The sequence below is a fragment of the Castor canadensis genome, chromosome 2, assembly GCF_047511655.1.
Source record: "Castor canadensis chromosome 2, mCasCan1.hap1v2, whole genome shotgun sequence".
Taxonomy (NCBI): Eukaryota; Metazoa; Chordata; class Mammalia; order Rodentia; family Castoridae; genus Castor; species Castor canadensis.
This window is the reverse complement of record NC_133387.1, coordinates 110511460-110583548: the sequence shown is the minus strand read 5'-3', so window position 1 is coordinate 110583548 and position 72089 is coordinate 110511460. Positions and strand designations below refer to the sequence as shown.

General features: G+C 40.5%; 1 pseudogene; it reads left to right on the top strand.

Annotated features, from left to right (window-relative positions):
• The first annotated feature begins 14766 nt into the window (after positions 1-14766).
• LOC141418105 (ATP-binding cassette sub-family A member 13-like) lies at positions 14767-62287 on the top strand (annotated as a pseudogene).
• The last annotated feature ends 9802 nt before the right edge of the window (positions 62288-72089 follow it).

Below are 72089 nucleotides of genomic sequence, written 5' to 3'. Positions count from 1 at the left end.
TCAGGCTCTAGTAATCACTATTCTGTATTCAGGTTGACTTTTTTGTGCTTCCACATATGAGAGAACATGTAGTACTTGTCTTTCTGTTAGGGTTTATTTTTCTTAACACAATGTCCTCCAGTTCTATCCAGTTTACTGCAAATGACAGGATTTCTTTTTTTTTTTTTTAATGACTGATTGTTTCATTGGGTGTGTACATCACATGTTCTTTTTTTCAATGAATTTCAATTATTTTTTAAAAATTATTTTATTAGCTCATAATTATTGTACAGGGGATACACTGCGATATTTACAAATGTACTTACACTGTATCTTAGTCATTTTCCCTCTTCTTAGAACAATTTCAACAGATTTTCTTCTTCTATTTTCATATATGGATAAAAAATTTCATCTACCATATTCACCCTAATTTCCCCTTTCCTTGTGCCCACCCACCTTCCACTGGTACTCACCTCTGGAAAAGACCTACTGTTCCTTACTGACCTTCATTTTCAGTGTAAATTGATGGTCCAAGGGGGGTTCACCTTGATACCTCAGGCCTGTATATATAGTGCTTTAGTCAAACTAACTATCCCGTTACTAATTCTCTGTCATCATGCTCCCCTAATATTCAACAGCTTACAGTACATTACATTCATTCATCGTATGAATATCTATTATATTCATACATAGATGGGTTATTTCAACATTTTTCATCCTCTAACATTTTCTTTCCCATTCCTGTCTTCTGTAGTCTCTTCAAACAGACAGACTCACTAATACAATTTTGTTCTTTCTCTCATATCACACTTTTTTTTTTGGGTGGCACTGGGGTTTGAACTCAGGATTTCATGCTTGGTAGGCAAGCGCTTTTACACTTCGAGCCACTCAATCAGCTCACACTCTCTTTATCCATTCATCCATGATGGACAACTTGGTTGATGTCATGGCCTAACTCCTGTGAATAATATGCAAGAGACATGGGTGTTCAGGTAACTCTTTGGTTTGCCGATTTCATTTCCTTTGATATATACCCAAAAGTGGAATAGCTGATAAATTCTGAGCAGAGAAGATGTCCGATTGTTCTGTTAGAGAGCTCACAGAGGGAATGAGGGAAGCTGGGAATCTAAAAACCCCATCTGTGTAGGTCCTGCTGCACAAGCACAGACGTTTCTTCTCATTCTGGGCTTACATTTGTACTGCAGGATGTGGGCTGTAGTGGGCCTGACCAGCTCAGAGCTCCTGACATGTAACTGCTGAGAACAATGCAGGAGGATATTTGGAGTCAGCTTTTCATTGTCCGTGAACAGCAACAACAAAACATCAATTAGAAAAGTCAATGGTTGACGATGATTGTGAGGTTGCTTACATTTCTTAAAAGAGGAGAATGTCATTAATTCTTTAAAAGAAGTCACTTATGTACATTTGTTAATTTATACATGAATCATTTCCAAAAAGTTTTGAGGCCATCAGGTACAAGTAAATCATTTCTGATGATAATTATACATCGTTTCTTATTTCTTGGACAAGTGTTCCTCACAACATGTACTCAACAACACTTTGTAAATGACCATCATAAGTTCTGGAAAACAATAATCTATATTCTTTCATTAATATTGCAATTCTGAATTTTAATTAACTGAAATGAGCCACACTCCAATTAGTCCAATTTCAGATGTTTGAAATATTTTTTCTTTTACATTTCCTCAAGATGTTCCTTGAATTTGATGTGTAAAATTTAAAATTTAATGTAGTATTTTTGCACTGTATTTCCCCAGAGCTGCATAAATGTCTTATTGCTGATGGTCTCTTCATAAAGAAATGCAGTATTGGTGACCTTATTTTTCAGTAATATTGATTGAATTATTAATAGACTTCTGAGACAAGTGAGAACAAAACACTGTGTTGATCTGGACCCACTCCTGTAAGTAGCAGGTGCTTTCAGATTCTGTTTCCCTCCAACACTGCTTATTCCATGCTCCAACTACATGCTACATGACACGAACATAGCCAAACGAGCAGGTTATTACCAAATGAGTTAGTGGGTATCATCATATAAAATGAAATAAGCTGCCCAAATTATCCCTGTCCACCTTTCACAGATGCATTCTGGATATTATTGCCAAAAATAACTAATAGCACCAGATTTTCTTAGTAAAATGCAAAGCTAAAAATAATGAAGTAGGGATTAAGTACATATGAAAAGATTAATGCAACTTTTTAGGTCAAGAAACTTAAAAAGTCAGTGCATATATAAGTGAAAATGTGGCATTTTTCTTTCTTCCTCTCTTTTTTATTATCATGTTGTCCCCTATGGGGGTACATTGTGACATTTGCAAAAGTTCTTACAATATATCATATTATCATAGTTGAATTTACCCCTGATATTTTTCACTTGGTGCACAACTGACTTCACTTAATGTAATATCTTCCAGTCTCATCCACAATGACAGAATTTAATTCTTTTTTATGACTAAATAATATTCCTTTGTGTATAAATATACATTTTCTTTTTCTGCTTTCCTGTTGATAGGCACTTTGGTTGATTCCATAGCACAGAAGTAGAAAGTAGAATAGTTTCTACTAGAGTTTAGGAAGGGTAGATGGGGGAGGGATAGAGTGAGGATAGTTAATGGGTCCAGGAGTGTAGTTGGGTAGGAGTGATAAATTCTGAATGTTATGGTTCAGAACAATTAATTGAATATTCAAAATTAGCTAGTAGAGGGTATATTGGATATTCCTAACACAAGAAAATGATAAAGTTTCCAGACTATATATATGATAATTTTCCTAATCTTATCATTATACTCTGTTTACATAAATTAAATGAAATAGCACTTCACTTATCATAAATGTATACAATAATAATGTGTTAATTAAAACCTTAAAACATTTAAAACAGAAGGAACAGAGGGCATCAGTATGTGGTGCCTTATTTGATGATAACTTTTCTAGGCTGTGAAAATATTAATACAGAGGTGACCATTTTAATGAAACTGATAAAGCACGACTTTCTTCATCAATAGTGCTCTTGCTTTATTATTCTGACTTTTATTTATTGAGGATCTCCTGAAAGTACTGCTCCAGGGACCAAGATTACCTTGGTCTCAAGGAATTTATAATTCTGGATACAGCAAATGAGACAAGGGTTAAAAACTATGTTTTATTGGATGTTAGAAGTACGTTTTAAATAATAAGTACAGAAATCCAGACAAGAATGTAATACTGGCCACATGCCTTCCTAATTTGTGATGACACATTTGCCAAGTAGTCATCTTGGTAATTTGTTTGACACTGGCAAACTCTGAGTGGTCTCAGTGTGAAAGAATGAATAGAAAATTAGTCATGTTGCTTCACTTTAGTCTTTTCTTGAAGAACAAAGTGATTTATTTAATGAAGACTTCAGCAGCGATGATTTATTTCCCTTCCCTTTGATGAAATACACAAGACATTAAATACCTCTACCTTTGAGAAATTGAAACATAGCCCCATGTGATCTGTCCTTAGCTCAATGTTGTGGCAAAAAGAAGACCAGCAAGAAAAAAGATAGATATGCTTTTTATCTGTTATCTAGTCTCTCAAGGGGAAAAAGAATTTTGCTGCCAATGTTTCAAGGACTCTGGAACACACTCAAAACTCTGTTTACACATTTAACGATCACTTACTTTACACAAGTGCTGAGGCCCTCTAAGTGCTCTGCCTGCCTTTTTTTTTTTTTTGAGATTTATAGACATTATTAAATTTCAGTTCAGAAGTGAATATTACAAGGTAAATGATTCAGAAGCTATGATAAGAAAACTATTAATTAAATAAATGTTTATGTAAACAAAGAACCAAGCCAACAATTGAATCAATAACATAAACTTTTTCATTCTTCTCTGGCTCTCCTTCTTTCCAACTTTCCCTGAATTTAGTCACCACTTAAGAGACAGTATTTATTCCTTTGGGTCATAGAGAACTCTTTGCTTCTTTTTTTCTGTATTTCTATGATGGACCTTCCATTTGAATTCCAGTCCTATCTCTGAATGTCTAGTGAACATCTTCACTTTGGGTTCGTGCCATCATGACTCCAAACAAAGTCAATATTTTTCTCTGTCCCCAACTGTCTGCTTCCCTTTCTTGCCCAGAGTGCTGTCCCTCAGCTCAGCCTGAATGCCATCTTCGGGGTGTACTTTCCTAACCTACCTTCCACCTTCCTAGGTTTATGTTTGTCTCTCCTTTATGAAATCCACATAGTCTGTCTTTAACCATTCCTGATATGTGACCATTTTCCCAGTCATGGTAGTAAAAGCCTAGAATCTGAGGGGCTACTGCCTGAGGGGACACTGTGAATACTTGTATGTGTAATAATTTATGTCTGTGTGACATAGGACTTGTTTTACTAGAGTGCAAATCAAAGCAAAAAAAGGGTCTTCTTCAATGTCCTGCAACAAGTGTATTATTAAATTCAATGATGTCTACAATTTTACCTTCCTGACAGGTTTTTAGCAAGCACTTGATTATTAACTGGGGGAAACGTTTCAAAATAAGTGATTAGATTCTGTTTGTGTACTGCTTTTCTGTTGAGATTGTCAACTTGATATCACATACAGTGTGCCTGGCTGAGCTATGACTTTCACCTCTCTTTCACCTGGTTAACAATAGAAAATTCTAGAAAAATTCAGTGTTGGTATAACTCTGTCCTAAAATGATTTTTTCTCATTTTTAGTAATAGATAATGCATAATTTAAATTTTAAAATGTGTGTTGCCAACTTTTAGAAGTAGACTGGTAGATTTACCTAATTCGTTTCACTTTAGAAGGCTTATGTTGGGTGACACAGCAGTGACGAATTCCCCTGCTATTTCTAAGGTAAATTGATTACTAACCCTTCATCTTTATTAGTGTTTTAACATAGACCAGAAAAGGTCATTAGAAAATCTTATATTGCTATCAAACTTAGAAAGTCAATGGGGAGACGAGTAAGTTTGTGTATGTGATTTGAAGAGAACTGTTACTATGATCTGACTGCAGCAGTGGATGTCATCCCAGTGGTCTACACTTTCCAGTGTCTGGAAGATTTGTTGACTGTTGAGTGCTTAGGAAGTAGGATTCTTGGAAACTGGTGTGGCTGCTGACTGGGGGCCTGTGCAGATGAGAGCAGAGGTCAAGGGTCAAAAGGCAAAGCGTGCATATATGACCCACCATGGTGCAGGAGTGGAGAGCACTGCTCTGGGCCCAGGTTGCCTCCGTCCAAATCTTCCCTTCACCTGTGTGACAGGCAGGTTCCTGAACTTGTCTACCTCTTCAGGCATCTGGGCACTCCCATTAAGGTTACTTGTGGAGCACTTTTGTTCCCATTGAGCAAGTTCATGTTTCAGAACACCACTCTCAAGACAGGAGGTCCTTACAGCATCTGCCTCTCTCTGTGACACTTAAATGCATGTTATATTCTTGAGAACTCTGACAACCCTGCACTAGAGAGACCTATTAAACCCAGCATTTCCATACATCAGGGACAAAGTGACCATGGTTAAGAAAACACATTTAATCTAGGAATGTGGGTATGTCCTATAGAACACACAAGGAAATGTCTTGCTAAGTCAACGAGTGTTCCTAAAATCTGGAATGAAATTTGTATAGGAGTGTTTCTTATTTTTTTCCTACTGGTAAATACTTTTTTTAAAAAACTTTTTATTGTTGTCTATTTTTGTCCTGAGTTCATTTATCCATTTATTCATTGTGTTCTCTCTTTCAGTTTGTGCGAGAGCACACAAGGGAGGGGTGAGGATAGGTAAGACACCTAAAAAACTAGCTAGCATTTGTTGCCCTTAATGCAGAGAAACTAAAGCAGATACCTTAAAGCAACTGAGGCCAATAGGAAAAGGGGACCAGGAACTAGAGAAAAGATTAGATTAAAAAGAATTAACCTAGAAGGTAACACCCACGCACAGGAAATCAATGTGAGTCAATGCCCTGTATAGCTATCCTTACCTCAACCAGCAAAACCCCTTGTTCCTTCCTATTATTGCTTATACTCTCTCTACAACAAAATTAGAGATAAGGGCAAAATAGTTTCTGCTGGGTATTGAGGGGTGGAGTGGGTGGTAAGGGAGGGGGTGGGGGTAGGGGGGAGAAATAAACCAAGCCTTGTATGCACATATGAATAATAAAAGAAAAATGAAAAAAAAAATAAAAATTAAAATTAAATTGAGAAAAAAAAAAAAAAAAGCAGGACATGGGAAAACAACATATTACCTAATGAAAAATAATATAAGGAACAACAAATTTCTTATTAGAAACCATGTACACCAGATGGAAAAGTCACACATTTTTAAGTGATTAAATCACTTTTAAGTGATTAATTCACTTTTAAGTGAATGTAAATCATGGGCTATGGACAATGGGTTGGCTTGAGTGGTCAAGAACTTGAAAGAGGCATGATTGACAATTTGGTTACAAGGAAGTATGGGGAAGAGATATGTGGATAGACCGCTCTGAGTTGGATAAAAATATGGAAATATTTTTGTTCCATGTGGATGCTCATGAAAGGGCACCTCAGCAGGGGACTTGTATAATCCAGTAGGTAGCACAGCCAGTTCTGTGGATACCAGTCAGCTTTTTTCCCTACCTACTCCTGTCATCATCCAATGTGCTCATGAACAAAGTATCCATGGTGACAGTGATGTAGAATATACATAGTTTAGTAACATGGAATTTCACTAACCAAGGCCAACTTGACTATAGTCACTTCTGAGTGACCAATCTGCCGGTATCAGAAACCAACTGTGAATCCCCAATATGGAACCATTCCCCAGGGGTGAACAGAAGCTACTTGATAGCAGATTGATTACACTGGATCAATTTCTTCATGTAAAGGGCAGGATTTTGTTCTTAATGGAGTATGTTCTTACTGGAATACTTTAAGTATGGCTTTTCTGTCTCTGCACACCGTGCTTTTGTCAAAACTACCATGCATGGGATTACAGAATGCCTTATTTACTATCATGGTACTCCATACAGCATTACTTCTAAAAAAGAAGGCAACTTCACAGCAAAGGAAGTGTGTCAGTAGGCTTATGTTATTTCTCTGGTCTTTCCATAATGCAGTAGCTAGCTTGATAGTACAACTCCTATACGGAGGATTTGATGCTATCTAGTGAAATTAAATATACAGTTACTCTTGGAACCAGCAGTTTCCCTTTTAAGAATCGCTCTCAGAGAAACTAGACAAAAAGATATAAAATCATAAGCATATTTCTGACAGAACGATTCATAACAACAGAAAACTAAAAACAAGACATATGTCTACTAATAGGGGAACGGTTGAATACTCTGGGGTATGTCTGCATCAGAGAGTACCATTTAGTTATAAAAAGCAATAAATCATCAGGGTGGGGTTAGAGCCCAGTGGAACACTGACACAGCATTCCCAAAGCCCTGGGTTCAATTCCCAGTACTTAAATAAATAAATGAAAAGCAATAAAGTCTCACTCCTTATAGTGCTATAGAATAACCTCTAGGATATCTTGTTAGCTGAAGAAAAGCAAGATGCAGAAAAAGTATAAAACTGCTGCTTTCTAACACATAGCCATTAGCCACACATGGCTAGTCACATTTAAATACAATTTTAAAATTCAGTCATTCCAGGGATGACAAAGCAGTGAGGACTGAAGCTAATGATACACTCTCTTAAAATATGATGCCTAGTTACTGGATAGGCATCTACACTGGCTAGCACTACAAAGGTAAGAAACAAATGATCAACTCAATAGTAGTGAGAAGTCTTAGTATCTAGACTACTTCCTCTAAAATCCCTTCCCACTAAAAAAAAAAAAAAAACACAAAATCTTCCCTGGACAAACAGATGATCCCATGGCTAGGGTAGTGTTGTTACAGATGAGTCTAGACCAAACTATCATAACAGAAAGCATGTCAAAAAAAAAAAAAACTTTTTAGATAGTTTCATTATATTTTTGAATTATTACACATTCGTAATGCAAAAGGGTATCATTGTGATAACTCCGTGCATACTAAAGAATACTTTGAACAAATTCACCTCCTCCACCTCATATTCTTACGTGAAATAGAACAAAGAAACCTCTTGCGATAGTTTTAAGTAGGGCAGGGAGAGGGTGCAGGGGAAGAGACAGTGGTGGTGATAAAACTAAATGTACAATATAAGGCTATTTGAAATTGTCACAATGAATCCCCCCCTTGTATGTGAACATATCCTAATTAAAATAATAATCATAATAAAAGTACTAATTTAAAAATTCCCCCCTCCATTATATTCCAAATTCCTCACCTCCATCTCCTCCCCTTTCAAATTCATCAAAATCCCATTAAAATTGGAACACGTCCTTTTTAACGTACCATTCTAGCTACCTGTCTCTCTAATGAATGCTCACCCAGCTTTGTACTGTAAAGGTTTTGAGCTTAAGAGATCCTCAGAACTAAAATGTTTTCGACACTGTTGTGGATCATTATGTAGCTGTCATGATGATGTACTTTACTCTCTCAAATGAAGCTAAGGGATGATTGATAGAGGATTTGGAAGAGAAAAAGAGGGCTTAATTTTTGAAGCAATTCATTAAATTGCATACAGTTGCTGTATTATTGTGTTTTCTATTGCCATAACAAAGTGCCTAAAGCTGGATACTGTATTTTTAAAAAGAGCTTTATTGGGGTGAATACAGTGGCTCACACCTGTAATCCCAGCTTCTTAGAAGGTAGAGGTAGGGAAATCATGGTTTGAGATCAGTGTAGACAAAAATGTTAGTGAGATATCTTCTGCAAGAACAAGCTGGGAGTGTTGGTTCTCATTTGAGATCCTAGTTATGTGGGAGGTCTAACTAGGAGGATTGTGGTCCAACATCAGCCTGGGTAAAAATCATGAGACCCTATCTGAAAAATAACTGGAGAGAAAAAGAGCTGGAGGTATGGCTGAAGTGACAGCATGATTGGCAAGAAAGTTCAAGGTCCTTTATTTTGTTTTATATATTATGTAATTCTATTCATAAATTTTTTTTTCCTTTTCTTTTATTATTCATATGTGCATACAAGGCTTGGTTCATTTCTCCCCCCTGCCCCCTGAGTTCAGAGCCCTATGCCACCAAAAGGAAGATTGATTTCTTTAGGTTACGGTTCTGGCGTTCAAAACCATGGTGCAGACATCTGTGCAGCTCTGGTGAGGGCTTTGTGATTGATGGCACTATAGTGACGGTAGTGTATGTAGAAGAGATCACATGGCAAGACAGGAAGGCAGAGAGAGATTCACAAGCCAGACTCCCTTGTTCAGTAATTATCTGCTGTCTCAGGAACTAACTGGAGTTCAAAATCAATCCATTCCAGGGTTGGATCCCCAGTGGTCTAATGACCTTCCACTAGGCCCACCTCTTAAAGGTTTGTCATCTCCCTGTACCATTACCCTGGGGACAAAGCCTCCAGAACATGCACATCCAATTCATCCTAAGCCTGCATTAGAAGCAAACAAGGCTTACTGGGTTTAAAAGGTAAAAAGTAATGTCAAATGCAGCAGTCTGATTAAATGTTTTAACTCTCATAAGTGTGATTTCCATGTCAACTGGCAAATCTCAAACTAGTATCACCATAAACTAATCAGCCACCAGAGTAGTGCTGGAATATCTGAAATTATTCCTGATGCTTAAAAAGCACATGGAAATTGTAGCTTGTACACCAGGTTAACAGAATAGCAAGTTTTCCTTTCACTGGACTGGACATTTTCCAACTCAGTTTGGTCAGAGTGACTGTCTCACATTATGGCAACACACCTGGACAGATGTTGAGCTTGGAGCGTGGCTGGCCAGTTACTCCCACTGTGTCACCTTGGGCCAGCTACTTAAACTCTCAGGAATCCATTTAGTTTTCTGAAATGTGGGGTGAGAAAGGATTTTAGTAAAAATATCTAGCTGGTACCTGTAGTTCAGTAAGTATTACTGGCTTCCTGTCTCTCTCTGTGTTTGAGTAAAATAGTGGAACTGCTCTATGGAACTCGGGAAGGAGGGAAAGGAAAAGAGAATGATAGAGCATCAGTAATATTGTAAAACATCACATCTGTGCAGGTAAAGGACATAAGGATGTGCACTGAAAGCTGGTGAAAATGTGGGCTGAGAGGGAAGAGGTAAGGGAGAGCAATGGAAAGGGTTGAGTGGACCAAATTAAAGTAGACTCACAGCAGGGATACACTGAAAAACCCCTTTGAACACTGACTTTGAAATTAATAACAAAAGATAGGACTGTAAAATCAGCACACTGTGTGTGGGGAGGGTACATGTAGAAGGGAGAGGGTGAATGAAAGAGATGAAGATGAGGGTATATGGTTGATAGACTTTATATACTTATATGAAACAGAACAAAGAAACCTCTTGTAATTGCTTTAAGTGGGGCGGGGAGGGGACTGAGGAGAGACGATGGGGTCACTATGAATCTCCCCCCCCCCCGTATAATGAATATATCCTAATAAAAATGTATTTAAAAAAGAGTGATTATCATTACTAAAGTAAAGTTTGATTTATAAATGTTAGAAAAATTTTAAACTATGGAGCCAATAAGGAGAAAAAGCTATAGTGAAATTCTAAAACCCTAAAGGATTTCTGACCAATGGCACACACTGTTTTCTTAACTTTCTGTTGAATAATCTGTCTTCAAAATGGAAAGTTAAGACTTTAAATGCTGATTAAATCACTACACCTTGAATGGGTAATTAATAAACAGGTCCCTGTGTGTATTAATTGTGTCTTGGTACCTAGTTATGTCGCTGGGAGCCGTGAGCTTCACACAAGTCTAGGACCCCATGCAAGTCCTGGAAGCCCAGTACATGCAGTATAGGGAGCCAAGTGAATGTCACGTCATGCAATGGAAGCTGGCATTGTCATAAAACAGTCATCAGATTAGCAGCTCAGGCTGTGAAAACAAATGTCAAAGAATGGCTTTTATGGAAATAGGAGGTGGTTATCTTGTGAACTGTGTTCTACTGTGGCAGAAATGTCTTTAATGGACTTAAAATAGCTTTGTAATGTGAAAAATCATCTTTTTTTTTTTTTTTTTGTGATACTGGATCTTGAACTTGCCTTGAGCCACTCCACTAGTCCTTTTTGTTTTAGGTATTTTCATTTCTGCTGAACTTCTGTACTGATTTCCATAATGGCTGCACTAATTTACATTTGCATCAATAGTGAAGAAGGGTTCCTTTCACCCTGCATCCTCACCAGCATTTGTTGTTTGTTTTCTTGAAGATGGCATGACTAGGATGAGATGGAATCTCAGTGTAGATTTGATTTGCATTTCCCTGATGGCTAAAGGTGTTGAACATTTTTCCACGTATTTATTGGCAATTTGTAATTCTGCTTTTGAGAACTGTCTGTTTAATCCATTTGACTATTTATTGATTGGATTATTTATCCTTCTGGTGTTTAGTTTTTTAGGTTCTGTGTATATTCTTGATATGAATCCCTTGTCAGGTGGATAGGTGAGAAAGATTTTCTCCCATTCTGTAGGCTGTCTCTCCACTCTGACAATTGTTTCCTTTGCTGTGCAGAGTTTTTTAATTTGATGTAATCTCATTTCTCAATTCTTGCTATTATTTCCTGAGCTATTGGAGTCCTAATCAGATAGTTATTTTCTAAGTTCACACCTTGAGTGTTTGTTTTCCAATATTAGTTTCAAATTTTACATTAAGGCCTCAATCTATTTTGAATTGATTTTTTGTACAAGAGAGATAAGGTGTAGTTTCAGTCTTCTACATGTGGTTATCCAGTTTTCCCAGCACCATTTGTTTAAGAGGCTGTCTTTTCTCCAGCATATGTTTTTGGCACCTTTGTTAAGAATCAGATTCCTATGGTTGTGTGGGTTGATTTCTCGATCTTCTATTCTATCCTATTTGTCTGTATATATGTTTTTGTGGCAATACCATTTTGTTTTTGTTACTATGGCTTTGTCATATAATTTGAAGTCAGGTATTATGATAACTCCAGCATTACTCTTTTGGCTCAGGATTGCTTTGGCTATTCTAGATCTTTTGTGCTCCATATGAATTTAAGGATTGACTTCTTTTTCTACTTCTGTGAAAAATGTCATTGGAATTTTGATGAGAATTGCATTGAATCTGTAGATTGCTTTTAGTAGTAAAATTTTTACAATATTAATTCTGCTAATCCATGAACGTGGGAGGCATTTCTACCTTCTAGTATGACTTCTTCATTTTCTATCTTCTATGTTTTATAGCTTTCATTGTAGAGGTCTTTCACTTTCTCTGTTAGGTTTATTTGTAGGTTTTTTTTTGAGGCTACTATGAATGGAATTATTTACATGATTTCTTTCTCAGTCTGTTTGTTACTGATATACAGAAAAGCTACTGATGTTTCACGCTGATTTTGCATCTGGCTGCTTTGCTGGAAGTGTTCATCAGACCTAAGTGGTTTTATTTTTTTTGGGGGGGTGGAGTTTTTAGGTTCTTTTAAATTTAGGATCATATCATCTGCAAATAGGGATAATTTGCTTTCTTCCTCTGCTATTTGCATCCCTGTGTTTCTTTCTCTTGCCTCATCACTCTGGCTTAGATGTTACTCACTATATCAAGTAAGAGTGGAGAGAATGGACACCTTTGTCCTCATATTTTTATAGAATATACCTTGGCTCTCTTAACATCCAAAAGAAAGTCCCAAATTTAATTGTGTCTCTCATTATTTGGAAGAGACACCACTAGAAAGGATTCAAGGGTAATGGGAATTAGGGAAGCTCTGAAGAACAAACAGGAAGTTTCCCTGCCTCTGGCATCCCTTGGCTTGTGGCTACATGTCTCTAATCCCTTCCTCTGTGGTCACATCACCTTCTTCTTTCTTTGTCTAATCTCTCTCTACCTCTTACTTACAGCATTACATATGACAGCTTTTGGGCTCATCTTGACTATCCAGGATAACTTCTCCAACTGAAGATCCAGAACTCAATAATATTCACATTCTCTTCCATATAAGGTACTGTTTACAGATTCCAGAGATGAGGGCTTGATGTTTCTGGGAGTCATTATTAGGTCTACTGTAGAGACATATTTGGAGTGTCCAAAACAGATAAAAGTTAGAAGAAGAGACTAAGGGCATTTTCTATTGGGTTTGAGTTCTTGATAAGCTTTGGAATTTTTATCAAGGGACTCATAAAAATAAAAATGACATTGTTAGAGAAAGAGGTATCTTGATACAGTAATAAGGTGAATTGGAGAGAAAAAATGCTAGAGGCAGGGAAGTTTTAAAGGTTATGTAGTCTGTGAGTCAGACAATTGAGTTTGGCTGAATTATTTATCAAACTATCTATTTTAATTCCCAAGTAGAAATTTTATGTATTTGTGGTACACAGCATGATGGTTTCATACCTGTATACTTTGTGGGATGGCTAAATGGGAGTATTCCTGAAGGAATGCAAAGTTAAATACCCTGGCTTACCCATTCCACAATGTATTTCTTTATGATGTTTTCATGGTGAGAACAATTAAAATCTACCCTCTTGGCTATTTTCAAATATGCAACACATTGTTTTCTACTATAGTTGCCATGTTGTGCACAAGATCTCTTAAAGGTGTTCTTCCTGTTTAACTGAAGGTTTGTGTACTTCCACCCACTTCTTTCCAATGCCTCACACTTCTCACCCCCAGTCTGGCATTCATCATTTTACTCTCTGATTCTTTGAATTAGACTTTTTTAGATTCTATATATCAATGAGAATTTGGATGAACTGAAATTTACAACAATTAATAATATTCTTTTGAGTCTTTCTACAAACCTTCCTCTCAAGAACCTAAAAGTGATATCATTAGTGTTCTTTGCTATAATTCTTTCCCACATATCTGAACTGAGAAACAAACCCATGTGTTAGGTGAGGGTATTTCTTTTATTCCCATTTTGCAATGAAAAAACAAGTTACAGATGTAGAAATGAAAAGTTGAGAGCCAAAGTCATTTCTGTTTTCATATATTATCTTCTTATATTACTCTAGCAACATGGAAAGAAAGCTCATTCATTCAGAATTCTGTCTGTGGTGGGGTGAATGCAGTACAACATCTGCAATCTGGTGAACACTGCCTTCTTCCTTGGGTGTGGTCATTTCACAATTCAGACCTGGTGCTGTCACCTAGTGAGCTTCCTGGGAAGAGCTGCTGGAGCTCTACTTTCAACACTTAGGAAAGAAATTCAAACTTCTGAATTTTCCTGCTTACCTTCCTCCCACTAGTTGCCTCTGGCCCTCTTTCAGCTTCATCAAACACAAGATCACTCTAGTGAAAACATTTTTCCTTTTTAGTTCTTGCGAATCTGCTCAAACTTTCATACAGAAAAGGATTTGAAGTTCTGAGGCATAATTGACAGCACAGGTCCCAGTGGAATTCTGTCACAATTCTCAAATGTACATAACTGTTAAAGAGAATTTCAGAAATCAAAATGAACAAAAGGCTGAAGATGATTTATTAAAAATTGAAAGGTAGGCCAGATACCAGTAGCTCACTCCTGTAATCCTAGCTACTCAAGAGGCAGAGATCAGGAAGATCTGTTTGAAGCCAGCCCTATCTCAAAAAACCCTTCACAAAAACAGGGCTGGTGGAGTGGCTCACAGTGAAGGCCCTGAGTTCAAGCCCCAGTATTGCAAAAAAAAAAAAAAAAATTGAAAGCTAGGAAAAATCACATGTAGTTTAAAGCAATGTCAGTAAACCAGTTCTTGAGTTATAAAAAACCTTTCTATTTTATCTCTTTGAAAACAATTACAGAAGTGTTCAGATAGAAGTTCCCCAGGCTCCTTAACCTGAAACAACTGCCTGGTTCACACGCTACTCAATCTTTCAGGCTTCAACACTGAAGAGTACTTGCTGGTAACATCTGAAAACCAAGGGGGTTGTGTGTGTGTGGTGTGTGTGTGTGTGTAACTGTCACTGGGTCTTTTCTATTGTCTTTGAAGTATGGTTGTCTCACTGTATCCCTGCGGGATTATTTCCAGCACCCTGGAGGATATCAAAATCCATAAATGTTTAAGTCATATTTGCATAGAACCCATACACATCATTCTGTACATTTCACATAATCTCTAGATGAGTTATACTCCCAACACAATGTAGATGCTGTGTAAATAGTTGTTACACTGTGTTGTTTGGGGAGCAGTGACATGAAAAATATCTGTACGCATTCAATACAAATGCAATTTGATTTTTTTCCCTGTATTTCCCATCTACACTTGATTGAATCCGTAGATACAGAACCCATAGATAATAGGAAGTCAGTGATATTTTGGAAACCTATTGTTTCAGATGCTAATGTTCACAAGAACTCAAAAGTCTAATACCTTGGTGCTCATAAAAATTCTGAAGCCCTGCTGCAAGCCCTAATCAGATTTCTCTTTGCTGACTTTTTGTCTTTGGAGCATTGGAGGAAATCACATCAGTTAAGATTGGTGGAAGTGTAGAGCAGCGGCTTTCCTGCTTTCAGGCATATGAGCAGATGAGTTCACAGCATAATGAAGTAATGGTCTCTTTTTACAACTCCCTCTACTATGCAGCATCCAGTATGGTATCTTAAAATTTCTTATTGGTGATTTTTTGGGAAAATATTTGTTTATGCTGACTCTAAGGAGGTGACTCCAGATTAGGGGGACAGGAATGAGTCCTTCTAATTGCTTTAGGTCTCAGTAATATTCAGCACACTATCATATCAAACTTCTTAAGCCTCTCAACACTGTGCATTGCTTTGCAAATGCATGCATCCCACAGGCTGTCCATATTGCCTGGGACACCCCACCACCCTGGCCCTGCCTCTTCTTTGATGTTGCTAGGGATGCATGTTGTCATCCCCCTTAACCCCACCCCAGACACTGACCTCCTTGGTCCTGGTATCGTTTTCCTGTCCCTGTCCTCTTGCTTCACCTCCTAGCATCCTTAAACATGTACTGCAGTGTCTGGTTTTCTTTTTTAACCCCAATGGTTAGCTTTATAAGGGTAGGAACTTGTGTGCCCAGAACTTAGAATTGTATCCATCTGGCACATCAGATATTCAATTCATGACTGTTGAAAGAGTGGGTGAATTCAATCCAGCTAGATAGGAACATATTCCTATTCCTTCTCCTCAGTTTTCACTGTGAGTAATAGTGCTGTGGTCCATGACTGCTCTTCAACCTCTTTTATGCAGAGAATGGGAAACAAAGATTAATATGTGCTTTTATTTCTGATGTCATCTATTTATGGGAACTTAGTAAGTCCTGCATACCATACAGCCTGTGGAAATATGGAGATGAAGGATGTATTTCCATCAGGAAAAAGTCATAGATCTGCATGAAAACTAATCTAGCAAGTAGAGGATGAAAACCCAGAGTGACAATTGATACAATGGATGGAAACATAGGGTATTGGGAGAACTGAAAAGAGACAGTCCCTTTTACCAAAGTGCAGTTCACCAATACCGTCCTGAACAGGGCACTGTGTGAGTGGAAGAGGAAGAGAGCAGAGTAGGAAGGGTGGAAGAACCAGGGTGGCTACAGGATCATGATGGACCAATCAGTCCTGAATGGCAGGTTTGTAGGGAAAATGATTATGAATTAAAATAGAGTGCTGATGGTCATATCAATATTTTTATAAAGCATGCATTTTTTAGCAGGATGGTAAGTTCTAGCTACCCATCTCTAATGTAGCCAGCCTCATCCAGTCTTACTCTGTAAGCAGAGCCTTCCTTGTTTGCCTACATTAGCATCCTGGTCACTCCCGTCATGCATATGCATGCCTAGATGTCATGCCACAAGGCCAGAGATTCCCAGTTGGCTATTGCCCTGATTCCACTATAACTAGTATGGTTGGTAATGAAATGGCTTCTGGGTAGAAGTCTTGCTACCCCATGGCTAACGCACTAACACCATGTTTACTGTTACTAGACTTGGAGGTTGGTCTTTTGGAGTACAAGTTGAAGTTGATAATAAAGCTCAAGATGTAAGTATAAACACATGAAACCAAGAACTCAGGCAAAGGTGATAGTAGTTTTTTCTTCCTGTTTTAGAAAATATTAAGGAAACCAAAGAAAATCCAGATGCATGTTTTGAGCATGGAATGCTAGAGAACAGATTAAATCCCAGTGTTTGTTACTAGGAGGTAAGAATAATTATAGGTACACATTCTTTAAAAGAGAAAAATGAATTGTTTTCCTTTAGATAGTGTGTAAGTAGAACAAGTAAGTTGCTACTGTTTGTGAAGATAGGTCTTCACTTAATAGACCTAAAGCAAGTAACAGCATAATTTATTTTTGAAAATATAGATATAGCTATAGATATATAGTTATAATAACTGGAAACATTGCTACTGTCTTTGGTGGCCAAGAAATTCTTTCATATATAACCTTGAACCCCTCAGCTCCAAAAAGTCTGGATGGACACAGAGCTGATGCAAAGAACTCCAGGCTTTTAGGAGTCCTGGATTTTCACACCCTGGCAGGAGTAGCCTATGAATTATGATTATTCCCCCCGGAATTATAGAGAACAGGTGGTAGGGTTCTCTGGGTGTGGGAAAATGAGGGCTGGGGTAAAGGAATGTGCCCTTATCCAGAGTAAGAATGCAGAAGTGGTGAATAACTCTGTTTCCAAAGAAAAAAAGTCAGCACAACCTTAAAATGGGTAGAGATGACAGAATGAAAGCTTTCTTTCAGGAAGAGGGAAATAGTATGGTGTTTGACTGAGAGAGAAATCATACCAAGTAGATTCTAGGAGGAAGGTGAACCCAGTGTGAAAGAGTGAGTGTGAGTTAATATCAGGACATCAGTGTAGAAATGGCTGAAAATCACTTCTGTCTGTAGAGTGTAGGCATCGTGTCTGCTCATAATCTCATCACAGACCTGATGAAACAAGGACATTCTCCATGATTCCAGGAAGGCACCTTCTGTCCTCAGTAGTAGGGACCTTCAAGGTTCACACTAGCCTAGAAAACCCAGTTAGAACAAGGACTTGTGCAGAGGCGGGGTTGCTCACTGTAGTTAAGGGTTCTTACAGACACCTCACCATGTAGTTCCTGAAGGAAATATTAATGGTCAGATTGTACAATGTAGCTCCTAAAGATAATTTTAATAGTCATATTTTACTGTATAATCTCTGAAGAAAATTGTAAGTCATAGTGTGGACTGTTCAGAAATCCCTTCTTCAGGTGAGGGTCATATAAATCTCTCTTCCCTTACAGACAATACACATGAGAAGATTTATAGCTCAATGTGAAAATACCATCATTCATAACTTGATAAGAAAATAATATTATTTTCTAGCATATATTGGGACATATTATGTAGCTATTATCAAAGCAAACCTAATTTTTAGGTGAGATCAGTTTATTTCCCTTTAAGAATATTTTTACTTTTTTCATATTTTTAAACATTTTTATTAGTATATAGCAGTTGTGCAGAGGGTTTCATCGTGATGCTGCCTTATATGCTTACAACATACCTTGGTTAGTTTCATCCCTACTCTCATCCTCTCTCTTCCTCTCTCCCATCTTAAAATGACTTGGACAGGTTTCAATGTTCCATATTCACATGTGTGTAGAAAGTACATCAGCCGTATTCACCTCCTTCATTTACCCTCCCCTTAGCATGACCTGTTTTACATTCCTACACTTCATTGCTTAAGTGTTTGTTCATTTTTCAGGAGAGGTTGCCTTGGTATTTTACCTGTGAATATACTGTACTTTAATCAGTCTAACCCTGTCTATTACTTGCCTTACTCTTTCCCCTATCCTGCATTGTCCAACAGCTTTCAGTGCTTTTCCGTATGACTTTTTCCTATCCAGATGCGATGCATTTTAATATTACTCACATTCTATCATTATCTTTTCCTTTCCCTCCTCTTCCTAATCACCTCAAATATGTACTGATATATATATTATATATATTATATATTATATTACATAGATACTCATATGTATATATGCTTATGCTTGTATTTGTACATAAGTATAGAAGTTTATCTTTTGGATCTATTTTCCATATATGAGAGAAAAATTTTCTTAATCCATTCATCAGTTATAGGGCACTTTATAGGTTCATCTGTAATGAACAAGGGTGTGTGTACAAATATTGTTATTGAATCCTGACCTATGTTCTTTGGATGAATGCCTAGGAGTGGAATTGCTGGATCATATGGCAGTTCTATTTTTAGTTTTCTGAGGAACCTCCACACTGATTTCCATAGTGGTTGTACTAATTTACATTCCTACCAACAGTAGATGAGGGTTCCTTTTTCCTTACACCCTTGCTAACATTTGTTGTAGGTTGTGTTCTTGAAGGTAGCCATTCTAATAGGAGTAAAGTGGAATCTTAGCATGGTTTTGATTTGCATTTCCTCTATGGTCAAGAATGTTGACCATTTCTGCATATATTTATTGGCCATTTGGACTTATTCCTTTGAAAAATTCCTGTTCAGCTCATTTGCCCATTTCTTTACTGGGTCATTGATTCTTTAGGAGTTTAGCTTTTAGATTCCTGTAAACACTGGTTATGATCCCTTGTCAGATATATAGAGAGCAAAGATTTTCTCCCATTCTGTGAGTCACCTCTTCAGTCTAGTGACTGTTTCCTTTGCCATGCAGAAGCTTTCTAGTTTCATGTAGCCCCATTGTTGATCCTTTCTTTTAATTTCTGAGCCATTGATAAATAAGACTGATAGATCCTTAGCTAATCTGACAAGGAAGAGGAAAAAGACCCAAATTAATAAAATTAGAGATGAAAAAGGATGTATCACAAATGCCAATGAAATCCAAAGGATCACTAGGGAATACTTTGAAAACTTATGCTCAAATAAACTGGAAAATCTAGAAGAAATGGATAAATGTATAGATGCATTTGACCGACCACAATTGAACCAAGAGGATATAAACAACCTAACATACCTATGAAAAGCAATGAAATTGAAGCACCAATAGAGTCTCCCAAAAAAGAAAAGCCTAGGACCCAGTGGATTCACTGCTGAATTTACCAGACCTTTAAATACCAACACTCCTAAAACTTCTCTATAAAATAGAAAGGTAAGAAACACTGTCGAACTGTCTCAAAACTAGACCAGGAAACCACAGAAAAAGAATTACAGGTCAATCTCTTTAATAAACATAGGTGCAAAAATTCTCCATTAAATACTGGCAAACTGAATTCAACAACATATCTAAAAAACATACACCGTGATCAAGTTGGTTTCATTCCAGATGTACAAATATGGTTTGACATAGGTAAGTCAATAAATGTCATAAAGTAGAAACAGAATTAAGGACAAAACCCACATGACTGTCCCAATGGATGCAGAAAAAAGCCTTTGACAAAATTCAATACCCTTCATGATAAAAGCTCTGAAAAAACTAGGAATGGAAGGAATGTCCTTCAACATAATAAAGGGTATGTATGACAAACCTATACCACCATCATACTAAACAAGGAAAAACTCAAACCATTTCCTCTAAAGTTAAGAATGAGACAAGGATGTCTACTCTTCTCGCTCTTTTTAAACATAGTTTTGGAATTCCTAGCCAGAGTAATAAGACAGAGGGAAGAAATAAGGGAATTCAAATAGGAAAGGAAGAAGTCAAAATATCCCTGTTTGGAGATGTATTATATATATGATTTTATATCTAAAAAACTCTAAAAACTCCACCAAAAACCTCTCAGACATCATAAATGCTTTCTTTGTTCTCATGAAATAGAGGAATTCAGTCTATTTCATTTATAGGTGAGTCCCACAGTCCAGATTAGTAGCTGGAACATAGTAACTGCTCAGAATAGATTGCTGGACATTGTAAATAACTTCAGCAAAGGAGCAGGATGCAAAATCAATATATAAAAATCAGCAGCCTTTCTATATACCAACAATGAACAAAGACTTTAGGAAAACCATCTCATTTACAATAGCCTCAAAAAATACCTAGGAATAAATTTACCCAAGTAAGTGAATGATGAAAACTACACATCACTGAAGAAGTTGAAGAAGTTATCAGAGGATGAAAAGATCTCCCAGGCTCATTGATCAGCAGAATTAATATTGTTAAAATGGCTATTCCATCCAAAGCAATCTATACGTCCAATACAATCCCCATTTAATTCCCAATAACATTCATCATAGAGGTAGAAAAACCAATCCTAAAGTTCACATGGGAGCAAAAAGACTTCAAATAACCAACACAATACTGAGCAAAAAAGAGCAACACTGGAGGTATCACAATACCTGACTTCAAACTATACTACAAAATCATACTAATAAAAACAACATGGTACTGGCACAAAAAGAGACATGAAGACCAATTTAAAAGAACAGAAGACTCAGACATAAATCCACACAGGTACAGTCATCTGATTGTTGACAAAGGCACTCAAATTATATGATGGAGAAAAGACAGCCTCTTCAGCAAATGATGCTGGGAAAACTGGGTATCTGCCTGCAGAAAACTGAAACTAGATTCCTGTCTTTTACTCTGTACAAATATCAGCTCAGTTCATCAGAGATCTTAAGGTAAGACCTAAAACTCTGAAATTACTACAGGGAAGGATAGGGAAAAAGCAGGCATAAGCAATAACTTCCTAAACAGCACAGCTGTTTTGACTTTACATCTGTCCAATTCTAAGCCCCCTTATTTATTGCACGTCTTTGCTTTCACATGTCCAAGGCAGGAATATCTTCAGCGACTAGGTGGCCAGTGATTTGTGTGTTGTCCTGACACTTGTTCCTTTTTGTTTAGATAGGCCTTCTTCACTGATAGGTTTAAGTTGGGGGTTTTGGAGCTTTTATGTCTTTTGACATGTTCTTTGCCAGGTACAAGTGTGCAACTGAGCTGGACCTGGCCCTTTGGGGGAAGCATTTCTTCCCACAATGCTAAAGTGTCTGATGCTGCAGTGAGGTGCAAAGCATGACTGTTATCTGAAACACCCACCTTGAGGCTGCTGGTAGCTGATGTCATATCAAATGATTGCACTAACCTTTTAGTAATTAATGGTCAGTCTTTCCCTTCAGCCTTTAAGCTACATTCATAAGATGTAGGTTATATGATTTTCATAAACCCTTTCAAGGAAAATGGGAAAATTGCCTATGACTAATGCTTACTGTATGATTTATTGTATTGTAGAAAGTCTCTCAAGGAGCCTTTCTTTCTTACTTCACTTACATCTTGAGTGTTTGGCTTATTATTTAATCAAAACACACTTTAAAACATACATACTTTACATACAAAGACCAAACACACTACCCCCTTGTTTTATTGTAACACTCTGTTCTACCTTAGAAATTTACATATGTGAACATCCCAAGTGTTTTTTCTTTTCTTACTGCTACTTAGTGACTTTTCCTAGCAGCCATTATTCATCATTCCTGAGATGAAAGTTCTGTTTTGAGAAGGCATAATATATTCCTAAAAGAAGATTAACTTCCTTTTTCACTAACTGGACTGTATACTTCCTGGCTTATGAGCCACTAGGGAAGGAAATCCTGTAACTATTTCCAGAACACAGTTCAGTTTGAGAAAAGTATTCTTTGAAGGAAAAAGAAATGAAAGAAAACCTCTTACTTTCAATGCAGCAAAACCCAAAGTGCTAATTTTCAGATCACCATAAAGTATAGCTTGCTTACTTAAAGGATTTATAAAACCAGTGTCAGATCAAAATCAATTTACAGAATAGCTGAAAGAGGAACTCAAGAACATTTTTAAGTCTTTTCCTTCAAGCTCTGAGTCAATGATTTATTAGCAAAATAATGCTTTAGAGCAAAGAGGCACAAACCACCAGTAGCATCAACAGTGCTTGAGACTGTAGCCCATAAATGTGGGGCTGGGAAGCTGTGGACTGTGCTTAGTAATGGCACACTTTTGTTTGTTTAAGATTGCTATTTAGAGAGTTTCATTATACTATTTCCATGTATATGTGCACTATAACTGGAATTGGTTCATTCCCTCCATTTTTCTCCTTTCTACCTTAGTCCTCTTCTTATGGTGGTTTCAACAGGTTTAAAATTCTACATTCATTCTTGTATAGGAAGTACATCAGCCATATTCACCTTCTTTACTTCCTTCTTTTACCTTCCCTTTCTCATATGTGACCTCCCCTAGCATGACCTGTTTTTTTGTTCTTGTCCTTCATTGTTCAGGTGTCTGTTCATTGGTCAGTGGGACTTTTGCCTGTAATATATTATGCTTAAGTTATTGTAATATCTCCAGCACTGCTTTTTTTGCTCAGTATTGACTTGGCTATTCCCAGTTTTTTGTGCTTCCAGATGAACTTTACAGTTGAGTTTTCAATGTCTGTGATGAATATCATTGGATTTTGATGGGGATCACATTGAACATATAGATTGATTTTGGTAATATAGTCATTTTCCCAATATTGATTTTGCCAATCTATGAGCATGGGAGAGCTTTCCATCTTCTGTAATCTTCTTTAATTTCTTTCCTCAACAGTTTATGGTTTTTATTATAAAGGTCTGTCACAAGTTTTTTCCCCAGGTATTTTTTTGGAGGCTTTGTAAATGGAATTGTTTTCCCATATTCTTTCTCAGTCTGTTCATTGTTGGTATACAGAAAGGCTACTGATTTTTGTAAATTGATTTTGTATCCTGTTACTTTGTTGAAGGTATTTATGTTGTCTAGAAGAGTTTTTTTGGTGGAATTTTCCAAGTCTTTTAGGTTTAAGATCATATCATCTGCAAATAGAGTTAGTTTGACTTCTTCCTTTCCTATTTGAATTCCTTTTATTATTTCTTCCTCTCTTTTCCATGGCCATTTTCTCCCTGCCAACTGCTTCCCCTTTCATCACCCCCATCTCTTCACTGTCTGTGAAGAGAATGAGTAGAAATATACCTCAAAGCTGCCTCTCAGCTGGCCAGTGGATAGCAGGACTCTGGAGCTCACTGACCCTGTACGTAAGCCCAATGTGAGGGGCCTCCTTGGTGCAGTCCCTGCAGAGCACTGGAGGAGGTCTACTTATGCAATTAAAGCTACTTCATGGTTCTTGTGGAGACAGGCTGCTCTCTCCAAAATTAATCACTGGGATTTGGAGAAAGTCAGGGAGCAATGTCCCTTACTTTCCAGGGCCCTTTGACCCTCTCAGGACCTTGAGCTCCATCATTCTTTCAGTGACCTTCTCAAAGTTCTCACAGCAACACCCTTAATCTTTAGTCTGAAGCTGTGTCTTTCAATGTGGGTAGAAATTTCCAGTCTAGGTTTATTGGGCACAATTTCTAGGATCTATCTTCAAAGGTAGTGCAGGTGGCACATTTACCAAATGTTTTGAGACTATGTAATATGGATCAGCATTTTATCAGTTATCTACAGCAGTTTTCTTACCACTTTCTCCAGTATTCATGCAGGTTTTCTCTTCTATTTCCAAACTTCTCTAAGTGTCTCTTGGTTGCCCTTGTGTTGATCATAAAACCAATGCTATTTGTCTTCAGGTTTTGTTATGGCAACAGCCCCTCCCAGTGTTAATTATTATATCTGTCGTCTATCAACATTGACACAACTTTGTAACAATCATTACAAACTTCTGAGGCTTCCACCTAAGCCTGTGAGGTGTTGCTGCTGTAAGCCAGATTAGGCTGACCTTGGTCAGGAATGAACATGTGTGTACTTGATGGGCTGTGGGCTTCAGCTGGGATGATGGTGGGTGTTTTAATTTAGGATTTTTGAGATGGAGAATACACTTTCAATGATTTTAGGGGAGACCCAAGACAGAAATAAAGGTTTTATTACTTAAAGGTCTTGGGCAGCACATTGCATTTCCAGAGGCCACATGCACAGAGGTCAGGGATCAGGAGTAAGGGATGGGGGAGAAGGAGGTAAGGAGAGAAGAAAGGAGAGAGAGAGAAGAGAGAATGAGAGAGAGAGAGAGAGAAAAAGAGAGAGACTATTAGCCAATGATCCATGCTTTTATCCAAACAGGTTTCCTGTGGGGAGTTTTAACTGGTGAGTTTAAAGTAAGCAAGAACCAGTTCCAGGAGGTCACACTGTGACTGAGAAGTAGTTACTATGGCATGTCTGCTGAGTCCTTGTGGGTGGTGAGGGGCAGAAGGGTCAGTTGAGCACTATATCTGCTTTATTTGTCCCATAGGGAGGTGGTCTCCAGGCAGAAATTGCATCAAGCAACCACATTGAAGAACTAGGAGAAAGAAGAGAACTAGAACCCATGTTTCTGGTGATGGAGCCCTGCTTCTGGTAGGAGAAGGGCCAATTCATATCCAAAATAGATGCTGGGGACATATAAAATTACAGGGAAGGTCTCAAATCTCTCCTTGTATCTTATTCTCCAGCAAGTCAGCCCAGCCATGGCACCTTGGTGATGTCAGAGCCAGGAAGAATTTCAGGAGCAGACATGTGCTTCTCAAACCTCTGCTCATGTCACATTCTGTGGGCCAATGCAAGTCATGCTGCTGAGCCCAGAGTCAGATGGAAGGGTATGAAAGTCACCTTGTAAAGGGCATGGGTACAGGATGGTGAGGAATTGAGGCCACTGAGCAATCAAGGACAGCCTCAGAGTCTAGGGAAGGAGAGGCAAGGAAGGCTGAGCAGACAGGTTCTTGACTCCCAGCCTCCACTCCTCTAAGGCAGCTCTACCTTTCTTTCTATACCATGGCTTGACATCATTTTATAGTTGAAAAAAATCACTCTGATTTTAAAACAAAGATTAAAACAAACAAATGAAACAAAACAAAGTTTGAAAACTCCTAATCTAGGGTGAAGACTACCATTGACTCTCCTACTTTTTCTCTTTGTTAGATAGTTAAGAGAACCTAGTCATCGTTGTGGGGAGGTCAGGGGCAGGGTTAGTGGGAGATTCCAGCTCCCATAGGCAATGGAATTTCTATTGCACTAGCCTCCACTTGACTCAACAGAATTCTAAGCTTCTACCATTTCTGGGAACATGACTGGTGCCATGTATTTTCAGGTTTTATTACAGTAGCAGCTCCTTCCACTGCTAATTACTGTATCAAGCATCTATTGCCATGGATTCTGCTATATAATAGTAATTATAAATCTCAGAGGCCTCCACACTTACTGCCTGCTGTGGACTGGACATAATACAGTAATTTTTCACATGTTGTAATTGATTACTACTTTCAAAAGAACAAGTTTTTAAAGTAAAAAGGAGTTTCCATGTGACATTTCCATGTATATATGTATTATAACCAGAATTGGTTCATCCCTCTGTTTTTCTCCTTTCTACCCTCCTACGGTGATTTCAACAGGTTTAAAAATTCTATATACATTCTTATATAGAGAGAACATCAACCATATTCACCTTCTTAACTTCCAGGAGGGTAGAACAGGTCCTGCCTGGGGTGGGGGGTTATTACCAATGGAAGGGGTAGAAAAGGTAAGGAAAGGATGTAGGAGGGTGAATGTGGTGCATATACTGCATACACATGTGTGTAAATGGAAAGATGAGACCTGTTGAAACTGTTCTAGGAATGGGGGAAAGGGTAAAGAAGAATGATGGACGGGGTGAATTTAAGTATGATATATTTGATATATTGTGAGAACTTTTATAAATGCTGCAATGTACCCCTACCCAGTACAACAATAAAAAAAATTAGGAGTATTCTAGAGAAGGAAGGGAGGAATGGAAATATAATGGAAGGAGTGAGCTTGTTTAAGACAATACTGTATGCATGTTATGGAATTATCACAATGAAATCCCCTCATATTTTTAATGTATGATAATTCAAAAATAAAATAAAAATTTTTTAAAAAGTAAAAAAAACAGTAAAAGGAGTCGAAAAGACTATGTAGTGACAAAACATTTGATGAAAGTGCCATTTGCATTAACTTTGAAGACAGAAGTGAGAAATTACCCAATAAACCTGGGTTGGAAGAAGGGTGAATATGGTGGGAATATTATGTACCCATGTACGAAAATGAAAAAATGAGACCTGTTGAAACTATTCCAGGAATGGGAGAGAGAGATAAAGGAGAATGATGGAGGGGGTGAATTCAACTATGGCATATCGTAAGAGCTTATGTAAATGTCACAATGTACCCCCAGTACAACAATGATATGATAAAATAAATACACAAAAGACCTGGGTTGGAGATTCCTAGCCACACTGAAAGACACAGCTTCAAATTAAAGATTAAGGGTATGACTGTGAGAACTTTGTTAAGGTCACCAAAAGCATTGTGGAGCTCAGGGTCCCTGAGAGGCACAGAGGAGTCTGGAACTTCAGTGATACTGCTCCTTGAACCATAGCTTTCCCTACATCCCAATGCTTAAGTTTGAATAGAGAAGCTTGCCTCAGCAAGAACCATGATGGACCTGAATTGCATCAACTGACAGTGTAGGTTATGTGATGATACAGGGCTGTATGGAAAAGAATCTTGTGTTGTGCAGACATCCTTTAAAGTGTGATCTGAGCTGCAGAATCGTGGGATTATATGACGACTTTAGTTTTCTTGAGGGGGGTGGGTAGCTCACACTATGCCTCTCTGTTTAGGCTTAGCTGTGAACACTCATTGAATGTCCTGCATTCTTTCCTTAGTAGGGTGGTCACAAGCTGCCTTCCTCCTTATAGTTTAAAAGGAGATTGTCAAGGATTACTCCAAATTTAATCAAATATTTGAAACAGGGAGTTAGTGGCATGAAAGAGATAGGAGGACCTGTTTCTGAAGTGTTTAATGAAGTGGGCTGAGAGACAATGAAGGAACAGTCTTGGGTAGCAAAGTTTTGTTTTAGTTTTTAACTCCATGAACAATAGTGTATTGCTTATCTGTTCCCATGAACACAAGTTTCCACACAGGATGCTGACTGAAAAACAACTGGTCATGGCATAAAGGGTCAGAAGCCAAGTGGCTTGAAATCTGACTCTCACTTTGCATTAACTTCTATGAAAACTGGAATAGGTTTCTCTGGAGTTAACTTTCTGTATGGCACCTTTAATTCTTCAAGTGGATTATCTTGCTACAAAGACAGAATTGTCTAGAGAAATGAGCTCACAATGCCTCAGTTGATTCATTGTGTTTCTTGAAGACACTTACCAGCTTTTCCAACTGAACATTTAGTTTTCAATAAAATATTAGTATTTGGAAATATTGTAGTGATGGTTTGATTCGTACTTGTAATGACACTTACTATTCTAACTTATTAGCCTTGTTTTTCTCTTATTTTCCTCCTTACCTTTCTCCTATCCAACAGGCATGTGACTTTATTCTTCATACTCACCAAATGTTCAATTCATTTTGAGGAAATAACGTTCCACTGTTGTTAATTTGAACGTAATCATTTTTTCTGATCATCTTCCATGCTTTTAATTTGCAGGTCAAATTTCATTAGCTTACCAACTGAAAAAGAAAAAAAATGATAGCCCTTGGTTCCCTTTTCCCTGCGAGACTATAATTGCAGAGCAGCATACACATTTGTTCTGGGGATAATTAATCTATTTTAAGCTGCAAATTATATGCTTGAGATCAATATAAAATTAGCAGCCTGGAGTTGACTTCTTTCTGGCAGCCATGAAGGAGCATGGCTGTGAGTCCAGCATTTGATACTATTGAAGCTAATTGATACATGTGCTCATGCCCCAGAATAGATTTAAGAACTGGTTTCACGAGAGCCATTAACTTATCTTTGTTTTTTAGCTCTGATATAATCAATCAGGAGGGTTCCCACTCCCTGCCTTCCTACTTAAACCATCTAAACAACCTTATTTTATGGTTACACAGCCTACTGCGGACTGTAGAAAATATGGTAATGTTATTTTTCATATGTTGTAATTGACTACTTCCAAAAAAACAATGGTTTTTAAGGTAAAAGAAGCAAAAAGGGTTTTGTTAGGAAAGTGAAGAGCCATGGGAAGTTTTCTACTCACAGTTAATCCATGTGTAAAGACATACAGAGTTGCAAGCTCTGTATCATTAAATGTCTAAGCAATCTGAAACTGACTTCATCTGTCAGAGGAGGGAACCAGTGGTAACTTGAGAGTTCTTTCTTAAAGTTATTCTGTGACTTTAGTATCTTAGAGAAGCAAAAATAAATTCACTTTTTATGGACAGTATTTTTATGGAATTCTAGAATAGAGATTATAGACCATCCTAGAACTTTATCACTGGGAAGGTGACCATTGTAATTTGATCTATGTTGTGCCCTGAACTTGTCAATTATCCATGTTAATCACTGATTGACTACCTTTGCTTTCTTATTCTGGCAATGAAAAAGTCCATTTCTGGAATCCAAAATTAATTTATTGTTTTAAGGGAATCTTCATTTCCTTTAGTTGAGTAGGTAAATGATAATTTATCAAGTTAATTTAGTGTCTTAAATAAAAGGAAGAAAAAACCAGGAAGTATGAGCAACAACCATCCATATTCATCATGATTTATTTGCAATGTATATTTGTTGAAGCATAAATTAATGTGAAACAGTTGTTCTGCTTCTATGTTACTTCATCCTTCCTCATTCTTCTACATTTGTTGTCTTTTCCCTACCTTTATTGTGACAGTGCTGGGGATTAAACCTGGGCCTCCTGTATGGGAGGCAGGCAGTTAATCACTGCTATAGCCCACTACCATTTTTTTTTGAAGACAGTGAAGAGTGATTTATTAGTAAAGCAAAGCTTACCTTGAGTTGTGAGGTCGGCAGCTGGCTGAAAGTCAACTTCGTAAATAAGGACCACACGCCTCAAGGTGCGAGGTTGGGTAGGACCAATACAGCCCACTACCAATTTTTTTAAAAATAAATTTCTTTTGTGGCATTCTAATAATTTTTAGTAGTAAAGGGTAGTCTGAACCATTACAAATGTGTGACTAAGAGAAGTGCAAAAGAAGCATAAAGTCATAAGGAGTAGGGACAAAAATAGTGATATTTATTAAGGATCCAAAATATTCATGGTCTCATCTAATTTCCATATCAATTTTTAAATTTATAAATAGTGATTTTATTAAGGGTCTGAATTGCATTATTAGCTACTTAATATTTGTGCGGTCATTTAATTTTCAAATCATTTTTTGTAAAATGAGCAATGTTTGCCTACTTTATCAATTAGAAAATCGATGTTCAGAAAAGTCAACTACCAGCTGTGGCTCTGAGTAAGTTTGGTTCTTGGGTAGGGAAATGACTGGAGTCAAGGTTGAGCTAGTGACAAACCTTTGTTTGTCCACTACATCAAACTGAGAGATGACTTCTGGCAGGCATGCTTCACAAAGGGGAGTCATTAACACTGGATCTTGAATGATGGGCAGAAGTTTAAAGTCAAAAAGCCATTTAGGGCTTAGCATTCCAAGACAAATTGTAGCTTCACTCAGCTTCCATGAAGGAGTACGGTTTGACCTCATCAAAAAGTTGAGTGTAGAGAGATAATTGGTGGTCTTTCTGGAAAGATTATTTGAGGTCAAAATCTGCTTGACCTTGACTAGTGGGGTGAGGAGTATGGACTTTCATAGTAGATAGCCTCTCCCAATAGTTGAGGATAAGGGTAACATGATCAAAGTGGTAGATTAAAACCAATGATCTGGAGGCCATGAATTAAAGGAGAGACTGGTTGCAATTCAGTGACCTATTGGAAGAATGCCTCTCACAATTGAGAGGTAACCTGGGCAAGGCTAAGGTAAATTCAGAGAAAAAACATGATGAAATTCAGATAAATGAGAAAAAAAGGTTGGAACACAGGGAATGAGGACAAGAAAGGACTTTGGAATCTGCAATATAAATCTGAGCTTTTTAGATTGAATGACTGTTACAGTACTGATGGCATTGTGAGAAGTGTCAGGAGGCAGAGGTGATTTCATAGGATCAGAGACACTGGCTGACTCACACATACACATGAAAATGTGCAAGAGGATTTTGAAAGCTGGAGAGAAAAATTCAGTAGAGCATTCATAAGTAACCTTAGCTCTAATCTTAATTTTAAAATGACAGATAAAGGCAGTCAGTAAGTGAGGTCCTGCCTTGGTCAAAGGCACAGAGAAAAGAGGGCTGAGGCAGAACAATGGGAAAAGAACAGAGATGCTGCAACCCTCAGGGTGGGGAGATCTTGACACAGAGTCCAGGGGAGGAAGGAATTTCAAGCAGAAAGTCAGGAAAAATGATGAACTATTCCAGAATAATCAGGAAGAATGAGAATGTAGAGATTTGGTGGGCAACCTCCATGGGGCAAATCCAGTGATGGGCATAGGAATGGAAATCAGAAGAGAAGGAATGAAACAGAGAAAATGAGGGATTTAGGAAAATAAGCAGGTAACTCTTGTTGCTTTATGGAAGTTTGGTTGTGTAAAGAGTGAAGGGAAACTCATGTATTCATGCATGGGTGTGCATACATACATGCATGTCCAAGTGTGTGTGTGTGTATGCATGTGTGTGTGTGTGTGTACATGTGAAATAAGAAACAATGGAAGGACTGGGTATGCTGATGGAATGAAGAAGAATATATTGAACATTCAAGAATGTTTGAACATTCAATGAAGAATGAAAAACAGGTCATGTTAAGGTGAGGGCACAAACAGGGGAGGGAGGGTAAAAGAAGGAAGTAAAGAAGGTGAACATGGTTGATGTACTTTCTATAAAAGAATGAATATAGAATTTTTAAACCTATTGAAGTCACTTTTACATAAAAAGAGGACTAAGGTCGAAAGGAAGAAAATGGAAGGGATGAACAAATTCAGGATATTATATATATATATATTTCCATATAGAAATGGTCATAATGAAATTCTCCTAAACAAAAAAAAATGTATTTTTCCAAAAGTGAGGACAGGAGGGTAAAACAGGTCCTGTCTGGGAACTGGTACAAGTGGGAGCAGGGAAAATATAAAGATATAAGGAAGGGGTGTTGGACAGTTAATGTAGTGGAAATGTTATGCACTCATGTATGAAAATGGAAAAATGAGACCTGTTGAAACTATTCCAGGAATGAGGGGAGGGAGGATAAAGGAGAATAATGGAGAGGGTGAATTCATCTATGATATATTGTAACAATTTTTGTAAACATCACAACGTATCCCCCAGTATAACAATACTATGATATTAATAAGAAAATGTAAGAAAAACTGATGGATGAAGCCATGGTAAGAAGCAGATAGAGAACCTAAATGGGGGGTTTCATCTAGAAAATATAGTCATGTCTTCCTTCACATGACACAGGAGGGATGAGAATGAATCCATGGGAGACACTTGGAAAATATAGGGGAAAGTTGGGCACTACATGCAACCTGACTCTGATCGCTATAAAATGAAGAAGGCTAAAGGGACAGAGATGGACATAGATTAGTAAGGAAACTTAGAAACATTTGTGAACCTCTGACATGTAGACTATAACAGAGAGAGAGCAGAGATATGTGAAATCATGCCCAAAGGTCAGTTAAACAATTGAACTCTTTTAGAGGATGCAGTCAGCATGCAGTCAAAATGAAGCCATGCTTTATAATCTAGTGGTTTAGAATTAACATGAAGAAGAATAATGTTGAATGAAATAAAAATAGACAAACATTGGAATGTCTTATTATGAGCCAGATGGAAGAGGGAGGCAGATAGAGTGGGCAGAAGCTCCTGGTCAGGTAGCATATGAAGGGGCCATGGGAACAGTGGATGGTGAACAGGAGCTGTAGCACTGATGTAAAGGAGAGAGGTGATGATGATTGTGTGGTGAAGAAAAGAAAGGTCAGAGTTTAAGATTAAGAACTTAGGCTGAGAACATGGCTCAAGGACCCTGATCCCAAACTTCATGACTAGAAAAAAATCAAGAAACTGTAAAATGTGTGTTTAGTGACTGAAAAAGGCATGAATGTTAGAGGAAACATCAAAGTGTACACAGACCTTATTGTGAGGTCAGCATGCAGTGTAGGTACAGAGAATGGAGTCTGTAAAGGTTCCCTTAAGAAGAGTAGGGGCTGGTTGGCGGTGACTCTGAATTATTGTCCTACTCAGCACATCTGATTGATAGTGCTCACTGGGTGGCCACATATGTGGAAATATGGAGATAGAACAGAAGGAAAACCAAACAACCTCTCAGACTTATCTAGAGGGACTTACCAGATTTTATGAGACTGCAAGAAACAAAACTTGTCATTTTATCATTTTTAAGTATAATGACAATACAAGACTAATTATTTCATACATTGAGCTTTACTCTAAAAACTAGGCTCTGTTCCTATTATATCTCCTCTCCTCAAGTCAGATTAAAAGGTAAATAAATACTGTTGTGGCACATCCTTATAATCTCTACATTAAGGAGGCTGAGGCAGGAGGATCTTGAGTTTGAAGCCAGTCTGGGCTTCACTGAATGATCTTGTCAAAAAAGAAAGAAAGAGGGAGGAAGGAAGAAAGGGGGGGAGGGAAGGGAGGGAGGGAGGGAGGGAAGGAAAAGAGAGGAGAGAGTTTAGAAATGAAAGAAAAGAAGGAAGAAAGAAAAGGAGAGAGAGAGGAAGGGAAGGAAGAAGGGAGGGAGGCAGGGAGGGAAGAAATGAAAGAAAAGAGGGAAGGAAGAAAAGGAGGGAGGGAAGGGGGAGAGAGGAAGGAAGGAAGGAAGGAAGGAAGGAAGGAGGGAAGGAAGGAACATAAGTAAATCTTACACATAAGGTAGAGATTTGATTAAAAAAATTAATATGAACTACATGACCAGAAAGTAGCCTGAGGATTTTTTGAGGAACTGAGTGATTGTCTTCTATTCAGCTAGTAAGCTGATTTAGACAATGGACTTTTATTTGCTTTCCATGGCCCTAAATCCTGAAAGGCAGTCAGCTGTTGCACCTTCTACTTCTTCACCTGTTTCTTTGCTTTTATTCCCACCAGTCTTCTGAAATGTCCAGACCCTTTCTCGAGCCCTCAACAATTTCCCAATGCAGCACTCCTTGTACCTTTCTGCCCATCCTTGTCTCAACAACTTCCTGTGATGCTAACACTTGCTGGCCAACCTCCTCTGTTCCTCCAACCTGTACGATGTGCTCTGGAGAAGCAGAGTGGCTGCCATCAACAGTCCTCCTTTAAGATGAGTGGGGGACAAATGACTTATCCTCCCAGAAGTTTTCTCCACCTGCAGTAGGCACACACCTTCAGATGAACCACTTTACAGATGAGGAAAGCAAAATGTCAGAATAGGAGGCTTCATGCTCTTATTCCCATGGACAAATAGGAAATGAACAACTAGGAAAATAAACTGATTTAAGTAGCTTTGTAGGAGCTCTGGAACTTGGTCAGAGATCAACAGCAACTAGAATTCTAACTATCTATTCTTAGTTGTGTAAGGAAATATGGGCCCCAAAAGTGACCACGTGGAGAAGAGTGATCTGGCCAAGAGATTCTTTATTGCCAGGTGGGAGAGGGAGAGAGCAGAGAGAGCCAAAAGAGAGTGGGAGAGAGGGGCAGGAGCTTAAATACCCTTCAGTGGGACTCAGCATGATCTGATTGGTTAGGATCTTATGGTTCATGCTGATTGGAGGTTGGGGGCAGAAGGAGGATTCACGCTAGACTTGAGACAGGACCTTGACCCTGGAAAGCGGAGGCTTAAGGGTGCAGTAAGAACTGAAACCTGTTGGCGCCATTATTGCCAGCAAGTTGTCTGTGGGCTGCCTAAGGCTTTGGTCTCTGGGTCATGGTTATGGATGGGGTTCTGACAGCCAAAAGATGCTCAGATTTCAGGCTAGAGGAAGACAGAAGCAGTGGGTATGGCCTGTGAAAACCACAAGGGGGCAGGATATGAGGAACACATAGAACACCTGATAGAGGATTACATAGAACATCTCAGTCCCCAGAGGAAACTAGAGTGTGACACCAGGGCAAATGATGATTTTTAATAGTAGCCTTGTGTATAGGGGAATCGGACAAAAGCAATTTCCAGACCTGTGGAGACTGGTGTGTAGGAAAAACCCAAGTACCATAAGCCTTCATCCAGCATGATTAGTTAAGGTCTCTCTTGCACAGAGCCAATATGCAACACTGGGAGAGGTGACTGTTTTTTTCAAATGCCCAATACTCTATAAAAATTTAACAAGATTTCTCATAATATGGATTTTGTTACTATTCAGGTGTGAGGAGGCCAACAGATCAGAGGACAATTACTACTGGAAAAATGGCTTGTTATACTCACAGATACCACAGAAAGGGGCATGCCTCAACACTGAGGGTCACTGGGGAAGCTTCAGGGTCAGCCAAGGAGGAGGGAATAGGGAAACTGTGGTCTGTTATAGTTTTTGTGGGAAGGAGCAGGGCCAGGTGGGATAAGCAGATTTAGGATTGGGGGGGTTTTATAGTTTCAGCAGGGTCTAGGGTAGAGGGGCTATCCTGAAGTTGTTACCTGGCCCTCGGGTAATAGAGCAATGGTAACTGGAAACTAGTCATTGATTGACTTGTGTCCTATATTCAGTGCTTCCTGGATTGTCATATCTTTCAGAAATGCTCATCAAAAAGCACTGACTGAAAGGAGTAAGTTTGTCATTTGTTGAAAAGTTGTGTTGACTTGAAAAATACATTTATTTTCATTATTAGAAAATTGTTAAAGGCATTTCATTTGTTTTTGCCAATATTCCCATTCTAATTTGACCCATTTGTGTAGTCACCATGGGAAAAGAGGTTTGTGCAATAAACTGAGAACATTCAAGACAGCACCACAGGAAGGTGTGTTGTGAGTGTTATCAAAATATTGATTAAAAATTCCCACTAGCAGTGCTCTGAACAAAAATATTTTTATTACATCCTTTGACTCATGCCTGTTCTTATGGGAAATGGATCGAGCTGCAACTATTAGCATAACATCATAGTGAAACCAAAGTTTACTCTGATGAAGTTGACAGCAGAGGCTGTCTCTTGCCCATGGTTTGGACCCCAGCATTCCCACAGAGCTGGACCCAGGGGCATCCAGGCAATCAGAGCTGAAGATGTGGATCACTGAGTACAAAGACAACACATTGCCTTCTTATCATAGTGGTCCTGTGATGGGGGTCTCAGAAAACATTAGCATTCCTATCTTCATGATGAAGGAACTTTCTGAACCCCGATGGTGGTCACTTGATAAGAGTCTGGTTCAGCAGAACCCAGGTGAGTCTCTTTTCTCTTCCCAGTGAATTTAGTTTGTCAGAACCCCTCCTTTTAAGCATGGAATCAATGAAAAGCTTAAAGGTATAGACCATCCTAGTGGAGCCAGTCTCTACAGGATTGAAGGCTGGCATTTGCCTGGCTAAGTAAGTGATTTGCAAAGTGAATTCTCCAAGGTGCTCTGCTCTGGCTGCGTCGGGTGCCAAGAGTTTTTGGGTGATGGTTCGGGGAGCTGGGGTAGTGCCACCTGAAGCCTGGGGATAAGCAAAATTTGGAGCACAGAAAGGGATGAAAGGAACACAGAATAGTTGTTCATATTGGTGGCACATTGTCTCTTCTTTAATGCTATCAGCAGTTTAATCATACTTAATGTCATAACATTTGTCACAATCCCAGAGGAATCTAGCAGTTATCTGAGGGCAAAGTCCTAATTTTGACTTTGCTTTTCCCTGTACATTCCATGGGCAACCAGCAAATCTTTTCCTTCTGCCCTTGAAATCCCACAGGTGCATGTTTTTGGTATTTTTACTACTAGTCACCTGGCCTAGATGCCCTCTGATCTTAACCTTTTTTGTGGTTTCCTGTGGCTGTCCATGACTCTGACCCCAATCATCTCATCTCACTATAAGTGTCCATGTCACCCATGGAATGTGTCTGTCCCTCAGAAGGGACAGAATCTCAGAAGGGTTCTGTATCTCATAACAAAAAGCAAAGTTCTCTCTATGACTTAAGGGCCCTCCTTCACCCCGTGTCATCTCAAACTCCTTCCAACCAATCTTGCCAAACGTTCAACTCATACCATACCAGTCTGGTATGGTCCTTCTATACATGGACCTCAAATCACAGTCCCTTTTGCCTGGAGTTTTCTTTCCTTTTTTTTTTTTTTTTGGTGGTGGTGGTGGAGCGATACTTTGGCTTTATACATGCTAGGGAAGTACTCTAACATTTCAGTCATGTCCAAAACCCTTTTGTTTTCTTCTTTGCTTTTGAGATAAGGTCTTGCAAACTTTACCCTGGCTGGCCTTGAACTCGAGATCTTCCTGCCTCTGCTTCTTGAGTAGCTAGAATTATAGACATGTGCCATCATGGCCCATTGCCTGGAATTTTCTCTTCCTCATATTTCCAGAGGCTGCTCACTCACTTTCTTTTAGGTTCTCCCATTGATGTCCAATTGTTGGTGCTATATGTGAAGCCAAATACTGAAAACAAACCAAAACCAAACAGCAATCCAGTTCTGTGTGCCCATCCCAGGTCACTTCACATAACCCTTTAATCATGTACCACATACTGAGTGCTTTCCTTTTCTGCATCCTTTCTTCTGAAAGCATTTTTGTCAAGATTCCACTTACATTGATTCAGCAATAAAACACAATCATGTTGACATTTCACTGGGAAAAAGTGTTTCTAAAATGGTAAAATTGTCCTTCTTGCCCAATAGGCAGGACTTTTAGTGCCTCCCACACATGTCTGCAATACACCCATGCTTCTAAATGGGCCCACTCTTACACTGCCAACCTGTCATTTGAGCCTCACCTCTTTCCATGCCCTGTACCGTCTCCCCTGGGCATAACCAGGCCTTTATGTCCAGTGGACTGCAATCTCTCTGGGTCCTTGTACCTGCATGGCTTCTGTTAAGACTGCCTCCCTATGCTCTGCATGATGGAAAGTTACACATTCCTGCTCACTTTCAAGACCTAGCTCAGGTATCACCTAATTCCTTTGAAATCCTTGCCATCCTTGCAGAATGAGTTAGTGGCTTCATTGCTCTTCTTCCACAGGTATAAGCTTCTAAGATGGATATGATACCTCCACCTCTGTTCTTTTTTGCTTAAGATTGCTTTAGCTATTCAGAGTCTATTGTGGTTCCATATGCATTTTTTCACTCCTGAACCCTATTGAAGGCTAAAATTCACTTAGGATGCTGCATGCTTCAGGGAGCAAAATAGTGGGTCCAAGAACAGTGCATGGTAGGAAAAGGAAGCAGAGCTAAAATGAACCTGAGAAGAATAACTGCAAACATAATAGTTTTTCCTGCATTACTGTTTTGGGTTTGTTTGTATGTTTTTGACACAGGGCTTTGCTGTGTAGCCCAGGCTGGCCTTGAACTCACTATCCTCCTGCCTTAGCCTCCTGAGTGCTGGGATTACAGGCTTGCACCACCATGTCTGGCTTCTTGCATTACTTTTGGTGAAATAAGATAAGTGCTCCAGGAGTAAATCCTTGATTTGTAATGAGAGAGAATGAGCCTGTGAACAGTAAATAATCTTTGATCTGTGTAATAAAGATACTGCATGAACAGCTGTGAGGCATTGAGAATAATCTGACATCTGTCTCCTTCCTTCTTGTCTGTTTGGAGTGGACATCAGTGTCTCTCTGAGCCTTGCAGACTCTGATGCCACAGTACTGACTGATCCTACTCTGTGCAACATGTTCAGTTGGGTTGCTACCAGGTGGACGTGGAGGCTCAGGGTCTTGTTAGTGCTTCCTGATATGGAAGGGATCTCTGGTGAAGGGGTTGGTGAGCAACCCTCTTCCCTCTCCCTCTTTAAGAGTCGTTGCTCCTTAGTGGGGTAGCAGTCCAAATAACCACTGGGCCCCAGAGGAGAAACCATTGTGCTTGTCTGTCAGGCAGGGTGTGGAAGATCAGCAGTGAGTACGGACAGTTTCCCCAGGGGTTGCTGGAAAGGTTTTCCTTTACTAGGTCACTCTTTCTGCTTTGGATTACTTGGAGCTTTTCTGATCAGTGCCTGTTGTCAGAGAAATGTGGAGACTTCTTCAGTACCTTATCTGGATTTATGGAAGGTGATAGAGATACTTGGGGGGGAGGGGGAGAGGACTCGATACTGTATCATTCAAGATTCACAGTCCCAGGTGACTGCCATGTCCTTGGTACCTGTGAGAATCATCCTGTGCATATTTGTTGTGTTAGAGGGAGGACTTGACAGGTTTGGGTTATTGCATCTTGGAAGAATTAGAATTTGGTTTCTGACTTTGTTACCTTTGGAAAGAAAAAGCTGCACACTTCAAATTTTGTGCCTAGTGAAGATGTTACCCATGAAATAAATAGGTCAGAGATATACTCATGCAGAATGTGACTCAAAAATGATACTGCAGATACATTGCAAGCAAAAAAAAAAATGCTAAAGATAGCCATCTGAGATATTAACTCAAAGGAGTATCACAAATTATTGAATCCACAAGAGTAAAGAACTTGGGTGCACATTGATTCCAGTGAAGCATATCAGTTGTGCTCATGTTTTACCTGTGGGGAAAAAATCAAGGGAAGGTCAAGAATGAGCCACAAAATTGAAGTTGTAAACATAAAACATAATTCAATAATAATATGTATACACAGAAAAAACCCTGAAAAGAAGTAACTTACATTAAAATGAAAACCAGTGATCACCTTTGATTGGTTTTGGATTGAATTATAATTTAATTTTATTCTTTACCCTATTTTCAAATTTACAGTTTGTTTGTATCACTCTACCACTTAAATTGGCTTATATTACTCAATGAAGATAAGAATTTTAAAATTGAGAAAAGCCACAATTTCCAGGCAAGATTAAGAAAGTGAGGGAGAAAGCCATCCAAATGCCTTCCAGTAGGAAGAGTTCACATATTTTTCCTAATACCATCTGAGTTACATTTTTCATACTTCCATATCCCATGGATAACTCATGATGAATTGATTAAAAGAACATAAACTTCTCCACACATACTTATGTAAAGGCAAGTCTTTTGATATAGATGCTTATAGACCTCTGGGTGTTAGTACTTCTGAAAGTATACATTTTATAAGAGTAATGAACCCAAAAGTGACTACTTGAATTGGAGACGTATATTAAGTGTCTGGCAATCATAATGGATACAAGACAAAAGCACAGATGTGCAGTTTTACAAATGACAAACATATAGTCTAGAAACCATAACAGATGTGGCCATAATGAGAATGCTAAATAAGAAAACTGTTTTTACATTTATACATTGCTGTGGGCCAATTCTTAGAAAGATGAGTCAGAAAGAAGTGATAAGAATAGTCGAACAAGAAAAATGATCCAAATGTATTCAAAATGCACATCTTGAAACATCTCTGAAAATCTTTGAAATGAATCTGGAGAGAGGTGAACGAGCTCATTCCAATCAACTGTGCTGCTGAAACAATGTCCTTTTTCTTTTAAGATAGTTGGCCCTTTTACCAACATCATCAGCCCCGAAATTCTCTCACGATACCATCATTACCGAAATAGAGCAGTGAGTGCTCATGAGACATTGGAAATAATAACCCAATTACAGAGATTGTTCATTGCTATGGTGTGGTTTCCACAGTGAAGACATCAAAGACTATAAATGACTTTCCCAGTTTCACAGAAAAAGGATGAAATAAAAAGCTAAATAATTGAAGTAGCACATCTTGTGCTGCTCCAATCGTGCTTGACCTCAGATTATCACTAGGACTTCCCTCTGTCTCCCATTTCCTTTCCTGTTCCCTGACCCCTGAGCCCCTCAGCTGTACTTTCTCATGGCTGGCCCCATCCAGGTTTAGTCACATTTGAAAGTATTCCTGTATGTAACACAGGTCATGAATTCTTCTCTCTCTCTTCTCTGGGATCTGTGAAACGAGGTCTGATTTCTAAAGTCTTACTATCGTACAAAATGAGTGGCTGTCTTGAGAAGGTGTCAGGATGTGTGGGATCAGGTCCTGCAGGTGGGACTTTTCTTCCTTGCTGCTGCTAGCTCAGGAGTCTGAGCACCCAGGAAGAGCGTCAACTCCCCAAGTCTTCTTGTGTTTTTTTCCATGCGTTACTCTTGTTTCTGAGAAAATTCAAAGACACACATCATTTATTTAAATAATGAACTGCTTTCTACTCATTGCAAAATACACATAAAATCTTTTAAGTGCCAATTTGAAGAAGTCTGAACTTGATTTTCAAGTGTGCTTTCATCTTATATAGCCACTACTAAAAATAACTAAGATTCTGTAAACATCTCATGGAGTGGTGAGCCAAATGGCAATATAAAAATGAAAAATGAATGATAAACATGAAATTAAACTCCAAGCTTTAACAGCAAGTTGGGGTTTTCCTGTTCTGAGCCCTCTCTTTATCTACAAATAGATTTTTAAAGAGAATGGTGACCACATAGAAATAACCATAAATGAGATTTAACTGAGTGGTGGCCTTTATTCTTTTATTAAGTTAATTAATTTTTAAATTGATATTAAAAACATAAACATGTTTCTGAGGTATCATGCAATGTTTCCTTGCATGTATACATTGTGGGTTAACATATCTATCTTCTCAAATATGTATCATTTCTTTATGATGAAAACATTGATCCTACTATGCAGTTTTTTGAATAATGGAGGGCCTTGGGATCTTCTTGTGGCCCTAAGTGCAGAGCAGGAGGGCTGTGTCCTAGGGCCGTTGAGATCCCCATAGGGCTTGTGGAGCACATGGACTTCTTTGATGCATTATACCTAAACATTTGTGGTGTAAAGTGTGTAAGTGACAGGACTCTAAAGAAGACCCCAGTGGAAAACCAGGTCTCCTCTTAGTCATTTCCAAGTGAGGTCCAGGGAAGGAAGAAACAGCACAACAGTCTGAGGAACTTGGGTGTTTGCACCAGAGCTTCTCATTTCTAAGACCCAGATGGGGCAGAACCTGTGGATGCTTAGATTGGTGTTCACAGGACAGGAAAGGTGGGCAGGTGGCTGCTGTGGTGGGCTCTCCTAAAGCATACTGCAGGGAGTATGCAGTGGTTCCCACTGTGGTGCTTAGTGGAGGTGCCCGGTTTCAGGTTTTCAGTGCTGCTGAGTGTTGGTGAGTGATTTGCTAAGAAAGGCACAGACCCATGCTCTGCCAGTGTGGAGCAGGCTCTGTGCCCCTGGAGAGCTGCCCATTTCTTTGGTCCTGTTTCTACTTCTGGAGCACAAGAGTGTGCCTTAACAAGACCATTCCGTGGGGCTTCTTTTATCTGTAGATTTCACTATTCCAGAAAGCTACAAGCTAACTTACAATGAAATGCATACATGCTACTGGTTTCTTCAACACAGAATTTTATCAGATTTCTGCCTGAGAAAGGATATTATGCACGCATTGGGGAGGTCTGGCAGGAGAGGGAGTTACTAAGCGCAGGGGCTGTCAGTCATCCACCAGTGAGAGGAGAGACCAGATGTGCTTTTGCCCTAAAATCAGAACTCAAAAGATGACACAAATTCAGGGAGTGTGCTACAATGAAAGGCAATAAATTTGTCACAAGAATGAGGGTACAGAAAGCTAATATTAGATCATGATTTTTAATCTCTCAGCAGTGACTCTGACGGTTTAAGGTAAGAAAAGATATTTATGCAACCTGCTTAAATAAAGATTCAACCTTGGTAGTTTACAACTTTATTACTGAATTACCCACAGAAACAGTTGCTGCTTTTCACTGTAGAGTGAACAGGGCAGAGGCATTTGACCTCAGCCTTGTCTCCTTCCCACTGTATGGGTATGGTCTTAGGAAAATCAAAAGTGTGTGCTGGGGAGAGGTGCATGACACACAGGTAGGAAAATGGGTTGTGTCATCTGCAGCCCTAGGCTTGATCCCAGCATGTCACAGCTGTCAGACTCTGGAAGGCTTCTTGAATTTCTGCTCTTCATGTTATCTCTTCTCAAATGGGTATGATAATGCTCATTATTAGATAGATAATACTGAGATGACAATGTTGTTCTCCAAGAATTTATACACACAGCATTCAACACATGGCCACATGGTAATTTTTGTATAGCTGTCTCAGTATCTGTGGAGGATTAGTTCCTGGAGCCCTCCCCATACCAAAATTCTAACCTAGGCTCATCCTCCCATACACTTTAAGTCATCTCAAGATTACTTACACTACCTAACACAGTATAAATGCTATGTAAGTAGTTCTCGTACTATACTGATGAGAGAATAATGACCAGGAGAACAGTCTGTACATATTCAGTACAGATGCAGTTTTTATTCAGAATATTTTTGATCCATGGTTATTGGAAGTTGCAGATGTGGAACCCATGGATAAGGAAATCAATGTCATACTTTGGGGTACCAGCCCTTTCTCTTTGCTCATGTCTATAAGGACTCAGAATCTGAGAACCTCTTATCCCGTCCATCTCTGTATCTCTTCCAACTGAACTCATCTTTCTTGTGCATAAATATGTTAAGAACATGTAATACTCTCATCAAACTTCAAATAAGTAATACTGTACTTTTAGATATGGTCGCCATGCTGTATATGAGCTCTCCAGAACTTATTTATATCATGCCTGAAAGTTTGTACCCTTTGACTAACATCTCCACAAATTCCCTACTCCAATCCTCGATAAACACCCTTTTACCTTATTTTTATGAATTTGACTTTTTAAAATATCACATGTAAGTAAGGTCATGCAGTATTTGTCATTCCGCGTCTGGCTTATTTCACGTAGCATAATGTCCTCAATTCATCCATGTTGATTAAAAAAGCCAGGATTTCTTTTTTAAGGCCGGATAATATTATTTCACTGTGTTTGTATACACATGTATACAAATATACCCAAAATATATGTGTACATGTGTATCGGTACCTATATCTAAATATATACTACATTTTCTGTATCCATTCATCTATCTATAGACATTTGAGTTATATATATACATATACATATATAAATATATTTGAGTTACATATATACATATATGTAAATATATATTTGAGTTATATTTATATATAAGTTGCAATGAACACAGCATACATATATCTAGTCAAGATAATGGTTTTATTACCTTTGAATACAATCCCATCGTTCCTTTGATGGGATTGATGGATCATATTGTGATTATATTTTTTATTTTCTGAAGTACCTCTGTGCTATTTTTCATAATGAATGTAGTAATTTACATTCCCATGGACAGTGTATGAGAAATGATGGAAATGTTAATGAGTTTTATTATGATAATCATTTCACAATAGATACACACACTAAAACATAACAGTGTAGTCCTGAAATATAGATGCACCTTCACTTTTAATGGTGGAGATACGTCCTGATGAATTCATCATAAGTTGAAAATCTTGTAGGTGGAAAATGCATGTGATACAAATACCCTACAACACATCACAACTTTGCAAAGCAATGCAGTGTGGAGGCTTGTGGCTGCTCAGGAGCTGCAGTCATGATGGCACTGCCCAAATCATGAGAGAGTACTGCACATTTCTAACCCCAGAAGAGATTAAAATTTCAAAACTTAAGTGTGATTTCTACTGAGTGCATGTTGGTTTTGCATCTATCATAAGGTTGGGAAATCATAAGACAAACCACTGAGTCAGTGACAGCCTTTTTATGAATGCTTTGTTTATCTTTTAAAAAAATTTATTAGCATAAAATAAACATATACATTGTGATATTCATATATGTGCTTACAAATATAGCTTAATTAGATTTACTCCTTCCATTATTCTCCCTCATCCCTTCTTAGAACTATTTTAACAGGTTTCATTCTTCTATTTTCATACATTGATAACAAAACACATCTGCCATATTCACCTTCATTCCCCCTTTCCTTGTGCCCATCCACCTCCCACTGGTAACCACCCCCTGGAAAAGAACTGTTTTTCAGGGACAATCTTTACACATTTTTTATTCATCAACTGTATCTCACTAAAGCTTGATGAAGCAATAATGATTTCAACAAAGGAAATTTAATTCATTAAACACGTGAGATGGGGGTAGGATGTCAGTGGGGGTGGAAAATGGAGTACCAGGAAAAGGTAAAACATGCCTATAGTTAGAGTTCAGGAAAGTGACAATAATCCAGGTTTTCAAATGAGATCAGTGAAAGAATAGAATAACACGAGTGTTTGGGATTTTATTGCCAAGAGAACCTGTGTCTGGGTAAAGAATATGAACACAACTTTTACTTTTACTTCTCTGTGGAAGTTTTCTAGGCTTCCAGGAATGGGGTGGGTGATGAGTAGAGGCAGGCTGAGAGGCAATATGAGTCAGGGTTGCCTGGCAGAGTGCTTCTGTGCGTGAGCCCAGTATGGACCTGTGTAGTGGAAGGACTTGGAAAGTCCTTGGAGATGTGAGGTGAAGAAGAGTGGGGATGAAGAACCCTTAGGTTTTGAGTCTGGGGGAATAATGGCAATATTCAGGGCAGTGGGGGAACTAAAGGAGGAGAGCATCCTAGACTGATGAGCGTATAGGGCCGTATGTAGCATATGGCCCTGACAACCATGGGAGTTTGGAGGAGATCCAAAAGGTGTGAGGAGCTGGGGCTCAGAGAGCCCAGGGGAAGACATGTGGCCCAGCACACATTTCTTCTATGTAAGAAACATGTAGTGATGGAGGTTTTTCTGTCTGTCTCATTCCTACCTGGGTATACTGACAGTTGATTCTGCCATGACCACCTAGGGGAGTTAGCAATAGCCCCACCAGCCAAATGCTTTGGAGGGAGAATTTGAACCAAGCAGGAAAGTTAAAAAAAATATAATAAAGCATATTATTAAGGGTAGAAACTTTGAGCTACCCACTCCTGGGGAGTCATGTAGCAATGATTAACTCATGTATGCCTGTTAAACTCAAATGGCATGGGTACTTCTGACTGACTACCTGTAAATTTTGGGTTTTTCATGTCCTCATCAGGTTTGAGGATTTGTAGGATGACTCACAGAGTTTAGGAAGGCACTGTACTTTATAATACAGTTTTATCTTAAGGATGTAAATCAGGAAGAGCATCTAAACAGAAGTGTATAAAGTGAGTTATGGTCAAATGTATAGTTTCCATGTCCTCTGCACATGGAATCCAGACTCACCAACCTCCAGGACATCCAGCTGTTCACAAACCAGAAGCTACAAGGAGCTTTGGTTTCCCAAGATGTGATCAAAGTTTAATTAAGAATAAGTTATTGGCCACATGATTAAATTCCATATCCAGCCCTCTCTCCTCCCCAGGGGTTGGACTAACTCCAAGTGCCTACTCTCTTATCATATGTTTCATTTTTTGTACCTACCTCTTTGGACCAAGTTCTCCAAAATATCACAGAGCAAATGTGTTTCCTCTGATACCTAATGATGTTTTAGCTACCCAAAGACATTCCCATACTCTCTCATACTCCAGGGGTGTGTGTGTGTGTGTGTGTGTGTGTGTGTGTGTGTGTGTGTGTGTGTATTTTCAGGTTTAACAATTTCAGTATTCTCCTATGTTCCCAAAAATTACATAATTCCCCAGTCTTCGCTCACTTTTCTAATCTAGAATGTTCTAATGCATATGCAAAATCTGGAGTTACAACAGCACAAATATATCTCACTATATGCCACACCCCAAGGAACACCTTCCACACTTGGCAGAGTCTCACACTTTGTAAGCACTGTCTAAGGTCAGTTGGCTTTTGTGCAACCACCTGGTAGGACTGACTGACTGGAGGCTACACATCAAATGAAATACTGGCTGTCTTTGAGTCAGAATTTCAGCTAGGGACTGAGGGTGATGTTACAGTCAGTGAAAGACAGACAGAGGAAGACTGGCATGTGTTATTGGTCCAGACAGGCAAGGAGTCAACTCCATGCATTCCAATTCATGATGAATGTGTAAGTCAAGTCCAGGATTTAGGAAGCCACACTGCAAGCATTAGGCCACACACTGGGAGTCTGGAACTGAATATGTGGAAAATATTAATTTATCATCACAAAAAATGTTCTGGAAAACTGTACAAAAGACTTGCTTAACAAATAGCTCTCACTGTTCTTTCTGCTATGAGCCAGAGCTTGCCTTAGTGCATGGCTGAGCCCAGGATGGAAGAAAATAAACTTCTGGCATAGTCAGAGAGGGGAGCAGGTGGCAAATGGGCAGAGGTCAAGATCTCTGAGGGCAAAACTGGTTGGATTTTGGAGAGCTGTGGAGCTGTGGTCTGTTCCAATACTATACTTTTTAGTTTATTTATGTTAACTTTCACTTCATAGTGTTTGAGGAAATATTTAATGTGTCCTCATAAGGGAATACAAAATACAGACGATAGGATAGATCAAAAGTGAATCAAAAAGAGAAGAAAATATTGTGACAACATGAAGTGAAGCCAGAATTTTGTGCTTACTGAATTGGCACCCATGTGCAAGCCCTACATTAACTCCAAACATTTGAAACAATCAATTAGAAAAAGGAAACCTAAGCTCGAGACACGGTTTAAGTGCCTAGCAGACAAAGGCCCTAATTGCAAACCCAGTACTCCTATCCAAAAAAAAAAAGTGAGAAGAAAAAGGAAACGTAATTACTCTCACAGTTCACAGTGTCTTAAGATGAAGCACAAATCGATCTCCTAAAGTTATCGAGTTCTTCTTTAGACAATACCAGCTGGAATTTGCTAGGAAATGATGCCATGTTGTATGATATTATGAACAGCCTTCATAATGAGATCTGTTTAGTTGAAAACTTGGTGGAATTTCTCCATATTGACTGCTGGCATTACACAAATTCACAAGTCCAGGAAAGTAAACACAGCAAAGCAAAACAACTTCAAAACCAAAAGTGGCCCAAAGGAATGGTCCAGTTTTCTTTATCCAAACCTGGCTTAATCTGGAAGGAGGGAAAGGAAAAGAGAATGATAGAGTGTCAAAATGTGACATCTGTGAAGGTAGAGGGTGTAAGGATGTGTATTAACAGCTGTTAGAAAAGGTAGGGGAGGTGGAAGGCAAAAGGGTAAGGAAGAGTAATGGAAGGGGTTGAACAGACCAAAGTAAAGTATACCCTCAGTGGCGATTCATTGAGAAACTCCTTTGAACATTGACTTAGATATTAATAAGACTATAAAATAGGTAAAGTGTGTGGGAGGGTACTTGCGGGGGGGGGAGGTTGAATGAAGGAGATGAAGGTGAGGGAATATGGTGGATGGACTTCGTATACTTATATGAAATAGAACAAAGAACAAAGAAACCTCTTGCAATTGCTTCAAGTGGGGTGGAGAAGGGATCAAAGGGGAGAGATGATATGGGCAACCTAACCAATGCACAATGTAAGCCTATTTGTAATTGCCATGATAAGTTCCCATGTACAATGAATATATTCCAATAAAAATTTTTTTAAATGAATTGAGTATTGATCATGTTTCTAGCAAATGATCTCCTTCAAATATTGTTACTTAGCCTAACTCTGTTTCCCCACAGTAAAATATGAATGACATTTTGCAACAGCAAAAATTCCAGCACACCTTACCTGAATTGCAAAACAGAATTTCTCTTTGTTGCTGCTAATGGGCTGAGGCCTGGGTAAAAGCAAACAGAAGGTAATTTGCAGGCACAGAGAGACAAAAGGCTTAGAGGAGGGTTGAGGCTCATCATGGAGGAGAAGGTTGAAACTCACTTTTTGCTGTGAATTTGTTGTTCACAGGAATAACACTCTATAGCCATCCATAGGGAAGGGCCTTGCTGAATGAAGACAAGATGTGAGTTGAAGGAATGCTGGGGGGTAGAGACACCAAATATGGAAGAAAAATCTTTGAGTCACAAAGGGGTGACTTTGGTCCTTCTTTGACATTGTTCAGGAGAGATGTTGACATATGTAGTTAGCTATACAGTGCTTAGTCATTTCTTTACAAATTGGAAGACAGTGATTATTAAAGAGGGAAGTACACTGACTGGATTAGGACATTACACAGCTGTATTTCTAATCAGAATCTGTTTTCAGGGGATGAGTTCCCTGCAGCTTAAGGGAGTACACACCTTCTAGGACAATTTTTCAGGTGAGTATTATAAACATGGCCTTCACATTGGTTAATGTAGCAGTGTCTCCCCAGCCACTTCTCTTGTGAGACTCCAGATGGAGTGGGATGGTAGTAACACCAATGTGTTTTAGGTACAGAATTAAGTGTCAGTTCTCTCTGTCTTGTTACAAAATATAATGCACCTGCCCACCTTCTCTTTCCCTGTCTCCCTTTGAATCATAGGATGACAAACATTTAGTTAAAATTGATAGTAAAGTATTATTTACGCTCTTCCTTTGGCTTACCAAGTTGACAATGCAGTATTCTTAATTGGTGTTATTTCCTTAGATCATAATGTTGAAGCAAGGATAAGTTGCGGTTATCTTCTCACATCCTAATATTCAGGATTCCCTTTAACAGTCCCTGACACCTGCCCAGAGGTCCAGCAGTACACTAGTTAACATGTGTTATAGAACAAGTCATGGTGGGAAAGAAGGCAGAGCCTTCTTGTGGTGAAACTGTTGATGCTGTTGGATGCCTAAAAGACAGTCAATGCTTGAGTGTTTCCAGAGATGGACATTGGGAACAGTAGGCAGTGCTTGACTTGACAGAGAATATTAACAGTGCTCCTGTTAAGACTATGTCAGAGAAAAGACAACCTCTTCAACAAATGCTGCTGGGAAAAGTGGTTATCCATCTGCAAGAAACTAAAACTAGATCCTTGTCTATCACCCTGTACTAGTATCAACTCAAAATGGATCAAGGACCTTAATATCAGATCCAAAACTCTGAAATTATTACAGGAAGGAGCAGGAAATACTTTGAAACTAATAGGTAAAGAAAAAGACTTCCTCGAGAGAACCCCAGCAGCTCAGCAACTAAGAGAAAGAATGGACAAATGGGACTTCATAAAATTAAAAAGCTTCTGCACAATAAAACAAATGGTCTCTAAGCTAAAGAGACCACCCAGAGAGTGGGAGAAAATATTTGCTAGCTATACATCAGACAAAGGACTGATAACCAGAATATACAGGGAACTTAAGAAACTAAACTCTCCCAAAATCAATGAACCAATTAAGAAATGGGCAACTGAACTAAACAGCATTTTCTCAAAAGAAGAAATTCAAATGGCCAAAAAACACATGAAAAAATGCTCACCATCTCTAGACATAAAGGAAATACAAATCAAAACCACACTAAGATTCCACCTCACCCCTGTTAGAATAGCCATCATCAAAACCACCACCAACAACATGTGTTGGCGAGGATGTGGGGAAGAAGAAACTCTCGTACACTGCTGGTGGGAATGCAAGTTGGTGTAACCACTCTGGAAAAAAATTTGGAGGCTTCTTAAAAATCTAAACATAGATCTGCCATATGACCCAGCAATCCTACTCCTGGGGATATACCCAAAGAATTGCGACTCGGGTTACTCCAAAAGCACTTTCACACCCATGTTTATTGCAGCACTATTCACAATAGCCAAGTTATGGAAACAACCAAGATGCCCCACTACTGACGAATGGATCCAGAAAATGTGGTATTTATACACAATGGAATTTTACTCAGTCATGAAGAAAAATGAAATCTTATCGTTTGCAAGTAAATGGATGGAACTGGAGAACATCATTCTGAGCAAGGTTAGCCAGACTCAGAAAACCAAAAATCATATGTTCTCGCTCATATGCAGACATTAGATCTAGGGCAAATACAGCAGTGTTGTAAGACTTGGGTTACATGACAAGGGAAGAACATTTATGGGAGGTATGGGGTTTGATAGAAAACCCAAAACATGAAAGCATTTGATGTCCCCACTCCAAAGGAACTGATACAGAAACCTTAAAGTGACAGAGGTCAACACGAGAAGGGGATCAGGAACCAGTGTAAAAATCAGTTAGAGATAAATCAACCTGGGTTGTAACACATTTGTACATGAAAGCAATGTTAGGAATCTCTCTGTATAGCTATCCTTACCTCAACTAGCAAAAATGCTATGTCTTTCTTATTATTGCTTATTTCTACTCTTCAATGAAACTGGAGAAAAACGCAGAACAGGTTCTGCCTGGAAGGGAGCAGGGAGAGGGGATAAGATAGGGGCGGGGGTAGGAGGGAGAAATGACCCAAACAATGCATGCACATGTGAATAAACAAATAACAATAATATAAAAAAGACTATGTCTGAGAGAGTGCACCATATATATATGATTATAGCAATAACATTAATCATTTACAAAATCTTTTAGTATTTTTAGTACCTAATTAGTAATTTGGGCCATTGAGATATGGAACTATAGTGAATACCCTTTTCTAGGTGCTATATAGCAAATTCATCCCTATGTAGGCAAAGGCCATGATGTAGCATGGATATCCCTTGGGGGATAGCTTTCATTTTAACTGCGAGTTAGACTCAAGAATCAAGAGCAGACTTTGTGATGGGGACACATTGAAATGACCCTCAACTTCTCGCTCCTTGGTTATATCTTCTGTCAACCCTGACAAATAATCTATCTCCAAAGAGAGCACAGGGGTGTCATGAAGGAATGATGTAATTCATCCATTTAGCCAATATGCCTGCCCATCACCATCCCTGATTATCATATCAGGAAGAAGAGCTGATTCTTTCTGTGACATGCGACAAGCTGTTCTTTTTCACACACAGCCTGGAGAGCATCGGTCAGTGTGGTGCTGCCCTCTGCACTGTGCTGGAATTCTCTATTCTGTCCGCTTCCATTGGCAGTTTTGTGGTGAGGGACAAGGTAACCGGAGCCAAAATGTTGCAGCATGTAAGTGGCCTTGGCTACAGGATAGACTGGTTCACTGACTTCTTGTATGACATGATGATTGGGAATTCAGTCCATGTGTGTGTATGTGAGGGTGAGGAGCAGGAGAAGCTGGGCCACCTCAGATTGTTCACAAAAGAAGCTGTATTCTATCGGTGAGAGCATATAAGGGAAGTCACTTGTACTGATCACCACCAGTCATTTAGGATTGTTTCATAAGGGGAAGACTCAGAAACTTTAGTCTGGAGACTTGGGAAATCAAGGACATGCCCAGAAATGCAGTTTCTTATTAGAGAAATGATTCACCTTTCCCAGGCTCTTTTGAAATGGTTGATAGTGAGGTGATAAAAGTAATTAGAGGAGAGCTTTCATCTGCATGCCACAACCATAGCTCACCAAGACCTAAGTCTACAGCTAGTGTTTCGAGGAGGTGTTAGCTTTTCCTATAGAGATTCAGTTCTGCAGTGGAAACCTGTGAAAACCTTGTCTGCAAGAGGACAATGACAGATGCCTGTTGAGTTGTTTCCCAGAGTTCAGGGCATTTATCTTGAGTCAAAAAGTGCATTGCCATGATAAAATGGTCATCATTCACTGCTAAGGAATAGAGGTGTCCTTTTTGCAGGAATGTGACATATTCACCTTCATGGCTTCATAAATCTGATTCATCCTATAATATGAAAACCTATGTCAATGGAAGGCAAGACAGGCCTAGCACTCACCAAGTAACTGTCCTTTGTCAGCTTCTGTGCCAGCTGTATTGCTTTTGTACAGAATATTATGTGTCAACATGTTGCTCTTATGCAATATTTCTTCCTTTGAGCTGGCTTAGAGTTCAGCTAATTTATTTCCTTTTTATCTTAATAGTCTAGATTTTCCTTAAAAGTACAGTTTGCATGGGTGACAGTTAAGTTCCCTCAACATGTCAGGAGTTCATGGGGTTGAATCAGGGTTTTCCCAAACCAGTCCTGAGACACATGCTTTGTGGACTCCCAAGGGTATCTCTTCAAGATTCTTCTCAGAAGGTCTGGGTGGGGCTCTGAGGTCTGCTTAGTTAGCACCTGAGGTGACTTAGGAGTCTGACAAGACTGAATGAATGATGCTGATCCTCCAGCCTCCTCATTTTTACCAAGGGATGTGTGAAGGAAGGAGAGGAAGTGGCTCATTCAAGATCCTACTTAAAGATTTCCGGGCGAGCCTCCACCTCCTGCTCAGTTCTGTTCCTAGTGCCAGAAGCCCTAGCCACTTTATTCTCCAATATCTCCTATTTAATGTCTTGTGGCTACCCCATCCCCGGTGAAAAGGGGAAGATGTCTAAAAGCACACAAGGAACCACACATCTAGGAAACTATGATACATAAAAAGTGTCCAGAATACCAGGGTTTCCTCTTTGCTATATGCCTATTTTAATTATCTCTTTATCCCTCACACTAAATGTGGTCCTTCTTCACCCTATGATGTTTGGCCTTGTTTAAAGGTAGAGAGGATTATTTGCCTCTTTGTTTACTGTTTCTCCTACTTTTATCCAGTGTTTCCCTGCTTATTTTATTCATTGACTCATTAAATGAATATTTTTGAGGATCTGCTATGGTCCAAGGTTGCTAAGAGTCAAATGTTTGTATTCCCCCAGAATTTAATGTTCAAGACTAAGCCCCATTGTACTAGGAAGTAGGACCTTTGAGAGGTGATGAGGTCACGAGAGTGGAACCCTCATGAATGGATTAGTGACTTTATAAAAAGGACCCCAGAGCTCTCATTTGCCTTTTCTACCAGGTGATAACACTATAAGAATTCACCATCTATGAATCAGAAATTGGGCTCTCACTGTACACCAAACCTACTGGTGCAATGATTTTGGGCTTCTTCTCAGCCTTCAAAACTGTGAGCAATAAATTTCTATTTTTTAAAAGCTACCTAGGTTCTGTTGGTCTATGTTAGCTACCAATGGACAGAAATGTTGATTCTAGAGCTCTGAATAAGTCAAAGAAATAAAAGAATCCTTAGCAGAGCTTATAGTCTTATGGGAAGAAGCAGAAAACAAATGCATAAATGCAAGAGATACAATTAGTTTATGACTAGATCTTTTGAGAGAATAAAAGATGGCAGCAGAGTACAGAGTAACTTTAAATTGGGAGGTCAACGAAGGAAATCAATCCTAAGTTGAGAGCTGAAAAAATGAGCCATATGGCTGGCTGTCTCTGTAGCTAAAGGCCTCAAAAAATGAGGGAGGCCTAGCTGTTGTTGACCTATGGGAAGAATGCATAGGAAGACAGAGTAGGGAGCTTGGCTTAGCTTCCATGTGTGGGGAAAGCCATGTTTCTTGGAAGAAGCATGAATTCCTTCACCCTTCCCAAAAGATTTGTGTATAGGGCACTATATTAGATTGGTAAAGCTGCTGCACACTAAAAACACCAAAGACTGGGTACTTAGCAACACAGTCACTCACAGTTCTGGAGACTGAAAGTCTGAGGTTGACATAACTTCATGGTGGTTTCTTTTCAGCCTCTCTCCTTGGCATGTAGTTAGCTGTCTTTCCCTTGTGTCCTCACATGGTAATGCCTCTGTGTGCCTGTGTCCTTGCTTCCTCTTCTTATAAAGGCTCCCAATCATACAGGACCTCCACCTTAATGGACCTCATTTAAATAGAATCACTTCTTTATAGACCCTATCTCCAAATACAGTTGGTGGGTTTTTTTGTTTTCTTTTTCCAAATAACAGTTTCTAACAGTGCTGGTGCAGTCTGAGATCAGAAGACTTCCAAATTCTTTGTGTCCTGTGGGAAGAATCCATGGCAGGGTGTAAATGGATTTTATTACAAGTTAGGGAAGGGAAATACAAAGGGAAGCATGGTGGGGCCCAGGTGGAATCTTGAGGCCAAGAGAGCATATTTCTCCTCTTTAGATGCTTTTTAAATCTATGATAACCTATGGGAAGGAAAGAACCACTTGATTTCCATCCAATAATCAATAAGTAGGGAGGGGAATGTGTGGTTTCTGAGCCACGTGAAGGTACATCATTACCTGGCTCCAGTGACCTTTATATGGAGTCCATATACTGGAGTCCATCCAGTATATGGGCTGGGAGGGCTCCCATATACACCTATGTTAATTCTCAGGTGCCCCATCCATGAGGGAGCAAGTTCCCATTCTTTCTAATTCTTTCTAACTTATTATAATTACAATGGAGCTCTTAATGCATGTCAGGGAGGGTTCTTAGTTCCAAATTTTCCCTAGATCTAGACTGCCTCACCGTGACATTCTGAAGTTCTGTGTGTTCGACATATGCATTTTGGGAGAAAAAAACTCAGTCCATAGTAGTATCTCCAGTGTGAATTCTCCTAAAAAACAAATCTTGTAATGTGCAAAATAGAGTTATATTTAAATAGAAGTTAATGGCTACTTTGGGGCCATTCAATGATGATTGGATGTAGTTTATGATAGTGTGGCAGTCCTATAACATAAATCAGCCCCATGACATCTTAGGAATGGGGAAGCCCTGTGGTCTGGGAGAAGCTGAAGAACCAGCTTGGCCAGATGACCAGGAGGTACAGGAGGCCCACACGTGCCAAGAATGGACATATAGTATTCCACTAGAAACTGTTCTTTAGGTTAGGGTGGAACCAGGGGGCACCTGGTTTCTGGACCCTGCTGTGTATTTCTCCGCTCAGCCCTTATCAATAAAATTTCTTTCCTGCCTGTAACTCTGGTGTTCCAGCTTCTTATTCTTGAGAGTGCTCTGAGAGCAACAACCCTTTAGCGTGTCCCCGTGATGTCTTGTGCCTGTGACAATAGATAATTATATATATACTATGCTCATCGGATGCAATTTTTCCCCTTTTTCTCTTCTTCTTTTCTCAGTTTTTTTTTACTGTGTGTCGCCATTATCAGTGCCGTCCAGTTAACAGCTTTTACTTTCTGTGAGAACTTGGTGGTCACAGCCCTCCTGCTGGCACTATTCGGGTATGTGAGGAGAAATACTGCTGCAAAATTATAGTTTGTTTTCGGAGAGAGAAAACCCCCAGGATGGCTTTGAACCTGCTGTCAGTTTCATGACTTTCTCTCTTCCCCAGCAATTACGTTGCTTCTACAAGGGAAGCTGAGCAAACAAGCTTGAGCAAGATGATAAATGCCCTGTGGAGGAAGGGGAAGGTTGACACAATCATGCCATAATGAAGATAGCATTGGGCTTGTTTCAGAAAAAGCCTCAAGCTCTTTGACAAACTTGTGTAGTGGGAAATGGATTTTCTTGTTATTCTCACTCTGACTTTAATCATGGGCTCAAATACATAACCCAGTTAGCTCTGAAACTGCCTTTGTGAGATTTTCTCATGAAGCTCTGTCTGGCATATTCTTCCTCTGTTATAATATCAGTAGTTTGGAGTGTTTTGTCTGACCTCTGTCACTTTTTTTTTCCTCACAGGAAAAATAGCAAAGGTAGAAAATTATTGTACAAGTGTGTCATTTATACACACTAATCAGGATCATTGTCAGCAGTTCCCAAAATGTGCCTCTCTGGTATCATGAACTTGTGTGTCATATGTGCCTGGCATACATGTCTACATATGAACTAAGTGTATCAGAGATGCTTTCCAATAGTGGGAAAAAGAATTCATGTGCTAATTTATTGTAATTCAAGTTTTTCTTAAAGAAAAAAATCACACCCAGATTTAATTTCAGCCACAAAGTACAACTAAAACGATTTTTGTGAATTTTGTTATGTCAGTGATCTAGGCTTATTCAAAACATCTAATTATAGGACAGAGTTTTGCTTAAAGTATTACATCATTGTCATGAGGCAGGATAGATAGATGAAAAGACAGAGAAAATATATTATTTTAATCAATATTTACAAGTCTAGACTCTTGGACATTGGAACAAGAAAGTCAAGGCTGGAGAGCCAGAGCAGCTAGCCCCTTCCCATCTCCTTTCAGATGCTCAGTTACAGGAACATGGGGACATAGAGGAGCTACCTGCTTCTGTTTTCCTCTTTGAAATGTCGACAAGCTGTAAGGATCCTCAGATGAGTGGAGAATAATCATGTCTACCAGAGGGAAGTTCTAAAGCACACCTATTGTCTCTGTGTTTTGGGTGAGTCAGGATGATACCTCCCTGTGTGAACAGCCACCTCACCAACCCAGAGCCATTATCTTTGACCATGGGTATTCTTGTTTATAGGAAAATAATTTTTCTTTCTATCTACTGTCTTTTCTGTCAAAGTATGTCTCCATTTTAAACTGCTCTAGTTCTGGGTTCTTGTTCACTAAGTTCCATTTTTGCACTGAAATTACTACCTACCCCACCCCCAGACTCCGACTGTAACATTAGTCAATTGGGACAAGTGTGTGATCTCTTATCCTGAGCAATCAGGGACAAGGGGAATTTCTTTCCTCCTCAGGGATAAGAACCAAGGTAGACTGCTTAATTGCTCTGAGTGTACATGTACACCTTTCTGTGCAGAAGTAAATCGCCTTGTTGAGATAATCCACTGTTTCTGTGTCTTCAATTTGTGACTCTGGTGGTTTATTTCTAACACAGCTCTCAAGTATAAGACTAAGAGATGGAGACTGTTAGAATGAAAGAGAGGCAGAATGGATAGGTGGGAAGAGGGAAGACAGCTTAACACCAGCACAAGGTTTATTGTGGAGAAGTGGTCCTGTGGAGAGGGTCCCCAGGAAGAGAGCTGGAGCCCCCAGCCACTTACATATGAGGAATAGATACAGGAGATAGGTGGAGAAGTCACCAATGCCCCTTTGACCCTTCTGAGATAATGGCTTATGGGTAGGTCATTCCTCCTGGGCCAGTTGGGGAGTTTCTAGTAAATGGCTTAAAGTGGACATAAAGGGCTGGGTGGAGAGTTTCCAGTAAGTCACCTTCAACGGGAAGGGGATCCAGTTCTAACATGGCTTCCTTTTGTTCACCCTAACAGGGGCCACCATTTTGAGTCTTTGGTCTCATTTCCTACATGGGGAACAGGAAATGTTCCTCTCTTCCCCCATCCCCACGTTGTCTATACTATATCCTGTTATACGAAAATAAATCCTTGCTAAAACTTTCACCTGTGAGACTCCTTGTTATAAGACACCTTGAAATCCTTTTCAATGTTCGTGGATCACAAGGACCTGTGAATTTTCATGGAAACTGGAAAACTGTGGTGATACCCTCATCTGCTCTCTAGTGACAGCCTGATGAATTGATGGATAGATGAGTAGATAGAAAGACATGTAGGGAGGAAGGAAAAAACTTTCTCAAGCCTCAGTTTATTCCCTGTAAACTCCATTTCTGTTGCTGTAAAAGTTAAGTTAGGTAGTTCTTGCAAATATTATGGACAAGAACTGGGGCAGAGTCTAATCAAGATAATTTTAACTATTATTGTTATTCTTAGAATGATTTTCCTCTTTAGAATACATTATGTGCTCAGCTGTAAAGCATACTTATGGTAGATGTGTTTATTATACTCAATTTGCAATTTATGTGCTTGCATGTAAAGATCTATATAAATGTGTGTACCTGGTTCTATTGGCCCAATTTCAGTTTATTGATCCCATTAAGTGGGTAGTGTTGTTGTGTCTCATTATAGGGTGAGTAAAATAGACTTTTCAATAAAATTATTTTTGTGTATATAGGACTAGACTTCAAAATTTAAAATAAAATCATGCTTGCATTTCTAATCATTTGTAAAGTCATTTTTACATCATTTGACACTTAATCATTTGATGTAAAGTCAAATGATTAGAAATGCAAACATGATTTTAGAAAATTGTATGACTCTGATTTCACTGTAAATTTCCTTAGGAGTTTGCATCAAGTTAAAATCCTCTGTACCCATGTATCTACACATTTCAAAGGTTTTCTGGAGAGTCACAGATCTATGGATGTACAATCCAGTGCCAACAGGGCCTACACACTTCCTGATTAGAATTCTTGGTTTGGGGGGACTGAGAAGCAAGTTAACACATACTGGGTTTGCAATGAGGGATAATTCCATTGAAATAGAGATAAAAACAGAGCAGAGATAAAAAGCACGATTTCTAAGGGTCATGGACTAATTCAAGTTTAAAGGTCATTATTTGCATTGTGTCCTGTCAAGAAGCAGGTCATATTAAAGGGAGGTCACTAATGGGAGAGGGAGAGTAAGAGAAAGAAACTAAGAAGGTGATTATGGTTGATGTACTCTCTATATAAGAGTGAATATAGAATATTTAAATCTGTTGAAATCACCATAAGAAAAGGACTAAGATAGAAAGGAGAAAAATAGAGAAGATAATCAATTCAGGTTATAATACATATAGACATGGATATGTCACAAGGAAAAATACCTTTTTTTTCAAAAACAGAGGACAGGAAGGTAAAACAGGTCCTGTCTGGGGATTGATACCAGTGGGAGGGGAGGATATAGGGAAAGGGTGTGGGAGGGTGAATGTGATGGAAATGTTATGTACTCATGTATGAAAATGGAAAACGAGACCTGTTGAAACTGTTTCAGGAATAGGGGGAGGAGGAAGAATAAAGGAGAATGATGGATGGGGTGAATTCAACTATGATATATTGTAAGAACTTTTGTAAATGTCACAATGTATCTCCCCCATACAACAATAATATAATAAAAAGAAAAAAAAAAAAAAGGCCACTATTTTGCCTTTGGAGCAGAGATCCAAATGGAGCTCTGGAACCAATGACATCCCCTCACTGTAAGTGAAGCCCCAATTGGGGAGCTGCCTCTCCTGTGCACTCTGACCATCTTTGGGTGAGGGCAGTAGAGTTCTTTTTCTACACAACCTCTAGGCATCAGGAGCCCAGGAACAATCCCAGGAAGGCTGAATCCCAGAAGGAACTGAAATCTGATAATAAAGTCTACTTACTGAATCAGAGTCTGAGGAAATAAGGAATAGGATAAGTGACTAGATCCTCAGAAGACAGAACTAACTCAAATGACCACTAATGACACATTTTCTCTCTCTAGAAAGGGAAATTTGATATTTCAATCACAAAGGTGAGGCAGGCTAAAAGTATTAAATCTCAGCTTAACCATGCTGTGGGTCAGGAACAGCCCTCACCTGGCTGGGAACAGCCCATGCCCCTCCCCACTCATTGATTATTGGATGGGAGTCACCTGGCTCTTCCCTTAACATAGGTTACCATAAGTTTTAGAAGCACCTGGAGAAGAGAAGCCCTTTCTCTCTGCCAGCAGACTCCACCTGCACCCACTATGCTCCCTTTTGTATTTCCCTTACCTTTACACCCAAGTGTCCTGCCGTGGATTCTTCCATGCAGGACAAAGAATTTGGAAGTCTTCTGATCACAGATTGAACTAGCACCAGCACCATTAACAAAGGGAAGGCAAAATTAGCTTCAAAAAAGAGAAACTTCTGGTGTGTGTGGTGGCTCAGTCAGGAGGATCAGGAGTTCCAGACCAGCCTGGACTACAGAAGGAGACCCTGCCTGAAAACAAAACAAAACAAAACAAATCAACAAACAGACAAACAGAACACCCCCCAAAACAAGAGAAACAACACTGAAAATGTCTGAAAGGGAAGACATTCCAACTCTCTAGAAAGTTGAAATCCTAAGAACTGTTAGGTTCCTGAAGACTTCCCACCAGATGTTACTACAAGCTTCTCCCAACAACTGGCCTTGACTGCAAATGAAGCCTGGGAAAAAACATCAGCCTCTGCTCCTGGGGACCCCACAAATTTCCAAATTCCAGCCAAACCCCCTTTAACAATGCCCCCACTCAGCATGAAGCAGCTAGATCAATTGGCACCCATAATGCCAACAAAAGGCTGGAATGTTAGGTCCCTGGCATTCTTGGGGCAGGCAGAAGGTCCTGAGGCTAGCACTGAAACCAGACCCCCTGACTTATGACCACTTGCTTCTCCCCTGCGTATTTCCCTGCCTGATTGTTTCTCAAATGCAAAACACCTCAGGAACTTCCAGTTATTCAACTAGCCAGGCATGTCAACCTGTTCCATCTGGTGATCATAGATAATCAGAGACCAGAAACTCTCTCCTTCCCCCATGGCTTGGCCCCTCCTGTAAAGCCCACCATCCATTTTCAGTCAAGCCGCTGCACTCTGAACCCAAGAGTGACAGTCCTGCGGTTTGGTTCCTAATAAATCTTTCTTTTCCACATGTGGTGTGGTCTTTATTTGGCAGTACCTTACAAGAACATAGTTGGTACACAGTTGATTCTAAAAGACCTGAAGATGAAGCCACAGAATCCTGAAATTCAAACAGCATGGAGAGGGGGACATTTATAAAGAGGTTGATATAATACCCTATTGCAAATTCCAGAATACTTGTGAACAGCCCACCAATCTTCAGCAAAGTCTAAATACATTGAAGTGATATGTTTTAATAAAAGGATAGAGAATATTAAAAGCCACAGGAGGTTTCATAAGCAAAAAAATTATGCTCTGTCAATCAGTGAAATTTTGTTCTTAAAAATGAAAAAGGCAGGGAGACTAGAGCCACTAATCTGTTAATTTCAACTGTTCCGTGCCAGTGTCGAGGGTCCCTTCCTTCACAGGACAAAGAACTGGCTTGTGAGGCAGCTGAATGATGAGCCAAAGCCTGTTTATAAAGTAGGATTTATTAGAGAGATGGAAAAGGCTACATCTGGAGAAGAGTAGTGTAGCCCGGAAGCCGGAAGCTCACTGCACAGGTGAAGGCTGGGGTTTCTATGGATGTTCTAACTTTGGGTTAGGTGGGTTTTTCTAATTGGCCATGGATTCACGGGCTTTCTCAGGTGAACTGGTTTGGTCTGCACCTTTATTGGGGGAGGGGAAACAATCTTGAGAGCATTTTGCTCATCAGCCCTGTGGCAGATCTGTTGAAGAGGAAGATAGCCCTGGAACAGGGTTGTAAAACATGGTAAACTGTCAATTAAAAGCTGTAACCTCGGACAGAGCTGTGAGGAATTGCCCATTAGAGCCCTGCAAAAGCTCAGGACCAAGATAAGAGGCACCAAGCAGAGATAAGCACCCATTCCTGCCCTTCTTTGTCTCCACTTGTAAATAAACTTCCCAAAGCAGGTCTCCCCTGCTGTTCTTATCTAAACAACACTAGGTTCCTAGCTCACTACCAGCCCAATTAACCTAAACAATCTAACTCACTGGTTAGGACACCATGACCTGAGCACATCTTTGTAACCTGATGCCCTACACTACCTTTTAAATATCTTGTGAATCCTTTGTTCAGGGCTCAGACACTGGTACACATCTGGGCCCGCTAGCATAAAAATAAAAAAACCTGAGTTCTCCACTCCTCTGAGTGTCGCTTGGTTTCTCCTCTGACTACCCTGCCATAACATCTTGGAGGCCCCAGCGAGATTCCAAATGACTGGCCCCTTGTGCCACCAGCTGGCAGCTGGGCTGCGTTGGAGTAGGGAGGGACACAGGACTGAACGAGGTGGCGCGCCACCCAATGGTATTCCGGGTCCTCCTTTGGCCCAGTGGCACTCCATCTCTCTGAGTAGTCTTGGCCCGGCTTGGACTCCAAAGAGAAGTGGACCAACTCATCTGGCAGCCTCGTCCGGACTCAGTAAGCATCAACCCCGAGAAATCAGTCCTAAGTCAGGTCCCGTCCCACTGGACGGAAGGGGAGCTTGATCCACTCCCAGGAACCTCCGAGAGGAGTTCCACAGGTCAGGGAATCCTCCAAGAAGGGGGGAAGGAAAACTGTAATAACTTCGGAGTGAATGTGTGAGTGAGTGAGCGGCCTGATTCGTCCTCGCTTCAGGCTTGAGTTTGTGGCCCCACGGCTGAAAAGCTACGGGGTCCGAGTGGGTCTGTTCTGCGGTACCGTGGTGAACCTCATACGGTTCAGGGCGGCATCGGGGGCATCCCCCGATCCAGAGTCACAAGGCTGACCATGCCATTAATGCTAAGAGGCACCAAAGTTCCTTCGGGACGCGGCCAGACAGACATCTGATTGGTCCCTTCCCTTGAAGGGGCACCCACCCTTGTTCATCTTTGTGCCACCAACACAGGGGGGAATACATAGGGTGGAAATAGGACATACTTTAATTGCCATGGGTGGAGGTTCTTCAAAACCTACAGTCCTGGAGTGTATGCTTAAACATTTTAAGAAGGGATTCGCAGGGGATTATGGGATTAAACTGTCTCCTGGAAGGCTGCGCACACTGTGCGAGTCAGAATGGCCCACTTTTGGGGTCAACTGGGCCCCTGAAGGCACTCTAGATTTGCCTACGGTCAGAGCCATTTATCAGATTGTAATAGGAAACCCTGGGTACCCCGACCAGTTTCCATATATTGACTCCTGGCTCCAGGTGGCTCAAACCATGCCCTCCTGGATCCGATTCTGTGCTAATAGAAAGGGACAGAGCAGAGTTTTCGTGGCCCAGGCAATAAAGCCTAAAGACCAGAGTGTGACCAAACCTGTTCTGCAAGAGGACCCAGAAGATGAGCTGCCGGTGCCCCTGCCATACATTCCCAGAGCACCCCCACCATCAGAGCAGCCAGTGCCACCTTTTCCAGACAGCCCGCCACCCTCAGTGAGCCCTTCTCTGCCCCGCCAACAGCCTCCTAGTCCCAATGATGTCCCACAACCGTCCCCAGCTTGGAGTCTGAGTCCACAGCCCCTGAGCCGCCGCCTTCGCTCGTCTCAGGCACCAGCCCCTCAAGCCAGGGCCTTACAGATGCCTCTCCATGAGATGCAAGGGCCCCAGCAGGTTGATGCTAATGGCACGGTCCAGCCTGGATGCTCAATCCTTTATTACCAGCCCTTCAGTTCGACTGACCTCCTAAATTGGAGGAATCATACACCGTCATATTCAGAAAAACTTCAGGCTATGGTTGATCTCCTAGAATCCATATTCCAGACCCATCAACCCACTTGGGATGACTGCTGGCAGATCCTCCTAACATTTTTCAATACAGAAGAATGGCAGCGAATTCTGACAGAGGCCCGCCGCTGGCTCCAAGGGCAAGCCCCAGCAGGAACCCTAGATGCAGAAGCATGGGCAAGAGAGGCAGTCCCTGATGCTCGACCCACTTGGGATTTCAATACAGCAGAAGGACGAGGTGACCTTACTCAATATCGTGCTGCCCTCTTACACGGGCTTAGGGCTGGAGCTAAGAGACCTACAAACATGTCCAAAATTGCAGCAGTTATCCAGAAGCCAGTGGAAACCCCAACTGATTTTTATGAGAGACTCTGTGAGGCCTTCCGAATATATACTCCCTTCGACCCAGAAGCGGCAGAAAACCAACGAATGGTCAATACGGCATTTGTGACTCAATCATATGCTGACATTCACAGAAAACTTCAAAAACTTGAAGGTTTTGCTGGGATGAATGCCACCCAGCTGTTAGAAGTGGCAAACAAAGTCTTTGTAAACCGAGAAAATGAAGAAAAACGCGAAGTTGATAAAAGAATGAAAGCCAAGGTGTCCTTGTTGGCTGCAGCACTGGGGAGGCCAGACCCAACTCAACAGTCAGCTCCACCACGGAAGGGGAGATCCAATGGGAGAACCCCACTCCGGCGAGACCAATGTGCCTACTGCAAGGAGACTGGTCACTGGAAAAATGAATGTCCCTGTCGCAAGAGGACAACATTGGAGCCTAACAGGATTGCTCCAGGAAAGAAGACAGGATGGCAGCCTGAACTGGAGGCCCAAGATCTCATTGGCCTAGCAGGAATTGGATCAGACTAGGAAAGACCGGGCTCCCTACTACTAGGCCCCCGAGAGCCCACGGTCGAAATGAAAGTGGGGGGCCAACCAATAATCTTCATGGTGGACTCAGGCACGGAGCATTCCGTGGTCACTAAGCCAGTAGCCCCACTTACCCAGCGCAGAGCAACAATAATTGGAGCCACTGGCACTCAGACTGCCCGGCAGTTCTGCCGACCCCGGACGTGCCAACTTGGAGGGCATGAGGTGACTCATGAGTTCCTGTATTTGCCAGAATGCCCAATTCCTCTGCTGGGAAGGGACTTACTAACAAAGCTCGGAGCCCAAATCACCTTCAACCAGGGAGGGCCTGCAAACCTCACCGTGAGGGGACCAAACGCCCTCATCATGGCAGTGACCATGCCCTCGGAAGATGAATGGCAACTCTACCACCAGGAAAAGGGGGGCCTGGTGAAGCCCATCTGCCTGCTGGAGGAGATTCCTGATGTCTGGGCTGAGAATGGGGCCCCCGGCCTGGCTCGCTATCATGCACCTGTAATGGTAGAACTCAAGTCTGGGGCTCTCCCTGTCAGACAGAGGCAGTATCCGATACCACGGGAAGCACGCCTAGGAATTCAGACCCACCTACAGCGGCTGAAGGATGCAGGAATATTAATCGACTGCCAATCGCCATGGAACACCCCGCTGTTGCCAGTCAAGAAGGCAGGGGGTGGAGATTACCGGCCTGTCCAGGACCTGTGGGCAGTCAACAATGCTGTTATCACGCTGCACTCAGTAGTCCCTAATCCCTACACTCTCCTGAGTCTCCTATCACCACAAGCCGGCTGGTTCACTTGCTTGGACCTAAAGGACACTTTTTTCTGTCTTCGCTTGGCACCAGTTAGTCAGCCCTTGTTTGCTTTTGAATGGGAAGACCCCCATACTGGAAGGAAAACACAAATGACTTGGACTAGAATTCCCCAAGGCTTCAAGAACTTCCCTACCCTGTTCGGATAAGCCCTAGCAGTGGATTTGTCAACGTTCCCGGAAGAAAACCCAAGTTGCACTTTGCTTCAGTACGTGGACGATCTGCTCCTAGCAAGCCATGACCGGGAGAGGTGCTGGGAAGGGACGAAGGCTCTGCTAGCCAGACTCTCCGAGGCAGGCTACAAAGTCTCCTGGAAAAAGGCCCAAATTTGCCAACGAGAGGTCCGATACCTCGGATTCGTCATCTCAGAGGGACAGTGTGCCTGGGTCCGGAGAGGAAGCGGGTTGTCTGCTCCATCCCTCAGCCAAAGACCAAGAAGGAGGTCCGAGAATTCTTGGGAGCAGCAGGATTCTGTCGCATATGGATACCTGGATATTCAGACCTGGCCGGGCCACTTTATGAGGCCACAGCAGGCTCAGGAAAAGACCCTCTAAACTGGGGATTCGAACAAGAAAAGGCTTTCCAGGAAATAAAAAGGCTGTTGACCAGCGCCCCTGCATTAGGGCTGCCAGACGTAAAACGATCTTTCAATCTCTTCGTCTGTGAGAAAAACCACACAGCTTTGGGGGTCCTCACCCAAACGGTGGGGCCCTGGCAACGTCCAGTGGCTTACCTGTTAAAACGCTTGGACCCAGTGGCCTCTGGGTGGCCCCCATGCCTCCGGGCCCTGGTGGCCACAGTAACCTTAATCAGGGAGGCTGACAAGCTCACTCTTGGACAGGACATTAATGTCAAAGTTCCTCATGCGGTCATAGCTCTAATGAATGGACAGGGCCACAAATGGCTAACCAGCTCCAGAATGGCCCACTACCAAGGATTACTATGTGAAAATCCATGAGTCAGACTAGAGACTGTACGAACATTAAATCCTGCCACTTTCCTGCCAACAGAAGAAGGGCTCCCAGATCACGATTGCGAAGAAGTGATGGATGAAGTGTATTCTAGCAGGCCAGATCTGATGGATCTTCCCCTCTCAGATCCAGAGCTCGAACTTTTCACAGATGGAAGCAGTTTCATCCAGAATGGACGACGAAAGGCCAGATTCGCAGTCACCACTGCTGACAACGTTATATAGGCTGAAGCCCTACCGCAAAGCTGGTCTGCACAATGAGCAGAACTTTGGGCATTGGTTCAGGCATTACGATATGCAAAGGGAAAACGGGTAAACATTTATACAGACTCTAAGTATGCCTTTGCCACCTTGCACATGCATGGAGCAATATACAAAGAGAGAGGATTGCTGACAGCAGGGGGAAAGGAAATTAAAAACAAAGAAGAAATTCTCCAACTGCTAGAAGCAGTCTGGGAACCATCTCGAGTGGCTGTCATGCACTGTAGAGGCCACCAAAGGGGCATGGACTGTGTTAGTAGAGGAAATCGCCTGGCGGATCAGGCAGCAAAAAGGGCAGCAGAAGAACTGAGCTCCCCCGAAGTGCCAAAGCAGACTGCCAAGCTTCTGCTGGCTCCGGAACTGCCTCCCTCCCCAAACTACACCAAGGAGGAAGAACAATGGGCAAAAGATGAAAAGGGAATGAAAGAGGAAGGGGGCTGGTGGAAGTTGCCTGACCAGAGGCTCTTTGTTCCCAGTGCTGTAGCAGTCGCTCTGGTAAAACAACAGCACAAACTAACACACTTGGGGAAAACGGCCCTGGAAAATCTATTGGACAGATACTACTTCATTCCCAAGCTCCCCACCCTGTGAGCCCAAGTGAGTGCTAGATGCATCACGTGTGCACGAAACAATGTGAGTCAAGGGCCTAAGCCAAGCCCTGGAATACAAACTACAGGCACCATGCCTTTTGAGGATTTAGAAGTGGACTTTACAGAGGTCAAGCCCTGTCGAGGGTACCGGTACCTCCTGGTCCTTGTTTGCACCTACTCAGGATGGGTTGAAGCTTACCCCACACACACAGAGAAGGCACAAGAGGTAGTAAAGGCTCTCTTAAGAGAAGTTATCCCCAGATACGGACTTCCCCTTTCTATCGGGTCAGATAATGGGCCAGCCTTCGTGGCAGAAATAGTTCAGAGCCTGGCCAAGATTTTAAAAATAAAGTGGAAACTCCATACAGCGTACAGGCCCCAGAGTTCAGGGAAAGTAGAGCGCATGAATCGAACCCTTAAGATTACCTCAGCCAAACTCTGCCAAGAGACACAATCTCCCTGGGTAGACATGCTACCTTTAGCCCTGCTCAGGGCATGCTGTACCCCTAGACCTTCTGGATACTCACCCTTTGAGATTCTCTATGGCAGACCCCCTCCCATAATAAACAGGCTCAGGGGGGACCTCAGGCAAATTGGGAGTCTGGACATGTCTCAACATCTCCAGGCCTTAGGAGCAACCCTGCGTCACATTTCCCGGGAAGTTTTAGAAAGGGCCCCAATCCCTATGGGTAACTGGGCCCATCCCCACCAACCGGGAGACATGGTATGGGTAAAGGATTGGAAAAAGGAACCGCTTCAACCTAGTTGGACAGGTCCCCGCCTAGTCATATTAACAACTCCTACAGCTGTTAAGGTTACAGGTCTCACTTCTTCGATTCATCACTCCCGGATAAAGAAGGCTGCCACTCCCGTGGACCCCAACAACTGGCAGGCAGTCCAAGATTCAACTAACCCCCTCAGATTAAGGCTCCAGAGGACGTCGCAGCGGAGCACCACTGCCTGAGAGACCTCCAGCCCTGCTCCAACCACACCCCGGAAGCTGGTTGGTCAACGCACGGCAGAAGCCTGAGGATTTGCCCACCGGGACACAGATGCATCCCCTTTTCTGTCACCCATACCCTATCCTGCTGATTAGTGTTGTTGCTATACTGTTTGCTCTAGGACTGGCTGTCACTGCTCCCCAGGATTGGAACTTAGGCCAGAGGTTACTATTAGCTTTCTGTTATCTCCTCATAGTTGGGAGCCTAACTGCTGTCCAGTGTTGCCTGTAGCCTAGATTCTAACCTTGAGCATGAGGTCTTTGGTGTGCTATTGTCTTCTAACTCTGATACATTTTGAGGTTGTCCAAATGGGAGGCCAGGATGACTGCTCAGCCTGCATAAGGCTGCTCTCCTTCCAGGGAAAACTGAGGTATGCTTTCACCTTTTATCAGTATCTGTCACCTGTGTGCAGCATATCAATCTCTGAATGCACCAGGGGAGGAACGATTTACTATAAAGGAAATCTTGTGGGTCTGACTGGATCATGCAAGAACAAGGGCACTATAGGACAGACAGTTTGCTGGAAGAAAAATGGGGACCCCCTAAAGGCATGGAACTATGAAATGACCGGGGGAGGGAACAAACCCCATTATGTCTGGGCACCTTACCCTTCCACCCCTCCTCCACATCATTTCACTAAGGGGAGAGTCACAAAGCTGGAATGGCCACCCACAGGTGATTACCTAGGCGGATACGAGCCTATAGAAGACATTGATCTGCCACCTCCACGGTCCCCATTAAGGCTCCCCCCTGGGACAGGGGAACTTAACCTGGAACCTCAACTGTACAACCTGCTAAATGCAACCCACCGCCTCCTTAATTTTACAAACCCACCATTGGCAGGTGATTGCTGGCTCTGCATGTCCTCGGGTCCTCCCCAATATGTAGCAACCCCAGTAAGCCTCCTCAAGCAGAGAGGGCATGAAGCTCCTCTCAACTCTACCAGTACAAAACCCAGAGTAAGAAATATATAGCTATTCCAGAAAGCCCCCAGTTGTATCTACAATTCAAAAGGATACTATTCAGTTGGGGAACTGACTGCTGACCAATGCGCTCAAGTTCAAAACTGTACAGCTACTGCCAGTGGATGTACAGTTGATCGGCTATGGTGCAGCAGCCCAGGAATCTTTTTTGTCTGTGGGACCCTTGCTTATCAGTGCCTGCCAGCTAACTGGAAGGGCATTTGTACACTGGCATTCTTCACCCCCCAAATAAACATAGTGCCCAATAATCAGACCCTCCCTGTGCCTTTAATAGCTCACTCACGGTCAAAGAGAGCTATCCAATTTATACCCTTATTGATTGGACTGGGGATAACAGCTGGGATAGGGACAGGTATAGGAGGAATTGCTTCATCAGCTGCATACTATAATCAGTTATCTGCAGAGCTAACAAGTGACATAGAGCAAGTGGCAAAGTCCATAACAACTATGCAGGACCAACTGGACTCCCTAGCATCAGTGGTCCTCCAAAACCAGAGAGGGTTGGACTTACTCACTTCTGAAAAGGGAGGGCTTTGCCTTTTCTTAAACGAAGAATGTTGCTTTTATGTAAATCAGTCGGGAATAGTCAGGGATATGGCCCAGCAATTGCAGGACCAAGTCGCACGTAGAAGGCAGGAATTAGCAAATTCCTGGAACAGATGGAGCAATATCTGGAACTGGGCATCGTGGCTTGTCCCATTATCTGGCCCTATCTTTATGCTTCTATTGGCACTGATATTTGGTCCATGCATTCTTAATGCCATAACTCGCTTTATTAGCTCCCGGATGGAGGCGATAAAGTTGCAGCTCTTAGTGACACAATATAGGCCTTTGGGACAACAAGAATCCTATGGAGTTTCTAAAGTCTAGTGTTGATGCTTATCCAAAAGTGGAAAAAGCATCAAAATTGGGGAATGAAGAGGAAGATAGCCCTGGAACAGGGTTGTAAAACATGGTAAACTGTCAATTAAAAGCTGTAACCTTGGACAGAGCTGTGAGGAATTGCCCATTAGAGCCCTGCAAAAGCTCAGGACCAAGATAAGAGGCACCAAGCAGAGATAAGCACCCATTCCTGCCCTTCTTTGTCTCCACTTGTAAATAAACTTCCCAAAGCAGGTCTCCCCTGCTGTTCTTATCTAAACAACACTAGGTTCCTAGCTCACTACCAGCCCAATTAACCTAAACAATCTAACTCACTGGTTAGGACACCATGACTTGAGCACATCTTTGTAACCTGATGCCCTACACTACCTTTTAAATATCTTGTGAATCCTTTTTTCAGGGCTCAGACACTGGTACACGTCTGGGCCCGCTAGCGTAAAAATAAAAAGACCTGAGTTCTCCACTCCTCTGAGTGTCGCTTGGTTTCTCCTCTGACTACCCTGCCATAACACTGTCAGACTCTTTATCTCCCCTTTAGGATGCAGGAATGCAGGCCTCTAACTCCTCAGGATGCATGAATGATATTGCTCTCCATGGGGGATGGGATACTCATTCATCTGCCTTAGGTCTCCAGCCCCAACACAACCAACTCTTTGAAAGATAAGCAATGAAAGGTAGTTTAAAAAGTCATGGTGTTATAGCTGGTGGAAAACCATGCTCAAAAAGAGGTGAATATGGTGCAAACACTGTGTACACATGTATGTAAATGGAAAAATGAGATCTATTGAAACTATTCCAGGAATGAGGGGAGGGGAGGAACAAAAAAAATCTAATAGATTGCACTTATCTATCTTTTGCTCTGTTAAAGTTTGGGTAAGTTTTTGTCTTTTTAGTCAATACTTTCCTTGATAACATTAAATAAATATATCCAAATTTATGTGAAAACCATACTGAACATACTTTCTAAATTCACATTGTCATCACTTTCTCATACATGTTACCCAAATTATCTCAGTTCTTGCATCCAGCAGGAGGGCAGGAGAAAATAATAGTAAAGTTTATTAGGAAAAGGTACACTTTCAACAGACTGAAAGTGGGTTGTCTCTAGAGTGAGAACAATGGTGTCATGGGGATAGAGATAGAGAGACATTTTCTGTTTCCCACGTAGGAAATGGGAGCAAAAACTAAAAATGGTAGTCCCCATCTCTTCGTTTTAGGCTGGAAAACTAGGGGAATACAAGTGGTCAAAGGTAATGCATCTGGGTGGCTGAGATGAGTGTTAGAACAGGGAGGTGTCATTTTGGCCCCTGGGGTGATTTGAGTCATTGTTTTGTTAAGAGAGACATTTAGTAATCTACTAGTTCTTATTCTAATTGATAGAGAATTTCTGTTTGAAATTCTTAACCTTTGCTCTATTTAGCTCTCTAGTTTGGGTTTTTGTTTTGTTAAATTTTCTTGTGAAAACCTCCCTGCTGTAGACCTAGCTGAAGTTTAGGACATGAATTACTATGGTAAAGAGAGAATTAAGCTTTAGGGTAGTGGCTGACTTCAAAGCATCCTGTGATAGCCCCTGGCTCTTGGCTACCTGATCTTAAGTAGAGATTAGTGGAGTTGGAAAGCTGAATTACAGTGATTTTTCTTTTTCTTCCTCAGGTGGCCAGTGCTTATGTCTAACTGCTACCTATCTATACATCCAGGAGTTTTTGTTTGCTTGTTTGTTTTTATTATTAAGCTATTTGTTTTTTTTTTTATTAAGCTATTTGTATATATTTGTCTCTAATTGTCTTCAATGTATGACAACTGAATCTGTATGAAATGAATCATAACATAATTAGTATGGAATCATACTAATCAAAGTTTACCATAATACCATGCATATGTGTTTAGAGAACCTAATAATTATCAATAAAATATGTAAAGCTTAAAAAAAATAAACCAGCTAAAGGACAAATAAATATGGTTATTGAGGTAGGGACAGGAGCTCCTTGGTGGCATTATTTCAGACTCCGTCTTGGTCTCAGATTCGTTTTTCTCAGACAATGCTTTGATCTGCTTCTCAAATATTAAAAGGATAAAACCCAGTAAAGCCTTATATAAAGTGTAACAAAGTGCAGATTCTGAGCAATCGCCAGTAGAGCAGGGACTGGTGGTGAGCTGGTAATTAGTCCCTCAAGTACAGATTGGGTATCCAGACGTGAAAGCAGGAGAAGAAGGTGCTGTGAGATTGCATTGTTGGTCAGAGATGCCAGACAAAGGAGGTGGTATCTCACTGTGCTATTTGCCACGCTGAGCACGTGAGATGCCACTCACAATTTAACAGAGCGAGCTGGCTGGATTCCATGTTATACAGGGGACAAGGAAGACCTGGTTTTTATAGCGGAGGTATCAGCAGAAAGTTATCTTTGGGCATTAAAAAGAGAAGTAATTTATCATGTCTTGATCCAGAATGTAGAGTTTTAATTAGTAGTTTTAAGTTAGAGAAT